The following is a 72,089-nucleotide window of genomic DNA, read 5'->3' as shown; positions in this document are numbered from 1 at the left end:
GGCCCTTCCACTGAGCCGCTTGGGGCGCCGACGGCTGGTACGGGAGGTCGACAGGAGCATACTGCTTCTCCCGCGTGACCTGCCCGGGCCGATACCCTCAGCACTCCACAGGTTGTTGCGTCCCTGGCTTCGGTCGGGGGCCCTACGCCGGTCGCTGGAGTTTCTCCGCACCCACTCTGTGGAGCGGGTGCGGGACCTAGGGACTGGACATCGACGACTCCCTTGGGGACACGGTGTCTCTACCACTCGGTCGCCCCTGTCCCATGTGTCGCCATGGAAACGGCTCCACCCCTCTCATCTCAAAAAAGTGGAGGGGGCAAAGGGCGACCGAGGAGTGGGGAGGGGCCAGGAACCGTTGAACAGGATACAAATTTCGTATAATTTACGCATTGTGTGAACAGTGCAATGTTGTGCATGTCACATTCTTCGGCGTGGGTACTTGACGTTTCTGTCTCCCCTCTACTGAGTGATAAAATTAATAAGTCTCCCATAGGAAAGACACACGTAATAACGGTTTGATTCAGGCTTCACCTCTCCTCCCACCTGTCCTCGTCTCATGCATAGCTTCGCTGTGCAGGTTTCTTTCAGCCGATAATATTTCTTTGTCGCGGCTCGTGCCGCTTAAATTCTTCTTATCGGCTTAAGAAACCTGCACAGATTTAGGGTCCCTCCCTCCTCCCACAGGCGAAGCCTTCATTTCTCATTGAAGTGACGCGACGTCCGGCTCGAGCTAGCCGGGTAAGAAGGTAGGGGATAGGGAGGGGGAGGTGGGGTCGACAATGCGCATGCCTGCACAGAGCCGGGAATTTTAAATTTCCGATGATTTTGGCGGAAAATTCAAACCACACTCAACCTTCGGGAAATGGCCATATGACCAGGAGTGTGGTATGGGATTATCGCTATAGCTTCGCTGTGCAGGTTTCTTAAGCCGATAAGAAGAATTTAAGCGGCACGAGCCGCGACAAAGAAATATTATCCTCATGTTGTAGTTCTCTGCAAATTTGACTAACATCTCGCCTCTGTCATTCCTTTCACCTACTCCAAACTTCCCAATGCATGACTCATCTCCCATCTTCAACTGTCGGGCTCTGGTGTAGAAGTGGCTTGCATTACTTCTGACCCGAGAAAAGGGGCGGGAGATCAGGGATGGGTTTTTGGATGGGAATTGGTGTAAGGTTGGTGTATTGAATTGGTGTAAGATTTAACATAGTCACTCTCTTTACACACACACACGCGCGCGCACACACACACGTGCACACGTGTGTATTACAAAAGAAAAGAGGAGAAAAAATCAGGAGTCTTGATAAAAGACAGTCATATCAGCAGGACTGTGGGAGACATGTACCTATTGTTGCAAAATATTTAAGTGGATTTTCAATATATGGATGAAAAAATGATTAAAAAACTCATGAAAACCATGATCCGTTCAAGACTGGACTAAGTGTCAATAGTTTGGTCCCCACACAGAGTGAAGGATATATGCAAGATCGAGAGTATATAATTTGGTCCCTAGCCTGGCAGATAAACCATACGAGGAAAGACTAAAAGTAGTGGGTCTGCCAACATTGACCTTGGATACATGTATGTTAAAACCCATAAGCCAGATAACCTATTACGTCCTATCATCAGCCAGATTCCCACTTCCACATATTCCTTAGCCAAAATACTCTCCACCCTTCTGACACCATACATTCCAGATAGGTACAGCGTGGTTTCTTCGTCTGACTTTCTGGAGCTTTTAAATGGTTTAGACTCAAGCAAGCATATTGCCTCACTCGATGTGGAGAATCTCTTTACGAATGTTCCCATAAATTTAACTATTAGTTTTATTTCGGTCATAGTATATCATGACGTGTCTCCCCAAAGTTGAAAATCTCTGAACCAGCCCTGAAATCCCTGCTTGAAATCTGTACCAAAGAAGCTCCTTTCAGATGCCCAGGAGGAAGAATGTACTGTATGTCCAAAGGGATGGCGTTGCCATGGGATCTCTGTTGGGAGTTCTCTTCGCAAACTTTTTTTTTTTTTTGTACTGTCGAGGAACACGTCTTCAGTGACATACAGAGCCTAGCACGTATTGCCGGTACATCGACGACACTTTAATTTATTTAAACAGTGAGTCCGAGCTGCACGTCTTACGTCAAACATTCGAGGAAAAATCCGGCCTACACTTCTCCATGGAAAAGATTACAGATGGTGCCCTTCCTCCTAAAAGTCGAGGACACAATTTCTACTTCGGTATACGTCAAATCTACTAACTCTGGCCACTGTTTGAATAAGGAAAGCAAATGCCCTGACATATTTAAAGGGATTACTATCGCAGCTTTCGCCAGGAGAGCTCTGTCTCACTGCAGCAAATGGAAAAACGTCCACAGAGAAATAGACCGGGTATCCCAAATGCTTGTAGATAATGGATACCCACACCACGTCGTTCCCAGTGTGGTCAAACACACTATAAATAAGTGGTATAACCAACAAAACAAAGCCTCACAGATCATCCCGCCTAGCAACAAAACAATTTTATAAGTCCCATATGTCAACCTCGTATAAGACCGAAGAACGCGTTACCAAGGACGCCGTTAAAAGAAATGTCAAACCTATTAACGAGAGTGATAGGTTAAATCTGGTAATTTTCTACAAAAATAGGAGGATTAGAAACCTGGTCATGAGAAATAACACCACCACCGAGCTTTGGGCCTCATACGTCGTGTATTGGTATGGCTACTACTAAAGTATCGAGAAGGCTTATTCTTCATTTATCTGTAGGCGCCATCAAAAATCATTTCAGGAACCACCACCAACTACGACTCACAAAGATGACCTCGTGAAGGTCACTTCCATTATTGCTACGGAAAAAGACCAAATACTTGCGATTCTCGAAGCGTTGCATATCAAACACTGTAACCCTGATATGAATAAACAGCTTCAAGATACTCAAATTCTCTCTTCTTCCAAAGCCATGATCGCACATTTCATGTTGATAATGTCTACTCTTCCACCCCACAGCGCGAGGACCAATTGACCACCCCACGGCGTGGGTAATCATGTATTATCGGCTGAAAGAAACCTGCACAGCGAAGCTATAGCGATAATCCCATACCACACTCCTGGTCATATGGCCATTTCCCGAAGGTTGAGTGTGGTTTGAATTTTCCGCCAAAATCATCGGAAATTTAAAATTCCCGGCTCTGTGCAGGCATGCGCATTGTCGACCCCACCTCCCCCTCCCTATCCCCTCCCTTCTTACCCGGCTAGCTCGAGCCGGACGTCGCGTCACTTCAATGAGAAATGAAGGCTTCGCCTGTGGGAGGAGGGAGGGACCCTAAATCTGTGCAGGTTTCTTAAGCCGATAAGAAGAATTTAAGCGGCACGAGCCGCGACAAAGAAATATTATCGGCTGAAAGAAACCTGCACAGCGAAGCTATGCATGAGACGAGGACAGGTGGGAGGAGAGGTGAAGCCTAAATCAAACCGTTATTACGTAATAACTGTTTGATTCAGGCTTCACCTCTCCTCCCACCTGTCCTCGTCTCATGCATAGCTTCGCTGTGCAGGTTTCTTTCAGCCGATAATATTTCTTTGTCGCGGCTCGTGCCGCTTAAATTCTTCTTATCGAATTAAGAAACCTGCACAGATTTAGGGTCCCTCCCTCCTCCCACAGGCGAAGCCTTCATTTCTCATTGAAGTGACGCGACGCCCGGCTCGAGCTAGCCGGGTAAGAAGGGAGGGGATAGGGAGGGGGAGGTGGGGTCGACAATGCGCATGCCTGCACAGAGCCGGGAATTTTAAATTTCCGATGATTTTGGCGGAAAATTCAAACCACACTCAACCTTCGGGAAATGGCCATATGACCAGGAGTGTGGTATGGGATTATCGCTATAGCTTCGCTGTGCAGGTTTCTTAAGCCGATAAGAAGAATTTAAGCGGCACGAGCCGCGACAAAGAAATATTCTTGCTGTGGGGTTTTGTTCTTTTGTCCTTTTGTCTCTCTTAGGTTCGTCCTTATTCTATATTATTTGTTTGTTTGTGACCTTTCCTTTGCTCATTCTATGTAAGACTTTCCTGTATATTTACTTATATCATTGTATGTTTAAGAAAGATGACAAGTTGATTTTATTGAAGTTTGTCGTAACAGCGAAACATAAACTGCAATCATAATTCCGCAACTGCTAAGTTGTACGTTTACTGAATTTATTAAAATTTTTAAACACAGTCTCTTCCTACTACACTGGACTTTTGAAAGATTCTTTTCCTTCTCTACGCAAATCTTAGCCTCGTGCAAGCATGGTGAATCTGGTAATTTAGAAGAACGGTGAAGAATATTTTCGTGGTGATGTCATTGTTATTGTCAGTGCCCATGCATCTCCTTTTTGTTATTTTCGAGGAAACGAGAATTTTATTTTATCGATTATTGTTGTGAACATGTGCAGTTAGTCATTATACATACTATCAGTTATAAGTGTTAATTGTGGTTTTGCTTTTGCGTAATTAATGGTTCTTGAGTGTTCCGTAAGTTACTTGCATTAGTACAATTTATTCCTATAGATAATGAGACCACTTTCCTCCATGACATTGTTTACTTACTTGAGTGCATCACCGGCAACCCGGAACTTACCGAAGGCAAACAAGGTCCATTTTTTTTTTTTTTTTTTTTGCATCATAACAGGTGCATGAGTGGTAAAAATGGAAATTCCACGATTGGAAATGAGTCTATACCAGACTGGTTTCGCCTTATGAAGCTTCTTCAGAGGTAATAATTTACAGAATGTGAATGCGTTGGTGTTTACAGGAAGTTGCTGTGGTTCATTGGGGTACGGGGATGAGAATCTGCGTGTTGATTAGTTTGTTGGTTAGGTCGGGCCGGTGTGTGTGTGTGTTTGCCTAGTTGTATTTTACGGGAAGGGGAGCTATGCTCGTGGTGTCCCATGTTCATATCTCGTTTTATCTAGACTGTTTTTAAATTCGTGTATTGTTTTGTTGTGTGTGTGTGTACACATACAAACATATATATATATACATATATACACATACCCATACTGTATATATACATATATATATATATATATATATATATACATATATATGTATATGTATTTCATATATATATATGTATATATATATATATATATATATATATATATATGTGTGTGTGTGTGTGTGTGTGTGTGTGTGTGTGTGTGTGTGTGTGTGTGTGTGTGTGTGTGTGTGTGTGTGTGTGTGTGTGTGTGTGTGTGTGTGTGTACCCAAATACCAGAGGGGGACTATATCGTGACACATAGGTAAGATGAAAAATAAAATCCTACTGTCGGATAAAGTAAACGAATGAAGAATAGAATTAACTGTATATTTCGACCACTCTCTGTGGTCCTCTTCATATATATATATATATATATATATATATATGTATATAAACATATATATGTATATATATATATATATATATATATATACATATACATATATATATACATATATATCTATCTATATATCTATCTATATATATATATATATATATATATATATATATGAAGTAACAAGTGCGTGATTTTGATAAATGAATTTGCGAAGAAATTAGTAACAGATTGATAAAAGTAACAAAAATATACGTGTACAACGGATGCCTGGGGATTGAAAGTAAGGCGGGTGGTAGCGGGTGCACCAACAAGGTATAATTGAACAAGGAGAAATTTCCTGGTGTGATCTGAATAAGGAAGAGGGGATGGTGGGAGGGAGCGGTGGTGGAGGGAGACTAGAATACAAAATATGAAAGTGTGATGTAAAAAGATGGGAAAATTTAGAGTAGAGGATAGTTTAAATTCGAAAGTTAGATTCTGTTGGTAACATCTCGTACCTTATTTGAGAAGTTAATAAACAAGTGGGTCGAGGTTGCTCCTGGGGTGTATATTGGATACAAATGTATTCTGGGGAACTGCTAGATGTTGATGTTCTTTCGAAAAGACTTAAAAATACCGTTGAATAACGAGGAGATAAATAGGAGACTTATGGATAAAAGGATAAACAGAAATTGATAAAAGAGAATCATTGGGAATTACGGGACAAAAGGTAGATGGATGAAGTGATAAAAAGGAGAGGTATACTTATGATTTTCAATAATTGTTGTAGTGCATGCATCTGGGTACTATAAAATGTCTCGTTTATATCTGTGCCTCGCATTAATCTTCTGTAGGGTGGTGTTTCTTTGTTAAATCTACTTAATGCTTATGTGAGAAGAATGCTGGTGGAGTGGTCTTTGAATTCGCGTTGACTTGGTGAGAACTTAAGCGGCCCCCAGACGTTCAATATTATTGCGCAATATTTTGGTTTGTGCAATATAATTGATCGTGTGTGGGCAATATTGAAAGGTTGTGCAATATATTGTGTGATTTTCAAAAACTTGAAAATATATTGCGCAAACGGGATAACATTGTGTCGTCTGTAGGCTATATTGCGCAATATCCTGTCAGTGTCTCTCCAGCGGTCGTGTAAGGTGGTTGTGTCTCTCCTCAACCTCGCGTTATCATGAGTGACAAGAAAGCCGAAAAAGAATTAATTGCTCTTTTTTTCTATTATAGGAGCAACCAAAGCAAGGAGTTCATCAAATGATTCTGTGTTCATTCGTACGAAGTTGCGGAAATCATTCGGTTCTATCACTCTTTCGTGTGTGTACTTCTCCCTATCAACAAGCCACTGTTTGGCCCATTTTCTGCCCTTCTGCGAGCCTTTTTTCTTTCCTTTCTTATGACTTGCTGCCATAGCAATGATCACGCAACAGAGATCACCGTCAGTCAACATGTTCACGTTATGACGTTCTGGCAAGGACTGACTGTTTGCACAATGTGGTTGCACGTCTGCGCAATATATTGCACAACCTTCAATATTGCCTCCATACGGCACAATCTTTTGCACAACCCAAAATATTGTACAATAATATTGACCGTGTAGGGGCCAGCGCCAAAATATTGTGCAACCCACTTTGCGTAATAATATTGAACGTCTAGGGTCCGCTTTATATTGCATTTCGTCACAGACAATTCTCCACTATTTATATTCTTAGGGATTATACCGCGCCGATAACGAATCTCATATCAGGGCTATGTGGTCAGGTGGAAGGCTAGGGTCAGTGTGTAGAGCAGGTGGTGAAGATAGGTACATATCCTTGCACTGAGTGAATATTGGGTCGTCATGGTAGAACTGTACTCTATTTCGTCGGTCAGTTCCCCGTTGTATACAGGAGTACATTATTTGGGTTGGTAGAATATGTAAATAAACCCTTCGTAAACGGACACAGCCAGAAAGCATGTCTCCTCGTCTTCTCTATTTTCGCATGAGAGGACGAGGAGGGAGGGTCGCCTGTTAAATGAAGCGACTGGCCCTGCTCTGGATGTGCGGTCTTGTTCCATGGTTTCTGACCCGGGAAGTGGGTGGGGGACAGAGATGACTATTCACAAAGAGCTAAGATAAAAGGGAAATGGATGACGGTTGGGGATGTAATGAATGGGTTGGGTGCATGCCTTGGCTGGCTACCTCCCATATAGGGGGAAATAAGGCTTAGTGATATATAGATAGGATATGGTGGTCGATTTTGGCTATGTATTAATGGAGGCTAGTGGAGGTTTTATTAGTTGCTTCAGTCGAGGATTCTTCATTGTGCTTGGGGGTTGTATAGGGAGGGCTCTGAACTTCACAAGTAATCATTTGTTTCGTTTGGCTCTGGTGGGAAACTTTGGATATTTTCACGGCTTGAATAGGGTTTGCTGTTGGTGTCATTGGTATTGGATAAACATCTGCTCGTCTTTCCAGTTCTGAGGCTGCGTGTGCTCCGATGAATTTTTATTTATTTATTATTTTCTTTTCTTTTCTTTTTTTTTAGAGAGAGGGGGGGGGTTGTTTGATGGGGTTAATGGGGTGGGATGTTTATTGGTGCGGTGGATGTTACTGTTATCTTTATGGACTGTATTTTAACTTGTGAACAATCTCGCGACGCTATCATGTCGGTTTAGTTAATCGAGGGTGTTTAAGGCTTAGTTAGTAGACCTGTTCTTTATTGGAAGTTGGTTGAATGGTCGAAAACAGAGTTGTTTTAAATGGAATAACTTCTGGATGGAAAAGTGTTGCAAGTGGAGTTCCTCAGGGTTCCGTTCTTGGGCCACTTCTATTCATAGTATATATAAATGATATAAACCATGGACTAAAATCTACTATTTCCAAATTTGCTGATGATACAAAACTGTGCGGAGTGGCAAATGATCACTCAAACCAATTAGATATTCAAGAAGATTTAGATCAATTACAGCAATGGTCTGGAAAGTGGCTAATGAAATTAACACAAGTAAATGCAAGGTAATGCACATAGGTAAAAATAACAGTAAGTAGGATTACAAGTTATTTGGTAATTCGTTAACAAAAGTGGATAGTGAAAAAGATCTCGGCGTAATTATCAGTAACGACCTCAAATCATCCAAGCAGTGTATTTCAGCCTCTGAGAAAGCAAATAAGATTCTGGGACTGATTGCGCGATCTTTTGATTTCAAAAGTCCATCATTCATTAACAAGCTATATAAATCGTTAGTTCGTCCACATTTGGAATATGCTGTTTCCGTATGGTCACCGAATCTCATTAAAGACATTGACAGACTGGAAAAAGTACAACGGCGAGCCACAAAACTGATTCCAAACATCAAAAATAAATCATACGAAAATCGACTAAAACACATGAATCTGTTTTCCCTAAAAAAGCGTAGACTCAGAGGTGACTTGATACAGGTCTTTAAGATTTTAAAGGGAATTGACAACATCAAAAGTGACCAAATTTTCACATTGAATGAGAATAAGACAAGAAACAATGGTCTCAAACTGTCCGGAAATAGATTCAATTTGAAAGTAGGTAGAAACAACTTTGCCAACCGTGTGGTTAATGAATGGAATAAACTTCCTGCACAGGTAGTGCAATGTAGTTCAGTTCGAAGCTTTAAGAATCATTTAGATAAATACCTAAGTAAGATGCTGTAATGATTATAATTTATCTTATATTATTTGTTTTTGTTTTGTTATAATTTGTCTGTCTGATTTTCATTTATTATTAGTTATATGTAAATTCATTATTATTTACTATTTACCTGTTTGTTTATTATTTAACTATACCTATGCATTTATTTATGTATTTTATTTGCTATTTACATTATTATAGTTTTTACTTATTTTTTTCGCATCCGACCTAGATGTGGATCAAAAGGTCTCCTGTCGGCATGCTCCGCCTTTGTAATCCTTTGAGAGATGATAGAGATATTGGTGTTCTGTCGCCCAGGGTTTAGTGCAGTCTCTGTTGCTTAAGGGGATAGTGGACAGTAGGTTGTTGAGGTGTAAATTGGTTCCATTTAGTAGTATGTATGGTATTATGAGGTAAGGTTTACACTGACAGGTGGCAAAGTAGTTTCCTCTCACGAGATGGTTATGCATAAGGCGATAATGTCCTGTTTTTTTTAGCGTATTAGTGCGATTTCTTAATTTTGTTGTCGTTCCCTAGACTGTTCGGCCGAGCAATTCTGTTTCCCTGAGGAACACCACGCCTGTAAGGGCCCTTTCACACTAGGCAACTAGTGACCGTCACTAGTTGCCTACCATTATTTTAAATTGAGCCTTCCACACTACGTCAATGCGGTTGCCCGGTTGCGCAACAGGCTATGGCTGTTGCCCTCTCCGGTAATAAGTGACCGTCACTGGCAGTTGCCGTCACCGACCGTTGGGCATTGTTTCAAATTGGAGCTTTCATACTAAGCCACCGTGTGGCGCAACTTTTGTTCTAATCTGTCACTTTTCTCAGTGTCCAGCCAGCTTTGTACATGGAAGGACCAGCGAGATGGAGGGGATGAAGGTGGTGGAGAAAATTAATTCTTAAGATTTAATTAAACAAGAATGAGAAGAGGAACGCGTGGAGTAAAATTATCATGCACTTCATTCCAGACTTTGAAGGGAAATCTCCAGCTGAGAAGAATGAAATAGGTGAGTTGAAAACAAACACCTGTTCATATGTATATTTATTCAGAAGTACACTCTCTTTATTTAGTTATTGCATATGTTTATTGTATACGTAACTCTCCTTTATTGCATATGTAATACTCCTTTATTATACATGTAATACTTAATCTCAATATATATTTATTGTAAATGTTTTATATAAGTAAGCCTATGTAGTCATTACATTATATAAGTGCCCAATGTACAATTATATAACCGCCTATTTACGTCATTACATGTCGCTAGGCATATGCTCCAAGCGTAAGCGGTTGTCAAGTTTATATGCCATAGCATTAAGGTATTTAGTATAACGTTACCCTTAACTGTTATATGTAATTGTTCTCTTGTTTCTGTATGTTCTTATGTATACATCTATGTGTTTGTCTGTATTGTTCTACCTACAAATTCCACCTGGTAACAGAGTACCAGGAAAGTAGGTCAGAGAGGGTACCAATACCACGAGGGCAGATTCCTTCTTACCGTGCTTGCGTGTAGACCTACATAATAAACTCCCGAAATAAAACTAGTGTTTACACTTAACCACAGAAACGTCCTAAACACTCTAGGATGAAGAAGAACAATGATGGTGAACTCATTCAAGTCTTGAAGAGCAAAATTCTTCGCGTAATTCAACAGCCATCCGATGAAACAAACGAGGATAGGTTGTTCTTACTATCCCTTGTATCAGAACTTCAAAAGGTACCTGCACACAGAAAACTTCAAGTAAAATCACATATCATGACTCCCATCGCGCAAGCTCAACAAGTTTACCAACAACTGCCACAGTATCAATATCCAACACTCCCTGTTTATCATCCGACACATCCACCTCACACTTTCCACCGCCCAGCAGCGAACATTTCATGGAGGTCAGTATTCTCAGAATAATCCATACCGAGCGGAAGTGCTCTTGGGCAGTCTACTCCTACACTAGCATCGTCACCTACCTTTTCGGAAGCCAGCAGCGTAAATGTTGACTTCATTAATTTTGAGCAGTGAGCCTCACATGGATTTCCATATTAATTGCATAAATACTGTACGTTGAGGAAAATAGAATTACCAAAAGGAAGCCCAGTATTTTTGTTGAAGTATCCTAGCAAACTAAATCAGCTACTGAAATATGTATATCTTACCTTAAATTCACAGCAAGTTTCTCATCTGGCCTTATGCTTCGTCTCATCTTTGTGTCAGCCCTTGTGATGTCGTTCTCGACGAGGCTGAGAAGCTCCTCAAATGAAGGCTTGCTCATACGAAAGTAATTAAAGAATTTCTTATCATCACTGTAAAGTATATGATGTAAATCTCTGTATTCTTGATGATAACATCGCATGCATATGCATTGTTCTTTTACGAGAAAGTCTATTTTTCTTGACCAGCGAAGCCAACAGAAGCACCTCCTCCATTGATGCCATTCTTTCGACTAATGAGATGATGAGAAAGGATTCCACAACTCGGTGACAGTCTGGTTGCTTGTAGTTGCCCGAGACTTTCACACTAGGCAACTAGTGACGGTCACTAGTTGCCTAGTGTGAAAGGGACCTAACGGCGTTTCCCCCAAATCCCTTTATAGAGTGTATATTGTGTAATTGTGCAGTTGGCGTGCATGGTTGTGTACAATGTAGTCTTCTATAGTGTGTTGTATAGTGTGGTGAAGTGTTACATCTTGGCAGTTATCTGCGATGCTGATCCAGCCTCTTCTGCTAACTTAGAAGGGTTGGATGGTGACCGCATCGCAGCATGGTCAGGTGGAATCTGTCCTCTCGGGGGAGAGGTTGATTCAGAGGGATGGGTATTAAGGTAGTCTAGCATGCAGCAATGCGTTGTCTTTTGGTTTGTTGAAAGAACAGTGAGCGATATGATTATGGATATGCCTCTGGAGGTTGGTGTCTGGTGGTTGTAAAGGAGAAGAGTGTATTTGTTTTCAGTGGCGGACTGGGATGTTAAAGTGGCCCGGGCATTTTTCACTCAGAGCAAACCCGTGAGAGTGGGTGAGTGGCCTACGTAGGGACATAATTGACTATTTCAGATAATATCTATGATAATTAAACTATTGAAAAATAGATAAATAATTTCTTTCCCAAGCGGAGCTGGCCCTTGTACCGGCCCACCGGGCATTGCCCAAATTGTCAGTCTGCCCCTGATTGTGTTTCATACAGATATTTGGGTGTTGTTTTGATGTTTCTTGACTTGTGTGGGTGTTCTTCCATGTAGTGTAGTGGGTGGGCTGTGTTTGTGGATGCTGCAGCAAGTATCTGTGTGTGTCTCATGTGAAGGTGGTCTTCGATTTTAAGGACTTTCGTCTCATAGTGTAGGTGTACATGTTGTAATTGTTGTAATTAGCGAAAGCTTCCCAGTTTACTATTTTGTAATTTATGTATGTGTGTCTGTAGGAGCCCTTGCCACCCCTGTAGTTGGCACAGATCCCTATTTCAAAATGTTAGTTATGTTGATGAGGATAACAATGGATAGGGGTTGATAATTTTTTAGTAGTTTGTTGGGTAATGTTCCCAGTGTCTTTGCCACATGTTTAACATTGCTCATTGGAAGACTGGGTAATAAGCTGTTACTGATATAGGAGTGCAGGTATCAAATGGGGTGAATGCTGGTTTTTGAACAGCCTTGCCAGGGAGGTTTACACATACTGACATCCTGCATGAAACATTTGAAGCAAGTGGAAGTTTGGATGATCTATGAATAGATTTAGGATGATGTACTCCATTGCATCTATGGGATCTTCTGGAGGTTATATTTGGTATCAGTGTAATGTGGACTACTCCCATAAAAATAATATTGTTGCATGTGGTGTTTGAACTGGGGTGTCTGGCAAGGTTGTCGAACCTTTGACTTGTTACATTGAATTCTTGATTCTGCTACCATTGGGGTTTGTAGCCACAAAGTATGGGAGGGGGTTCACATTTATCTTTAAATGAACTATATTAGTTGGGGAGCCCAGTAGTGTTCAATTACACTTTTGGGAACGAAAGGTCTGATGTTGTAAGTTTGTAGTCATGTATGAGAGAATGAAAAAAGCATTTCTTAATACCAAGTTGCAACGGTGGATCTCCTGCATAACCATATTTTTGCATGGAGGTAGGCTGCTGGCATCTGCCCCTTTGAGACTTGAAAGTGGCCCCTTGCCCTTCTTTGGACCAAATGATTTTTCAAATAATTGGTAACGACGCTCACGTTCATTGTCTTTAATTGAAGGTTATTCATAACAGTCAAAAACAACGTCTACCCTTTCCGATGGTTGTTTCATGACTGATTGAAGGAGAATTTCAGAAAGTTCTCCATATGTCGGCGGTACTGGTCGTAGACAATGTAAAAGGAAGTTACCATCAACTATGCTCGCTTCCAAATGAGAGGATGAACTATGAAATTTTGCCCTCAAGAACTCTGAAAAGTTCTGCCTTCTTTCCGTGTACAATGTATACCAACGTTCCATCCGTCTGACACAGTGAGGGGGAGATGTCTACTTTCCTCTTTGCAGCAATAATGGCAATCCGCCCAAAGAGATCCCTTGTGCACCCGAACTCCCTAAAAATTGGATTGGTAGTTCGCTTGTTCCTTGCTCTCTGGTCAGTGATTTTTTTTTTCAATGGATTTTTGGAGATTGGCTTCTCAAACCTTTCTGCATTTTCTACTCTAAAACAAAAGCAACATGCATTTTTCTTCCTTTGCTGTCAATGTTGAGTAATGACGCTGCAATTTCAACAGTAGCTACCTTGCCTGTCTGAATATTAACAAGGGACAGTGAATGGCTTGGGAAATCCTTCTTGGATTGTGGGAAGAAAACTGCCAAGCTCTTTGTTGTCACGTGCTACACGACTAGGAAAATTTTCTGCACGAGTCAGCAGCTTTGGTCATTCCAGCAATTTCAAACAAGGGACTTAAAGAAGCAGCTCTAGCCCCTTTCGTAGCACTACATCGGAGACAGATGTTGTAGGGAAGGGCGAGAGTGAAACAAGTACTTTGGTTTTGGGAAGGTTGTTGCTTTCTCATCCTTTTTTGGTAATTATTCTTGCTACTTTTATGACGCTATGCTAGGAGTGGCTCCCCTCTCAGGTTAGCGCAAGGGCGCGTTTACACCGGTGCAACATTTCGTGCGCACAGGAGGCGTGCGCCTATTTCATGAAGAGGCAAGTAGAGGCATGCCTCTGTCGCCAGTTGCATGCCAGCCACCGTTTGATATACACGTATTTACTCTATTGCCAGTATGGCGGATTGGTCAAACGAAAACATATCGTCCCTTTACTTGTCTGTTGAAGGCTAACACCTGCTGCGGCAGCAGCAACTGCTTGGTCGAGAGCAATGTTGACGACTACTTTACTCTCGGTGTGAACAGAAACAGGCATGTGGCTATGGCATGTGTGAACGTGCGTATTGCATGCGAAGAGGCATCCGTAGCCGCACGGCAACTAGGCGCAAGGCACTCCGATGTAAACGCGCCAAGATGATGAGAGCAGGTAAGGCACCTGGTTTGGATGGATGCCATGCAGAATATATATATATAAAAAAAAAAAGAGGAGGTACAATGATGGTAGACTGGCTGGCGAGGTTATTTAATGTTTGCTGGAGAGAGGGTAGAGTGCCAGAGGACTGCCTGTATAGAGGGATTAGCTTGTTAAGTGTAGTTGGGAAGGCTTATGGGAGGATCTTGATTGAGAGGATTAGGAGAGGAACAGAGGGAGTAATTGGTGAGGAACAGTGTGGATTTAGGACAGGTAGAGGTTCCATAGATCAGATCTTTGTGGTAAGACATGTGAGAAAGCTATAGGAAAGGGTAAGGATGTTTTTGGGTTTTTATGGATCTGGAAAAGGCTTATGACAGGGTAGGCAGGAAGGCACTGTGGGAGGTTTTGCAGATATACGGGATAGGAGGGAAGCTTCTAGGAGCTGTCAAGAGTTTTTACAATAGAGGATTAGAAATGGAGAGAGCGAGTGGTTCAAGGTAAAGGTAGGACTTCATCAGGGATGTGTTATGTCACCCTGGCTGTTCAACTTGCATGGATAGGGTGGTGAGAGGTAAATGCAAGGGTCAGGGATTGAAGATGCTTAAAGAAAATTGAGAAAAGTGGGAGGTGAGCCTTGTTGTTTGTGGGTGACACTGCACTTGTAGCAGGATCAGAGGAGGGATTGAGGAAGTTGGTGACAGTTTGGGAGTGTGTGTGAAAGAAGAATGCTGAAGATAAATGTGGGTAAGAGGTGATGAGATGTACAAGGGGTGAAAGTGGCAGCAGACTGGAAATGAGCATTAAGGGAGTGTGACTGGAGGAAATGGGTAGTTTTAGATACTTGGGTGCGAATGTGGCAGGAAAGGGAGGCGTGGAGGTAGAATGTAGATTGAGAGAAGCAAGTAAATGCCTTGGTAGATTAAAAAGTGTAACAAGGAATAGACATTTGGGAATGGAAGCTAAGAGGAGCTTGTATGAAGGAGTGATTGTGCCAACAGCACTGTATGGGAGTTTGAATGTGTTTGAGATGAGGTGTCTGAGAAGTATGATGGGGGTTACTAGGCTGGTTAGAGTGAGAAATGAGGGGGTGAGGAGAACAGGGGTGGTAAGGGAGTTGGGAGATAGGGTGGATGAAAGAGTATTGGGATAGTTTGGACACATGGAAAGAATGAGTGAAGAAGGACTAGTAAAAGAGGTATGGAAGGCAGATGTGGAGGGAGTGAACATGAGGGGGCGGCCTAGGAAGAGATGGATTGATGGGGTGAAAGGGGCTTTGGGGAAGGTCTGTTGAGGAAGGACAGGAGAGGACAGAAGATGGGTGAATGGTTGTATATGGATGATGTGATGCACGAGGTGGAATGGGTGGGGGGTTGGGGGTGAGGTAGCATGTGAGAAAAATGTGATGCAGCTCTAAGGTATTTCTCCATGTCTTCTCCTTTTCTGCATGAGAGGATGGATGGGGGGGGGGGGGTCACCGATTTAATGAAGCAGCCTTGCTGTGGATGTGTTGTCTTGCGACACTGCCTCTGACCCAGGGCAGTGGACAAGATACTGGGATGACCAGTCATCATCCAGGTGCCAAGATAAGAGGGAGGGTAGAGGGAGGAGGGGAGTGGAGTATATTAGGGATGGAATGGGTGGGAATGGTTTTTATGGCTACCTCCCCTTTAAAGGAGAAAAAGCCTTTAGTATATGTATGTACTGGTAGACTAATCATTTTGATGAACAAACTGGACAAGGTGATTTTTTGTGGCACCCTGTAACAGGCTGAAATTTGTATTTTTTGCCAAGAAAATGTTTGGGGGTATTGAGAAAATGCCAGAAGAAATAAATGACAAACAGTACAGTAAGATAAAATTTTGTAAATAATGAAATTCGTGATGTACAAACCCACCCCAACCCAAAATTGTATAAAATTTTGGATGTATTTATGAGACTGTGTGAGAACTTTATGAAGAGTCACATCCTTAGGCAAGATGTATGCATAGACGCTTTTTGTTCGAGGGAAGGTTAGGATGGGTGCAGTATATTCCACTGAAAAGGAGGTTTGGAATGGAATATTTTTTACATATGGTTTATAGGAAAAGTTAACTAGTTTTTTTGCCTACGAAGGTATTTAAAAAAAATCAAATCAATCATAGAGAGAAAAAAGTTGGGGAAGGGGTCAATGGTAAATTTAATGAACCACCAGGATCCTGATTCTGATCAACTTACCCAGACTCACTCTACCCATTTGTTGAAAATTATTCTACTTATGCAGGTTTCAAACTATCAATATGAACCACCACTGGATAAACACTTAAGAAAATCCGAAGTTCGAATTATCAAATTTTATTTTCTCTACACTCACTGCACAGATAAATGCAAGATACAAATTGCACCTGGCTAGTTCAATATATGCAGTAGCTACCACTGTAAATGTGGATTTTTATTATGCGCTTTCTCTAACGTTCACACTCAGATGTACCTTCACAACTACTTGGCCCTTTCTAATATATTTCTAAATAATTAAAAATTCTGTAAAAAAATTAAACAATTTATCCAATATATTCAACACTGGAGAAAATTTAAAGCAATTGAATTTCTTAAATACAATACAGGCAGTATCAAAACATACACCCTACATGTTGCCCAGATGCAATGGAGAGTAAAAGAGGTATGTAAAAAGAAACTTTTATTCATCTATTTTTTTTCATCACTCGAGTTCTTTGGAATAGCCAAAACTGGGGCATGTGGCACGAAAAGGTCCAATAAAGAATGTTAGAGAGTCTGCTTTACTTGAGTGAAAGTAGTGCAGCACTTTAAACGAGTCATTATCCCACTATAACCAAAAGATTAAAAATATTTCATTACAGCAGGGGATAACACTAAACTATATACAGACATTTTGTACATGTCTTTCAGTGCTTTCTAGGAATAATGATATGTAAATTTTATATTCTTGGTACTGAGGCTTCTGAGCAGAAGCCTCAACAGAACCCTTAGCCCTGCCTAGAGTTCGGTGCCAAAGGCACTACTACATTCAAGTACAAGGTTGGTGAAATCTTAATGGGGGAGGGAAAATACTCTTCAATGAAAACATCCTGTTGGCCCAGTACTTGACAGCTGGTGACAACATCCTCAGAAGTTCAGGCAATAACTTACAATCCAATCACTCATTCTCTTTTACAATACAGCAATCGAGTATTGGTTAAAATATATCTGTAAAAACTTTCATTACAACATACAAACTGTACAAGTCTTGGGCAAACTAGGATCATGGCCCTGAAGAAAATCACCGAGAATGGGTTACCCTCCAGAGACAATGTCATACATGATCTACTGCCACACGTTATCACCATGGGAAGCTCTGACGGGGATTAAGTGATGAAACAACATTCCACCTGAAAAATTTCAAGTATTAAGTACACCAGCATCCACAGTATATGCTACTTCAATATAACTATAACTCAATTTTGAATTTAATGTCACTATGCATGAAAACACACTACAGGACTCTTCTACTTACAAGACGATGGCCACATCAAAGTGCACTCCCACTTCATATCATCCCTCCCTGTTCCCCACTAAAGTTCTCAGGTTGAAAGGAAGGAAGCAAAGCAGCCAGTTAACCACTACATTAGTAAACGGAAACCATCCTCTTTACCCATTCAAACTTTAAAGAGCAAACAAAACTTTTGAGCTGCATCATCTTTCCATACATTCTTTTGCACCATCTTCCATGTTCCTGATTTTGATTGCACATCCCATTCCACTTTCCACACAAGTCTCTCCATATGCTTAAACCAGCTGAACCTCGTAGATCAGTCCAACCCCACTCTGAATCCTCACCAAATCACCCTTTCCATTCTTGTAACACCTACTACTCAACAAGCCATATCTACACTCGATACTTACTTTATGGCCATGTATTTCTCCCTGATTGCATGCTGCTTTGTCTCAGACACTCTACTGAAGACTGTGTGAATGTTTATATAACATTCCTTTAGGTCATCTAGGGTGTAACCTGTGTGTTTCACGCAAACATCTGGCCATACAGGAAGATTCTGTGACAAAGGAAATATATTGTCATTTAAACAAGATTTAACCCCCCCCCCCCGAAAAAAAAAAAAAAAATTATATATATATATACATACACACAGCAGCCGCGAAAAGTTTGGGCGCCCCAACTTTCCCCTAAACTCAAAACATGCGAAAAATACAACTTTCCACCCAAACTTTTCGCTATTTTTCAATGCTAGCGTTTGTACCCGTATTTAGCCGAGACAATACACACTATTTGGCAACTCTGTTTAGGCGCACTCGATGTCACATGGAGTCAGTTTCTAAACATCTCTCACAGAGAGTAGTCTTTTTTTTGCGGTGGTCTCTGCTTTTGTGCCTTGATATCTCCGTAATGGGAAGTGGTAAAGAGCTGGAAAGAGACACAGTTGTTACAATCATAACCCTCTATAAGGAGGGTTATAAGTGTAAAGATATTGCTACTCGTGTGGGAATTGGAGTGCGTCAAGTGCAAAAGTGGACCAAGAAATTTCGAGACGAAGGAAGTGACATCATTCCTACTCCAAAGCATCGCTCTGGTCGGCCAAGGAAGATATCAAATCTTACTTCTACGGTTCTAACTGCCTCCTAATAACTGTAGGAGGCAGTTAGAACCGTAGAAGTACGATTTGATATCTTCCTTGGCCGACCAGAGCGATGCTTTGGAGTAGGAATGATGTCACTTCCTTCGTCTCGAAATTTCTTGGTCCACTTTTGCACTTGACGCACTCCAATTCCCACACGAGTAGCAATATCTTTACACTTATAACCCTCCTTATAGAGGGTTATGATTGTAACAACTGTGTCTCTTTCCAGCTCTTTACCACTTCCCATTACGGAGATATCAAGGCACAAAAACAGAGACCACCGCAAAAAAAAAAAAAAAAAAAAAAAAAAAAAAAAAAAAAAAAAAAAAAAAAAAAAAAAAAGACTACTCTCCGTGAGAGATGTTTAGAAACTGACTCCATGCGACATCGAGTGCGCCTAAACAGAGTTGCCAAATAGTGTGTATTGTCTCGGCTAAATACGGGTACAAATGCTAGCATTGAAAAATAGCGAAAAGTTTGGGTGGAAAGTTGTATTTTTTGCATGTTTTGAGTTTAGGGGAAAGTTGGGGCGCCTATAATTTTGCGCCCAAACTTTTCGCGGCCACTGTATATATCCTACCTAACAAGCACTTGAAAATAATTATCTGATTACATGTTAAACTGAAAAGAATTGGTAACAAAAACCATGACAGTACCACAGCAAACCAATCCAACTGCATATCCCACCACCCTTGTGCAGGAATGTGTACTCACAAAATTGTGTGAATCAACTGGAACTATGGGGGCCCCTGTGAAAATACATTGCCATCTTCCTTTATACTATAATTTACTACCTTGCCCTGCTGTCACTCCTTTTACATTAGTGACTTTCTATACTGGGTTGACTTAATTTTGCAAACATTTACAGTACACCCACGTTCATAGTACATGTACCAAAAAGGTTTCCCCCTTGAAATGGGGGTGGCTGGTAAAGGAAAGGGCAGAAGGCCTTTTGGTATACATATTATCAGGAATATACTACAATCAGCGTGTGCAAGCTTTACAACTAGCATACATAAATGTGTGCAAGCTTTACAACTAGCATACATAAATGTGTGCAAGCTTTACAACTAGCATACATAAATGTGTGCAAGCTTTACAACTAGCATACATAAATGTGTGCAAGCTTTACAACTAGCATACATAAATGTGTGCAAGCTTTACAACTAGCATACATAAATGTGTGCACACAAGGTTTTCAAACGATTTTAAAATCCATTCAATAAAGAAGTTTCACCCAAACAACTAAATTGTCCAAAAATGTGGTAACTTGCCAATGGTCAAACCAATAATTGCTTCCCTCACCCCCTCTTCTAAGCACTTTCATTGGAAACTAAATTACTTTGCTGCCTAGTTGGAGTGTAGAAATAGTATCAACAATTTCCACACTCCAGCCAGGTGACTTGCATGGGTGTGCACATACTTTTCAGAGAAGGCTAAGTTTGCACACAAGCAAATTTCTGTGCACACACAGATTAGAGGGAACACAAATGCAAAATGTTAACTCTGCTCTATGCAGTGAAAAATGTACAAATAATGTCACACTGGGAGAGTAAATCTTAACACATACATATACCAAAGGCCTTTCCCCCCCCCTTACAAGGGAGGTAGCCAAAAAACAAAGGCATAAAAACCAATCCCACACATTCCATCTCGATCACACTCCACTCCCCTCCCTCTTATTTTGGCACCACCTGGATGACTGGTCATCCCTGCATCCTGTCCACTGCTCTGGGTCAGAAGCAGCGTCACAAGACAACTTCCACAGCAAGGCCGCTTCACTAAATCGATGATCCCCCCTCTCCATCCCCTCATGCAGAAAAGAAGACTGGGAGAAATCCCTATGGGCCGAGTCAAATTTTCTAACATACTCCCTCACCCCCACCCATTCCACCTCACTGAATACATCTTTAATATGCAACCATTCTCCATTCACCCCTGTCTTCTGTCCTTTTCCATCCTTCCTCAATAGACATTCCCCTTTCCCAAAGCCCCTTTTACCCCATCCATCCATCTCATCCTAGGTCGCCCCCTCATGTTCACCCCTTCCACACCTCTTTTACTCTTCTTCCTTCACTCATTCTTTCCATGTGTCCAAACCATCCCAACTCTTTCATCCAACCTATCTCCAAACCCCCTTTCCACCCCCATTCTCCTCACCTCGTTTCTCACTATCCAACCTAGGAACCTCCATTATACTTCTCAGACACCTCATCACAAACTCATTCAAACTCCTCTTATGTTCCATGTTTCTGCCCCCATACAATGCTATCGGCACAATCACTCCTTTATACAATCTTCTCTTAGCATCCATTCCCAAATGTCTATTTCTCGTTACATTTTTTAATTCACCTAAGCATTTACTCACTTCTCTCAATCTACATTCTACCTCCACCCCTCCCTTTCTTGCCACATTCACACCCAAGTATCTAAAACTATCCACTTCCTCATCTCTCTCAATACTCACTTCCAGTCTGCTGCCACTTTCATCCCTTGTACATCTCATCACCTTACTTTTACCAAAATTTATCTTCAACCTCCTCCCACACTTTCCCAAACTGTCACTAACTTCCTTAAACCCTCCTCTGATCTTGCTACAAGTGCAGTGTCATCCGCAAACAACAGTTGGCTTATCTCTCACTTTTCTCCATTTTCTTTAACCATCTCCAATCACTGACCCACCATCCTTGCACCACCCCATCCATGTATAAATTGAACAGCCAGGGTGACAACACATCCCTTACCAAGTCTCACTTCTACTCAAACCACTCTCTCTCCATTTCTAATCCTGACACGCACTCTACCACTCATAACTCTTGACAGCTCCTAAAAGCTTTCCTCCTATCCTGTATATCTGCAGTACCTCCCACAGTGCCTTCCGGTCTACCCTGTCATAAGCCTTTTCCAGATCCACAGAAGCCCAAAAAACATCCTTACCTTTTCCTATAGCTTTCTCACATATCTGTCTTACCACAAAAATCTGATCTACACATCTACCTGTCCTAAACCCACTGTTCCTCACCAATTATTCCCTCTTTTCTCCTAACCTTCTCAATCAAGACCCTCCCATAAGCCTTCCCAACTACACTTAACAAGCTAATCCCTCTGAAACTACTACCTTTCTAACTACTACTCACATTTGTCCCCATTTTCCTTGTAGTGGAACTATACAGGCACTCCTCCAGCACCCTACCCTCTCAAACATTAAATAACCTCACCAGCCAGTCCACCATCACTGAAACTCAGACATCCTTCACAGCATCCATCCAGACCAGGTGCCTTACCTGCTCTCATCTTCCTTATTGCTTTCTCTTCCATTATCATCTCTATCTACACCTTTTACCTTGAATCTTAATACTACCAAAGTAGATGGCAAGTTTAATCAAATTGCCCCCCACAATTTTAATTCTGTATTTCTGGGAAGACAAGTTCCATGTGCACCCTAAAACAAAGTCAAAGAAATGGACACTCACTTTAGTATGATTGGCAAGTGCCAAAGCTGCAGCTGAAATCTGGGATGGCAGGTAACGAAGGAATGGGTCACAATCAAGTAATGAAAGTTCTGAAAGAAACTGGGGAAAAAATAAAATAAAATAAATAAAATAATTTTTTTAAAGTTGTTTCTAAGTTATGCATACATACCCAAAAGTATTCATTGTCTTTTCCCTGTGAGCCCCATCCTACCATATTGTTCTGGTCAGAAGCAATGCAGTGAGATTGCACCTCTACGAAGTCCCAGCATCTAAAGCTGGGACACTTACAGCTTTATTAGCATTTGCTCAACCCCTTGTACACCCAAGAAATATTCAAAGCAAACAAGACACCTTTGGGGGCACATTTCATCAATCTACAACCACTCCACTCGCTAAATGTCACATCTATTCCTTTTTCATCCAATGCCCCCAATACACTCCGTCCACCTCCGATTTCCACAACTTTTCTAGTTTTTCATCATGTATCTAAATACTCAAACAATACCAATACTTTGATTCACCCTAACTGCCAGCCCTACACCTCACCATGTTGTACCAGAAATAAAAGTGCAGAGGTAGTTATCAAACTATCTGGCATTCGTCTGAACCATCCTTGACTATATGGTACAGTTTTGGTCTGTGTTATAGAATGGATATCAATTCACTAGAATCAGTGCAGAGGAGCTTCACCAAAACAATACACAGGCTCAAATTTACCTTACAAGGCACCTTAATTTACACTCTGGAAAGCTGCAGTGAAGGGTGATCTAATAAGAGGCATCTAAATGGATCACAGGCTTTAACAAGGGGGAATGCAGGCAAGGTCATATTAGGACAACAGGGCAGGACTTGCAGCAGTGGATATAAACTTGACAAATTTAGATTTAAGAAGGAAATAAGCAAGAACTGGTTTACCAACTGTGGTCAATGAATGGAATAGATTTAGTTACCATGTAGCAAGTGCTGAAACTAATGGTTTTCTTTAACCACTTCACTCCGGGCCAAAATCTCGCGGGCAGCATTAGCTGCCAGATGTACGATGTTGCGTCATAATACTCGCATCATAAAAATAGTCACCGCTTATATCGATCGTTCTCTCTTTCACCCGTGAATTTTGATAACCATAGAAAATATGATAGAAGCCAGTTTAGAGAGTATGTCAGTTATGCAGGGACAACTACAATAAATATAATCAAGATGCCGATATGGCAGCCTCGTGTATCCACTTGCTCCTCATGCCGCCTACGTAGGCAGCACCGTATGGAAGAGGTCAACATCACACACTCCCCCTCTATCGGGAGGTTAGGACGGTGCCCCTCACAGAGGACTTTGTAGCGTGGAAGTTAATGAACTATGCCCTTTGTTCAACTTCGCTGGTGGCAGGATTCGAACTGCCCTCACCTCGACCTTCGCCGCAAGTAACGACGCCCTAACCCGCTCAGCCAGCGTAGTTTTAACCCCTTCCATACGGTGCCGCATACGTAGGCAGCATGAGGAGCAAGTGGATACGCGAGGCTGCCATATCGGCGTCTTGATTATATTTATTGTAGTTGCCCCTGCATAACTGACATACTCTCTAAACTGGCTTCTATCACATTTTTTTCTATGGTTATCAAAATTCACGGGTGAAAGAGAACGATCGATATAAGCAGTGACTATATTTTATGATGAGAGTATTATTACAACACATCGTAAGTCTGGCAGCTAATGCTGTCCGCGAGAGTTTGGCCTGTACTGAAGAGGTTAAGAAACTTTATGGATGGGGATGACAGGTGGTAATGGATATTGAGCTGCCTAGTATAGGCCTTCTGGTCTCTTGCTGTCTCCATTCTATGTTCATTATCCATCCCCATAAACTGTGGATTATAGTTCAGGCAGTAGATATACTGCTCATGGCCATGATTCATCTCATGCATTAGGATTTCCTTCATCTCTTTCAAATTCAAAGTTCATAGTGATGACTCCCTTGTATATCGTTTCTTAGTTGATCCTCAGGTATCAATTTCTCGGACTCTTTACTTTTACTCTCCTCAATTAGTTACCTCTCTCTCTCTCCCTGCCAATATACAATTGGATCACCCCCAACTTCTCATGTTCACTAGCTCCAAACCTCACCAAGCACACTGGCATTCACCTGTCACTACCTCATCCACATACTTGTTCAACAACCATGGTGGCAGAATACCCTAGCACAACCTCACCTTCACCTATGACCATTCTTTCCAGTCCCTAGCTTTACAAGTTGAAACTTTTTGAAACCTTAAACACATCCCCCTATCCCATGCATCCACAACATTCTATTATGCCTGTCAACCATGTCCCAATTTTCCCATATTCATATACCCAAAGGATACTTACCCTTTGTCAAAGTCTTTTACAGCTTATACATACATATGCAAAAATATCACAAAACCACGCGATCCAATAAATTCCTGATAACCACAAAGGAAACAGGAAAAAGAAATTAAAATTCCCAAGTGCTTTCACAATATTTCACATCTGGGGAATACAAAAGAAAAAAAAGTTACACATGGTATACAAGAGGTTTGAAAAACTGGGAAGGGTACAATACAGAGAAAATGTAACAAATATATATATATATTTTTAATGTAATTATTACAAATTTAGTCTGATAAAATGATCCAATTTAAAAATCTCATGGCTAATATGTTAAAACCTTCAGATTTTCTCTAATCAAACAACTTTTGATATTCCTTTTTGGCAAATGAATCATTGTATTGATTGATCTAATTCTTCATCCATCATGTCATGTGATTCATCTATCAAAAGGAACTTCATCGAAAGTTGTATGATAAAAAAAATCTGAAGGTTCTAACAATATTAGCCATGGGATTTTTTAATTGGATTTTATCAGACAAAATTTGTAATCATTACATTTTTTCAAAAATAATTTTGTTGTTGTATTTGTTGTATTTTCTCCATGTATTGTACTTTTCCCAGTTTATTTTCAAACCTCCTTTGTATTCCCCTGAAGATGTGAAATATCATGAAAGCACTCCCACCAATTCCATTCCCTACATATTCCACTCCCCTCCACCCTCCCTCTTATCTTGGCACCTCCCGGATGACAGGTCACCCCTGCATCCTGTCCACTGCCCTGCATCAGAGGCAGTGTCGCAAGATACAGCACATCCATAGTAAGGCCGCTTCATAAATTCGGCGACCCCCCTCTCTCCACCCCCTCATGCAGAAAAGGAGGACGGGGAGAAATCCCTTCGGGCTGTGTCAAATTATTTCTTATACATACTTCCTCACCCCCCATCCCCCTCATGCATCACAGCATCATCAACACACAACCCTTCTCCATTCACTATCTTCTGTCCTTCCTCAACAGACATTCCTCTCTTTTGTAATGCCCCTTTCACCCCATCCATCCATCTCATCCTAGGACGCCCCCTCATATTCACTCCTTCCACACCTCTTTTACTAATCTTTCTTCCCTCATTCTTTCCATGTGTCCAAACCATCCTAATACTCTTTCATCAACCCTATCTCCCAGCTACCTTTCCACCCCTGTTCTCCTCAATTCTAGCCTAGTAACCCCTATCATGCTTCTCGGACATTTCATCTCATTCAAACTCCATTCTTCCTCTTATGTTCCATGTTTCTGCCCCATACAGTGCTGTTGGAACAATTTCTCCTTCATATAACCTCCTCTTAGCATCCATTCCCAAATGTTTATTTCTCATTACACTTTTGAATCCACCAAAGCATTTACTCGCTTCTCTCAATCTACATTCTACCTCCACCCCCTCCTCCCTTTTCTGCCACATTCGCATCCAAGTATCTAAAACTATCCATTTCCTCCAGTCTCTCACCCTTAATGCTCACTTCCAGCCTGCTGTCACTCTCCCCTTGTACAGCTACACAGAAAACTATCGTTAGTAGGGGTGTCGAAACATTCGCGAATGAACATAACCTTATGATACCGAAGGGTTGGTATTTCTGGGGTTCGAATTGTTCGAATTCCTTCTGAATGAATATGAATCGAATAATAGTTCCGGAGTTCATATGGATTCACTATGACATGATAATCTTATTTCCGATGGAGACTTCAACTTGTCTCAAATTGTTTCGTTGTTTTGTGTCAAAATGATTAGCGTGATTTACTAACGATAGTTTTCTGTGCAGCTGTACATCTATCATCTTACTTTTGCCCACATTTATCTTCAGCTTCCTTCTTTCACACACCTCAAACACTGTCACTAATCTCCTCAATCCCTCCTCTGATCCTGCTACAAGCAGTGTCGTCAGCAAACAACTGGCTTATTATATATATATATACACACACACATTCTGACCAAGGGCAGTGGGCAAGATGCAGGGATGACCTGTCATCCAGAAGGTGCCAAGATAAGAGGGAGGGAAGAGTGTGGACAGAAGTGGAGTACAATAGTGTATTTTGTGTATTGAGTGGGAATGATTTTATGCCTTTTCCTTTTTGGCTACCTCCCTAGTAAGGGGGAAAAAGCTTTGGTATATGTATGTATCAAATATCACTCAAGAGTATTCATCCTTACCCAAGTCTCATTTCATTCAAGTCTCTAGTTGGATGCCTGTCCCAATCAAATACTCCATCCAAGTCTCTACATCACTATCAAATAAATTTCTAAATAGACAAGCACCTTTTCACACAAAATCATAGGCTAGATTGATGGGTACAATGATAACTGAGGGCCTATCTAAGTTATTGAAGGGCTATTCTTGTTTAAACCCACACATCCTAGTCTATCAACAATTAGTTACGACTAGTTCACAAGCTTCAGTAAAATGTTCAATCTAGAAGAGTTTGTGGCCAATCCCATATGTAACCTTACAGGGACAAGTTACAAAGGGTGATTGGAAGGACATAGCAAGATAACAGACATTCAGTCCTACAGGACAAAAAGCATAAAGAAAATGATGGTGGAACAGCTGGTTCAATTAAGGATAGAGACCATAGCCATACACACACTGACTAACCCCCCCAGTTTCGCATTCCCTAAAGACCAGGATGGAGCAACAGCCAGGTCTCTTAGCCCTGAACAGTCTAACCAGACACTCCCCAACAACCAAACCAGCAGACAACATGCAACTGGGACAATTCAACGAGAAAATTCAAAATTAGAATGGGAAAAAGAAAAGGAAAGATAAAAATCAATTACAAGATTCAAAACTAGAATGGGAAAAAGAAAAGAAGTAGCATTTGAAAGAGAAAGATTTGCATTGGAAAAAGATGTCAGAACTAAGAAGTCGCAATACAAGAAAAAAGCAAAGAAAGAATTGGACATTCAAAAAAAGAAGTAAGACTTAATGTAGGAAATTTGTCTTCTCTGATCCCTGCATTTCTACCAGAGGAAGTAGACAGCTACTTCAAAACCTTTGAGGCTATAGCTCTCAAACAAGCTGAAAAGATACTTGTTAACTGTAAGGGCATAGAGAGTGCCCAAGCTACAATAAAGTTAGAATAGGGGTCATGAAAATGCATCATACTATTGGTATGCTGAAAGACCGAAGACATTTAATATTTCAGTATAAAATATAATCAGAAACAATCAATTTAAAATAATATTAACCATATTAATCCTAACACGTAGTACAAAATAAATGTAGAACGAGATGTAGAAAATATAGAATGGGTACGACTGAAACCTGGCACATCGAGTCCTCCAAGCAATAAATCTTACAATCAGGGAAGTGGAGCTGGCAGCTAGCTAGAGGCGAGTCTCTTGAGTATTGGAAATTACTGGCTTAAATAGTAGTTCCAGGCTGATGTCTTGGCTTCTCCCCCTTTATAAGGGATGTAGCCAAAAAATACAAAGGAATAAAAACCACTCCCACCCATTCCATCCCCCATCATACTCCACTCCCCTCCCTCTCATCTTGATACCTTCTGGTTGACTGGTCATCCCTGCACCTTGTCCACTGCCCTGGGTCAGAAGCAGTGTCACAAGACATAACATCCACAGCAAGGATGCTTCATTAAATCAGCGACCCCCACCCTTCCATCCCCTCATGCAGAAAAGACGGGGAGAAATCCCTTAGGGCAGAGCCAAATTGTTTATCACACATACTCCCTCTCCTTCCACACCTCTTTTACTAATCTTTCTTCACTCATTCTTTCCATGTATCCAAACCATCCCAATACTCTTTCCTCAACCCTATCTCCATATGCCCTTTCCACACCTGTTCTCATTTCTCACTATCCAGCCTAGGAACCCGTATCATACTTTTCAGGCACCATATCTCAAACTCATCCTCCCTTATGTTCCATGTTCTTCCCCCAGACAGTGCTGTCGGTACAACCACTCCTTCACACAATCTCCTCTCAGCATCCATTCCCAAACGTCCCTCGTTACACTTTTTAATTCCCCCAAGGCATTTACTCACTTCTCTCAATGTACATTTTACCTCCACTCTTCTTTTCAGCCACATTTGCACCCATCTAAAACTATCCACTTCCTCCAGTCTCTCTTAATACTTACTAACAGTTTGCTGCCACTTTCTCCCCTTTTACTTATCACCTTATTTTTGCCCACATTCACCTTGTATTTTCTACTTGATCCTCCTCCTCTTTTAATTCCTTTCCAAAACATCTTTCATTACTTTCAAATATTTGTCACTCTTACCACATTTCACATCTGCTCTCCTCCTTGCCTCCTTTATCTTATGCTTTACAGGAGTCCCTCAAATAACGCGGGGGTTAGGTTCCTGAAATTACCGGGTATGACCAAATCAGCGTATGCCGACTTTCCATATTAAATACCGAGAACTGGATGTATGTGTGTGCGCGTGTATGTATGGGTTTGTGCGTATATACATGTGTGTATGTGGCGTATATGCATGTGTATGTGGCGTATATACACGTGTGTATGTGGCATATATACATGTGTATGTGGCATATATACGTGTGTGTGTATGTGGCGTATACACGTGTGTGTGTGTGGCATATGTATATGTGTGTATGTGGCATATGTATATGTGTGTGTATGCGGCGTATGTATGTGTGTGGCGCGCGCGCGCGTGTGTGTGTGTGTGTGTGGGAGTGTATGTGTCTTCACATGTACAAGCAAGCATGTACGTGCGTGTGTTCGTATTTGTGTGTACACGCACGCACATTCACAACATACACTGGTTGTGTAACACGCGTCTACGTGTGCGTGTCTACATGTGTGTAAGGGTGTATATGTCCGTTTTTTATCTCCCAAACCACCACCATCAGTAACAAGAACCTCATAAGAGAAATTAAGACACGACAAGCGGTCATTATCAGACTTATTAGTTGTATTCCAAACGAAAGAAACATTACACTTCAACAGGTTAGGGCGGTAAAATTTCACGATAGCATGGCGCAGGTGGAAGAAACAAGCTAAAGCTTGTTGGCTACCCCCCTACCACCCCCTCCCTCCCTCCCTCCTGCATCAGTACCCGTATGTTGACACGTAACCGCAGGCAGCCACCCATGGCTATCCCCTCGCCCTACACCCTTGTTTGAGCAGTTCCCAGTGTACATAATGACCGCGTTATATGAGGATCGACTGTATATGGTAAAATAGAAAGCAGTCACCACAAATGTTTGCGATGTTGCTGCATGTGTGCGTATGCGTGCCCGACTCGGCGCGAATTTTAAAATAGTTTTGAAATAAAATCCGCGTATGATTGAATCCGTTATTTGAGGGACTCCTGTACTTCTCTTTTCTTTGTACCTCATATGATTCCCTTGTCCTGTTTTGTAAACAATCTGTGAAAGCTCGCTTCTCATACAACCTTCTTTGCTTCCTCATCCCATCATTCTGTACATACATACACATACACACGAACGTTAAAACAATAAAATCATACCAAGGCCAAGTGTAGGGTTTCTTCACTTGAATTTATTAATCTTGCACAGTGCTGAGTAAAAACATTAGCTGTTGGTACGGCCATATCAAAACTCAAAACCTTTAGTATAAGGTGTTCCATACGTAAAATCTGGCTCACTTTATAGGTATTGTCTGTGATGTAAGCAAACTGGCCAACATCTGGGGGATAAATCTCTTCATATTTCCTGAAAGATGCAAACAAAATATTAGCTTTTCACTCGTTGTTGCCCCTGGAGACCCACACCATGTGATTTAGCCAAAATTATGCACAAAAATTGTGGCAAGTTAATTTATACTTACGCAGCAATAAACATTGCAGTTGTGCCAACCAACTGAAGTTTGTCTCTTTTCACAGACATATGTGATAGAAATCTGTCAATATAAGAAACTGCCAAATATAAAGTTTCTGTCTGAAGGCTGTATTCCTCTGCAACTTCAACCAACCAGTCCACTAAAATCCACCGCATGCCATTTGTAATATCTGTCTGTTTGACCATGTAATTGGCTCTAGGTTTATGGCAAACCTGAAATGATGAGAATTATGACAACCTGAAAAAAGGCATCAGCAATTATGTCAAATGAAGACTGGTATTGGATCATGAGCCTACCTCTGCTTCCCTAAGGTATTTATAAATATCAGCAGCATATTCTGGCACATCAAAAATATCATCGCCTCGTCTAGAAAGAATCTCTTCTCGTGGAGGGGACTCTATAACCATAGCATCAGACTCGCACACACTCATATCCAACTCTTCTTTGGAGCCATTTTCTTTGTCACTATCATGGGAGATTCTGAAGAATTATAGGAAGATCATCAGAACAGTTACAAACCCTGAATCATATAACCAAGAATGCACATCAGCCTTATCTTCTCACCTTTGCAAACTAACAACTGACGGGTGAACTTCTTCTATCTTATCTAATGACTCATGTTTGCTTGCAAGACCTACTGCTCCAATACTCTCTGTAGTATTGGTGGATCCCACGGATAAAGATGTGGATCCCGATTCACTGTCTTCATGAATTGAAAATGGCCATTTACTAGATGCAGCATCCTTTTCTGAAACCCCCGTGTTTGCATTTTCATTTTGTAAGGGGATTCCAGTTTCATAAGATACACCCTGAAATGAAAAACTTGTTAGTACAAAAAAGCCCGTTTAAATGTGTAACATTAATTTCCAAGGAAGAACCAGTATACAAACCAATCTCCGAGCCCCAGATACTGGAAGTGACCTTTGTACGTAAACATACATGACCGATTCCTACATTAAGTACAGATTTAACATGTGTTTATACAAGTGCTTACAGAGCACATTAATTGCCCTTCTGCTCAAAAAGTACTAAAGAATTACACACATCTAATGCACAAGCTCATATTATCAATGAAATTTATAAAACATTTTGTGGATGGTTCATTGGTGAGCATTTTGTCTTGTTTTGAAAATTGAGAAAACAGCCATGTCAAAAGTGTGGTGTTAAAAAGTAGGGCTTGAAAAATGCTCCAAAGGAAAAAAAATTAACTAATCAATAGCCAACAGGGGCAAGCATGTCCCCTCTCCCATGCTGTGTTACATCATGAATAAGTTGCTGGCCATTGCTGATGAAATACTAATTAGTCACCCCATGTCTCCTGCACAAGACCCTCAGCTTCAAAATACTTGACGACAGCCACTGAATTAGCCCAGAAATCTATACTTCTTGTGTGTGGCACCATCTGTCATGGGACCACTCCCCAACCCCAAAAGTTGGGGGGCCAACCAGTCACAAAATACCTCTGCCACTGGACCCTTGGAGCAGCTTTGATTACCCAAATATCACAACCCCTTTTTACAATGTATCTTCATTTTTTTTTTTCTACTGTGGGATGATTTTCCAGCAACCACCCCTCCTCTACTATTAGCCAGAGAGGTAGAGAGCAATTCTGGGCCCACCACAAAATACATGTGTTAAACATGCCCCAAACCCTTCACCTCTAACCAACAAAGGGCTCAGTTCAGTGCAACTCTTAAAAACTGGGCACCACAACACTTGCAGACAACAATATACAAACACCTGTATCTGTTCTATTTGCCTGCCCATAACTTCACTCCCCAGCCTGTACCCTCTTTCCAAACACTTCCTCTTTAGCTTGACCCAGATCCTAATCCTTCCCCACCAGTACCTCAACCTGCAATACACTGAACACACCTCTTACAATACAACACTGATGGCATTAACACAAGAAAAACTCAAACATACACATTGCCTTCATACAAGAATAAGAAAAAGTGATGCCACCATAAGTCACAACCAGATTCTTGGCGTAACAAACCATAAATCCATGTCATTCAAACAACATGTCACAAAGAACTAAATGCACACCTAAACCTAATGCTAGAACATTGGGAAAAAAGCCGCACATGGGCCCTTAATCTCACCAAGACGCACCACAACACCCTTCAGACCATACAAAATAAAAGTCAGAGGCAGTGTCACAAGACAACATATCCACAGCAAAGCCACTTCATTAAATCAGTGACCCACCCTCCCTTTCAGTCCCCTCATGCAGAAAAGAAGGCCGGGATAAATCCCTTCGGGCTGCGTCAAATTTTTCTCGCACACTCCCTCATCCCCGACCCATTTCATCTCATGCATCACATCATCCATATAAAATCATTCTCCATTCACCCCTATCTTCTGTCCTCTCCCATTCCTTCCTCAATAGACATTCCCCTCTTGCCCAAATCTCTTTTAACCCCATCCATCTCATCCTAGGTTGACCCCTATGTTCACTCCTTCCACATCTACCTTCTACACCTTTTACTAGTCTTTCTTAACTCATTCTTTCCACGAGTCCAAACCATCCCAATACTCTTCCATCCACCCATCTTCCAACTCCCTTTCCACACCCATTCTACTCATTTATCATTCTATCCAGCCTACTAACCCCTATCACTTCTGACACCTCATCTGAAATACATTCAAACTCCTCTCTTCCTCTTATGTTCCATGTTTCTTCCTTCATACAATCAAAAGAAGTCATTTACTCTTCTCTCAATCTACATTCTACCTCCACCCCCTCCCTTTTCTGCCACATTCACACCCAAGTCTCTCCCTTAATACTCATTTCCAGTCTGCTGCCACTTTCACCCCTTGTACATCTCATCACCTTACTTTTACCCACATTTATCTTCAACTTCCTTCTTTCACACTTTCCCAAACTCTGCCACTAATTTCCTCAATCCCTCATCTGACATTGGTACAAGCGCAGTGTAACCTGCAAACAACAGCTGGCTCCCCCCACTTTTCTCCATTTGCTTTAACAATCTCCAATCCCTTACTACCCTTGCATTTACCTATTGCACCACCCTGTCCATGTATCAATAGAACATCCCTGACGAAGTCCCACCTTTATCTCGAACCACTCTCTCCTGTATTATTTGCAATACCTCCCATAGTGCCTTCCCTGTCATAAACCTTTTCCAGATACATAAAAGCCCAAAAAACATCCTCACCTTTCTCACACATCTGTCTTACCACAAAAATCTGATCTACGCAACCTCTACCTGTCCTAAACCCACACTGTTCCTCACCAATCTTCCTCTGTTCCCCTACTAATCGTCTCAATCAAGAACCTCCCAAAGGATGTCCCAACTACACTCAAGCTAATCACTCTGAAACTACTACACTCACTTGTCCCCTTTTCCCTTGTAAAGTGGAACTATACAGGCACTCCAGTTCTCCAGCACTCTACCCTTTTTTAAACATTAAATAACCTCACCAGCCAGCCCACCATCACTGTACCTCCCTTTTCAGACATTCTGCATGACATCCATTCAGACCAGGTGCCTTACCTGCTCTCATCAGCTTAACTGCCTTCACTTCATCCTTCCTTATTTCTCCTCTATTTTTCTCATCACTGTCATTTTCTTAGCACTTCCCCCTGCAACTATCTTTCCCTCCCCATCCTCCTTCACAATTAGCAACTCCCTAAAATGCTCTGCCCATCTTCCTCCCCTTCCATTATCATATCTCCATCTGCACCTTTTACCTTTTCTTCTCTACTTGATTCACCTCCTTTACCTCTTAATTTCTTTCCAAAACATCTTTATTACTTTCAAAATACTCTTTTCCATTTCAGATCTGCTCTCCTCTTATGCTTTACTTTGCTTATTGTACCTTTCATACGATTCCCTCATCTTATTTTGTAATCAATCTATGAAAGCTCGCTTCTCTTCTACAACCTTCTTTGCTTCCTCATCCCATCACTCCCTACCCTTCCATTTCCTCTCGTCCTCCTTGTTCCACATACCATGTGACTCCCTCCTTCAACCATCCCCATTCCTCCTCCACTCCTAGTTCTACTCTATCCTTCACTCCTCTCTCTCGGCTTCTTGAACTTTTTCTTTTCCATTTAAGCAGTTCATTCTAAGCACCTCCCTACCTTTTGTCCTTTTCCTTTCTCCATCTATCCTCCACCCTCAACTTACCTTCCACCAAAAAATGATCCGATATTCCCCCATTATCTGCTTTCTTCCTAAACACCGTATTTTCTCTCACCAACTCACTTTCTAGACATCTCCACCATCAACTCTCCATTATGATTCTTTCCTGGAACTCCACATTTCCCAACCACCCAGTCTATTGGTTCATTTCCTACCCTAGCAGTAAGGTCTCCCAAGACAGCTTGAGAACCTCCCAAAATCACACCTACCCCTACCTCTCAACTTAAGTTTCTCTCAAAGCCAACACATCCATCTTTCTTCTCAAACATACTACCAATATCTTCCCTTTTACTCTCATCTGTACCACATCCACACACATTAAAAGACCCAAACCTTAGGGTACTGGTTGGAAAACTCAGACCCTCTTATGCCCTTACTTTTTTTTTTTTTAGGAATGTCCCCGAAGGGATTTCTCCCCGTCCTCTCCTTATATGCAAGGGGGGACGGAGAGGGGGGGTCGTCGATTAAATGAAGCGGCCTTGCTGTGGATGTGCTGTGTCTTGCGACACTGCTTCTGACCCAGGGCGGTGGGCAGGGTGCAGGGATGACCCGTCATCCAGGAGGTGCTCAGATGAGAGGGAGGGTGGGAGGGGTGTGGAGTGTATTTAGGGATGAAATGGGTGGGAGTGTTTTTATGCCTTTCCCTTTTTGGCTACCTCCCTTGGAAGGGGGAAAAAGCCTTGGTATATGTATGTATGTCCCCTGTAGGGCTACAGGGAAAAGGATGCCTAGTCCTAATCCCCTTCCCGTTTTTCTCACCCCTTACGATTCAAGTGAGAATACTTGGTGGCAGTACTCTATCCCCCACCAAAGGGTGGGGGGGGGGAGAGAGAGAGAGAGAGAGAGAGAGAGAGAGAGAGAGAGAGAGAGAGAGAGAGAGAGAGAGAGAGAGAGAGAGAGAAATGGTACAGGACAGAGGGACAGTCGCAGTATAATAAAAATGTCATCATTTCTCTGAGCAGAGTCCTCATCTATCACACACAAAATGATGTGTGGCTCTGGTCTGTAGGGGCACCCCATGCAGACCCTAAAGTATCAACTGCATGCTACTTTGCCACAATAACATGCAGCCAATACCCCAGACAGGTACAAATACAACACCTATAGACCATTTACACATGAAATGAATGACAAGGATTACCTTCATACACCCACTACACTTCATAGAACACCAACACACTAAACACCCATATTGCACAAATACTCCTCTTTTCCTTCACAACCTCCAGAAGCATATCACTCATTGCAGATTCAACAAATTAAGGGACAATGCTGCATGCCAGACCCCATGAAACCTTTCTCCCAAAAGGATAGAATCCACCTGGCCAGAATGATGCAGCCACCACCCAGTTCTAAGCTATCAGAGGATGCTGGATGACATCATTGCAGACAACTGCCCAGGATGCAACATTTCACCCCACACTATACAATTACAGAAGACTGGATTGTACACAACCACACATGCCAACAAGGATGAATGTATCAAAAGCAAGACCCAAGATTTGAGGGGTTGTCTCAGAAATTCACCATTCAATTTCTGGTTGTCTGGGTTAAACAATGTTACCAATGATTTGCTTTAGTTTCAGCCAATGTTTTAGTTTATCTAAGCATGTTTGGATGTTTTGCTCTATTTGGAGTAAGGTAGTCACTAATATTTGTGGAAGGCTTGTTCATGTTAATTCTTTCTTACTCAAGACAGCTCAGCCAGGAAATATTCAATGTCGCTAGAAGAGAGTAGGACAGTACTGTGTGCTTTAGCTTCTGTATGGCAACAGCATCTAGGGTAACTAGTATGTTGGTACTATTTTAGTGTAGGGTGGTGACCAACATCGTGGGAAAGGAATTATACCTTTTGTCTTTAGTTACCTCCCTTGTATATGTATGTATATACACAGTGTGTGTGTGTGTGTACATGTAGTGAATTGTATTTGCAGACATCCCCCTACTTGAAGAGGTCAGTGAATTAAGGGTTTATAGAAGGAGAAAAAGTTAAAAACATACTGAAGAGTAAGGTAATAGAGTACTTATGAATGAAAGGCACCAACTTTGTTGTTGCATGGAGAATGTTTAAGATCTAGATGATGAGCAGTGGTTTAAGCAAGTGCCCAGGTACATCAGGCAACTTTTAATTCAGGATGCATGTTAGATTTGTACTGTGAAATATGGTGGTAAATTTAGAGCATGGTATTGATAATACAAGTGCAAAGACTGGAACATTATGTCTTACTAACAGGGATTGTTACTCAAAAGTATTGTTAGCATCACATTAAAAATGCCAGAAAACAAATTTGAATGTTGAGAACTGTATAGAGTACAGTAAATATGGTGCATCCAACCACTAAAGGTTTGACAGTGTTCCATGGGCTGACAAATTAAGAATACTGGAATGCAAGACGAGGGGTAGGATACTAAAAAATTGTATCAAACTGAAACAAAGATTGTGGTGGGATCAAACAGTTTCTGATAGTTTGACAAGTATCTAGACTTTTCAGATAATGTACCAAACCTGTAACACCATACCCTATATTCTACCACATCTGGGGTATTGGCTGCATGCTATGGCAAAGTAGCATGCAGTTGATACTTTAGGGTCTATATGGGGTGCCACTACAGACCAGAGCCACACATCATTTTGTCTGTGGTAGAGGAGGACTCTGCTCAGAGAAATGATGGAACTTATTATACTGCTACGGTCCCTCCGTTATGCTGTCCCCCAACCCCTTATTGCTGTCCTGTACAATTTCATTTCCTCGTTTTGCCTACCCTGTGGTATTCCCACTTGGATTGTAAGAGGCGAGAAAAACAGGATGGGGATTGGGACCAGGCACCTTTCTCCCTGTAGCCCCACAGGGGACATTCCTAAAAAAAGTAAAGGGTCTAGGAGTTTTCCAACCAGTACCCTAATGTTTGGGTCTTTAAACCTCTTCACTCCGTGGCACATCGCACATCTGGCAGCATTAGCTGCCCGACGTGCGATGTTGCGTCATAATAATTGCATTATAAAAAATAAAGTCAGTGCTCAATCGTTCGTTCTATTTCACCGGTCAATTTTGATAACCATAGAAAATATGATGAAGCCAGTTTAGAGAGAATGTAGGTTACGTAGGTACGACTACAATAAATATAATCAAGATGCCGACGTCGGCATCATCGTGTACCCACTTGCTCCTCATGCCGCCTACATAGGCTTCACCGTATGGAAGTGGTTAATGTGCGTGGATGCGGTACAGATGAGAGTAAAAGGGAAGAGATAGGTAGTATGTTTGTAAGAAGAAATATGGATGTGTTGGCTTTGAGTGAAACTAGGATGAGAGGGAAGGGCGAGTGCAAATTTGGGAGTGTAGCTGGGAGGTTCTCAGGAGTGAAGAGAGGGCGTGGGGGAGAAGGGATGGCTATACTAGTAAGTGAATAGATAGGTAAACATGTAGTGGAGTGGAAGGAGATTTCTTCAAGGTTAATGTGGATGAAGGTGAAACTGGGAAAGGAGATGTGGGTTTTTATAAGTGCATATGGGCCTGGTAGAGTGTAGAAGGGAGACCTTTTGGATAGATTTAAACGAGTGCATAGAGGGATTAGGGAGGAATTTCAATGTAATAGTATTGGGGGACCTGAATATTAGGGTAGGAAATGAACCAATTGATGAAGTGGCTGGGAAATGGAGTTCCAGGAAAGAATCTTAGTGGTGAGTTGATGATGGCAAATGCAGTGTTTCGGAAGAAAGTCAAGCAAAAGTACACATGGGAGAGGGTGGTGGATGGAAGGGTGGTAGAAAGAGCGTTAATGGACTATGTAGTGGTAGATAGGAGTATCATAGGAAAAGTTAAGGATGTAGGCCTACATGTTCTAAGGGGAGCGAGTGGGAGAATATCAGATCATATTCTGGTGGAAGGCAAGTTGAGAGTGGAGGATAGATGGAGAACAAAAGGCAGGGAGGTGCTTAGGGTGAACTTGGGGTAGCATGTGACAGGTAAGGGAGGAACGGAGGTAAATTGTAGATTGAGAGAAGAAAGTAAATGCCTTGGGTGATTAAAAAGTTTAATGACAAGTAGGCATTTGTGAATGAATGCAAAGAGGAGACTATATGAAGGGGTATGTGTGCCAACTGCTGCACAAGGGCAGAGATGTGGAATTTAAGATAGGCAGAGATGAAATGTCTGAGAAGTATGGTAGGGTCTCAAGTTTGGATGGTGAGAAACAAGATGAGGAAGAGTGGGGGTGGAAAAGGAGATGGCAAATAGTGTTGATGAAAGTGGTGGGATGGTTTGGACACATGAAAAGAATGATTGAAGAAAAATGTATAAAAGGTTTGGAAGGCAAAGGTGGTGGGAGTAAAACCAAAGAAACAACTGATGATAAAATTGATGGATGGGATGAAAGGGGCATTGAGCAAGACATGGAGAAAGGAGAGAGGGGCAAGTAGAGAATGGCTGTGTAAAGATGATATTGTGATGCAAGGAAGGCATGTGTACACACACAAATATATTGACAGACCAAAGGTATTTAATGAAGTAAACTTGCTGTGGATGTGCTGCATTGCTTCTGACCCTGGGCAGTGGGTGGGATACAAGGATGACCCGTCACCCATGAGGAACCAAGATGAAAGGGAGGGAATGAAATGGGTGGAAAGTGGCATAAGCCTTTTGATTTTGGCTACGTACCTGGTATATAGATTAACCTTCAAATAAACAATTAAACCCAATATCTCAACATTTACAAAATTAAAAAATTATACAAATACCATCATTTCTTAAATAGATTTAACTTCAATTTCTACTTCTATTGCACCTAAAATTAAAGAATCCCCAGGGTGGTCCACATCTTTGTGGGGTTGAAATTGCCCACACTGACTGAATTTGATCAATATAATTATGTCAGTAGAATTGTTTATTGCAACTTGACATTACAATTTCCCTAAACCAGTAAAAAATGCAGTATGAATCGACCAGTTACTTGTTCTTGACATCCAAGATGACGACACTTCTACTTACCTATATTAAAATTACCGAAGAAGCTTAAATCTAAAAATCATGCAGTGAACCAAGATATAATCCTGAAATTGGATTTGGTGCATTTAAAGTGTTCAGACATAACCAATAAATGGATTAATACTTTTAACAAGATCATTGATGACTTGGGCAAGTGCACCATAGCATTACTCCTGCATAGTAATAAAAATACCAGAAAATAATGAATAGCTGAGCAATACATGGCATGAAATTAAAATATGAAAAAACAATATGAAAGATTAAAGAAAGATTAGTCACAAAATGAGGGGGGGGAGGAATGGCTACAGAGCAGTGTAGAAATAAAGGTGGTCAGCAACAGTAGTTTATAAAGTATCAGTAGTACCAACTTCATGCATGGGGCAAAATTTGGGTGAGGAATGTATAAAAGTTTGAATTATGCTCACTCAAAAGTTCGATTTCTACAATCAAACTTTTGATGAGTAAGCATTGTAATGATTGTTGTGAAACAAACATATTCATTGATGTATACAGATGGGATTAATACAGGTTAACCCAAAGTGATTTATTCAGGTCTTGAGAACATGTCCTTACTGTACTATCTGGTGCCAGGAATGAAAGCAAGGGGTTACCTAGGAAAAGTGTGATAAACAATTCCACATTCTCATACTGGACATTGAACAAGATTGTTAGAGAGAAAACTTTAGAATGGATGAAAGGGGTAGATATCCCATAAATAGTCCTCAATTACAGATAATGATCTGCATTATGAGGCGAGTTCATGGTAAGAACTTCAGATACGTTAATGGTTAACTCTATAACGATGTATATACATATTCCTCAGATCAACATTCATGAAGACAAGTTCATAACTACTCAATCTGGCAAACTTTGCGCCTACCCACGTATTCCTTTCAATATTGATAAGACTTAAGTACTACAAATTTTATCCTGACTAATGTACAAATCGAATAAACTTAGCGATACCCTCTTACTGGTTCTTCCTGTAACCGATGTTAATCACAAAATTATCAAATTCATGGTTGCTATTACTGACAAAGTGAATGCCACTGTAAAGTTGAGGTGAAGTCGATAACGTTTGCATACTAGGGCCTATCAACTCCTTTTAACATACTTATTTAGCTAACTTTCATGCCTAAGTTCATTCGCACCCAGACGGGCACAAGAAGAACCATTAGTAACAATTACCGACTGTAGATTGGCATAACTACGCAATAGTCAATTTTCTCTGACACAAAGTTCTAAACGCATGATCGCACAACTAACAACACTGAAGTTTTGCAGTGAGTAAATAACATATACGAAATTAGAATACACTTCTGAGCAATATTGTTAATACGACCACACTTCACCGGAAGCGATGTAAACAAACGGTCATGGCCGCCACAAGCGATTTGAATCTAAAGTTTACACGACTACCACATATTTCTGCACTACTTCGACACAGATTTTGGATTATACATACTTGTTTTGCAACTCTTGATGGTTGTTTTCTCAAGTGGTTTGTGCTGATGGCTCCAAGAACTGGCCGTTTATTTGCTTGTACATTTGATTTAAGTCTTGGATCCTCGCGTTTCACTCGACGTTGGGCAGGTATACGGTTTTCTTGATCTTCTAATATTTGAAACGAAGACATAATGCCACCGTTTCGTCCAGAAATGACAAATCAGTTTCAATTTTGTTGAAGAGTGATGCCCAACGTTAACTCTTGTGCACTATTTCCACTTCATGTGCTTTTTACAAGCTGGTCTCTTCGCGGCCGAAAATTTGAAGCTGTTCTGAAACGACCAGCTGGAGGCAACGTCAAATTCCCTCGCCGTGTTTGAAGTAGCCAATAGCAAGCGAGCTTGGTTGTGACGTCACGCCCCAACTCCCTGGTCAGCTACAATTTGGTTCTCATGAATTAAATTTTGAACCATTGCACTCGATAGAATAATTTACAGGGAGACACACTACATAATAAAACGTTAATAGTATATATAATATCATATATCTAAGATCATTCACTCGAATAACAAGACCTCACACTTTATATCACAGGTAGTTGAAGATACATTTTTCGGGCGCCTAATGTTGATATGCAACAAGCACTGGGGATTTAAACTTTTATGCGGCAAATATGAATGGCTAACCCATGCGACTTGGGTCATTGTACCTGAAAAAATACATATTCTGTTAAATATATGTTATGGATACCTTGCTTATAACTACACATCTTATATGATATTGAATACCAAATAGAATAACTACGAAATTACCAACATTCTTCTGCATAAATAATGTTATATGCAACTTAAATTTCTGCGTATTAAACTATTTTAACATTATTCTTACGGAACGAAATAAAAATTTGCATATTTTCTATTTTCTATAAGTCGCATTATTTGATGAATGCACTTATCTAAGCATTTTCCTCAGGTGTTATTGAGTGCAGATAGGATTTTTGGTAACAGTAAATTGATAATACTTACTATAAAAATGCATACAGTCTTATAAAACGGAATTACAAAACTAAATACATTGTTATTAGATAGATTCTTTAATGTTTCTGGGCTAGTGACATGTTCCTGCTATTCTGGCTACCGTTATCTTATTCATACGTAACCCTTTTAGTAGCGGAGGGGTTAAGCAACTCTTGTATTAGTCCCATATGATAATCTGTGGTACTGCAACCATGATATGACATATAGCTCAGGATTCTACTGAACTAGAAGAGATCCATTTAATTTAACAAGCATAAGCGATGATAAATAGAAATGAGAATAGCAAACTGCGCACTTGAGGTCACAATTACCATACTCTCTATTGGCAGTATTAGAGATGCGATCCATCTTTAAACCTTTTATTGCTGGAGGACGATGTCCCTGGGTCAAAGATCGACATTCAACGTGTAGACAATTATTCCAACATTCAATTAGAGCTTTAGTTGGAGCATCGAGGACCAAAAAGTATTGGAAACAAGCAGAGCCGGGCGCGTTCCTCGGTACGTTCCGCTTTAATTTGGCCGCGGTTAACGCTCTCAAGCAATGTATAGGTGCCGATACAGTACCTTTTGGATTTGGCCTACGAAATTTTTCTTTGGTATAATATGTGGCCTACCGGACTTTTATTTCGGTATGAACCTGTCTCTTAAGCTTTAATAGTTTGGGAGCGCTAACCGCGGCCAAACTAAAGCGGAACGCGCCGAGGAACGCGCCCAGCTCTGGAAATAAGGCCGAACTTGTGGAAAGGTAAACTTTTCCCCACGCCATGATATGGACAGTCTGTTTGTTTGTTTGTTTTTCTTTCTTTCTTTCTTTTAAGCATGTCTTCGTTAGTTTCTCCATGTACCGCATTACCCAGTCATTGCAGTGTTTTAAGCTTTTCAAGGTCGTATGAGAGCTTTTGATACTGTGGTGCATAGTTTGTTAGTGGAAGATCTGGAAAATGTTGGTGCTGAAGGTGAGGCACTGGAGCTTATGAAGGACTACATTGAAAGGAGAACCTATTGTGTACAGATAAGAAATTCCTTGTCTGGATCCCAGAATCTATCAAGAGGGGTTCCACAAGGTTGTGTACTAGGCCCTATTCTTTTTTTGTATGTATACAATTGAGCCATAACAGAGACATGGAGTAAGCTTTAAGCTATTTGTTGATGATACTCATTTTTATTTAACGTTCAGTAATGTTGATGACACTGTAAGAAAGCTAAGAGAGATTAAAATGGAAATTAAGCAATGGATGGATTTGAAACAGTTAAGACAAGAGAGGATAAAACTGAGTGTCTGATTGTCGGAAAAAGAGGAGATCTAAGTAGGCTGGAGGATATTCTAAGTCTAAATGTCGGAGGAAGTGAGATTGATGTGAGTAAATCAGTGAAGGATTTAGGAGTGTTGATAGATAGAAATCTATCCATGAAAGAGCAAATAGACAAAATTGTTAGAATGGCAGGCTTTCGTCTAAGAAATATTGTATTTGTAAAGAAATATATTGATGAGTCTTCAATGAGAAAACTTATACACAATCATGTTATTAGTAGACTAGACTACCGTAATTCATTATACCATGGATTGCCAAACTACCAGCCAAGGAAATTACAGTATATCATGAACAGGGCTGCTAGATTAATAAAAGGTGTTACAAGACGTGACAGAATTACACCTGTGCTGATAGAGCTTCATTTGCCTCCTATTAAAGCCAGAATTGTATTTAAAAATTGTGTTATGGAGTACCAGACCATTAGATATGGTAACCAGATTACTTAAGGCAAATGCTGGAAGATCATAAACATGGAAGTAGTGATGATCCTTTTATGTTGGTTGAACCAAGATGTAATCTTCAAATGGGATTTAGGGCCTTCAGGACATCTGCCCAAGGCTATTTAATCGACTTCCCAAGATAGATAAAGGAAAGTAATAATGGGGATACTTTCAAGAAAAAATTGAAAACGTACCTATTTAGTGATTGTTACACTCAAGACATGGAAATTAGTGAGTTTTACAAAGTTTAATAAATTACCAGAATGATGATATAAGGTGTGACTCCCAGAGCGTCGGAAAGACGGAGCGGGAGTCGAGAATAAATACACAAAAGTAAAGTACTCTATCAAACAGACAAATGACAGCAAACAAATAAATAAATAACGTAAAATAATTTATAGGTATTACACCATCTTGCTTAGGTGTTTAAACGATACTTAAAGCTTCGAACTGAACTACATTGCACTGCCTCTGCAGGAAGTTTATTCCATTCATTAATTGCACGGTTGGCGAATTTGTTTCTACCCACTTCCAAATTAAATCTATTTCCTGACAGTTGAGACCATTATTTCTTGGATTCTCAGTGTGAAAATTTTGTTACTTTTGGAAACAAGCTTACACGTTTTTTTTCTTATCCTTGGCAATTGTAATTGTTATTTCGAACTATGTGTTCTTATCATTATCGGCATTTCATGTATATTGATTCAATGCCAAATAAACTTATTATTATTATTATTATTATTATTATTATTATTATTATTATTATTATTATTATTATTATTATTATTATTATTATTATTATTATTATTATTATTATTATTGTTATTGTTGTTGTTGTTATCATTATTATTATTATTATTATTATTATTATTATTATTATTATTATTATTATTATTATTATTATTATTATTATTATTATTATTATTATTATTATTATTATTATTATCATTATTATTATTATTATTATTATTACTACTATTATTAATTCCCCTTAGAATCTTAAAGACCTGTATCAAGTCACCTCCGAGTCTATTTTTTTTTCTTTACAGATTCATATGTTTTAGTCGATTTTCGTATGATTTATTTTTGATATTTGGAATCAGTTTTGTGGCTCACCGTTGTACTTTTTCCAATCTGTCAATGTCTTTAATGAGATTCGGTAACCACACAGAAAAAGCATATTCCATATGTAGACGAACTAACGATTTATATAGCTAGTTAATGAGAGATGGACTTTTGAAGTCAAAAAGATCACGCAATCAGTCCTAGAATCTTATTTGCTTTCTCAGAGGCTGAAATACACTGTTTAGATGATTTGAGATCGTTACTGATAATTACAAATAACTTGTAATCGTACTTACTGTTACTTTTACCTTTGTGCATAACCTTGCATTTACTTGTGTTAAATTTCATTGGCCATTTTTCAGGCCATTGCTGTAGTCTATTTAAACCTCCTTGAATTTCTAACTGATTTATGTGATCATTTGCCATTCGGCACAGTTTTGTATCATCAGCAAATTTGGAGACACTAGATTTCAGTCCGTGGCCTATATCATTTATATATACTATGGATAGAAGTGGGAGTAACATTAGCTAGCTCCCATTCTCTTGGGACATATCCGGATATAATGGATTTCTTGAAAATAATTTCTAACGGAACAACAATCTCACTTTTCATTTCCTTTAAGATTCTAGGATGCCAACCGTCAGGCTCTGGTGTTTTATAAACTTTGAGTTTTTCTATACACCTTTTCTTTTTTTTCTTTTGTTATATTTACCGTAGTAAGTTCGCCCAAGACCTTTCACAGGTTTCAGTTTGTAGTTCACTTTGAGGTGTTTCGTTTACGAATACTGAGCTAAAACAGTTGTTTAAAATATCACACATTCCTTCATTTGAATATTCAAGTTAATCGTCAGCAGATAATAGTGGGTCAATGTGATTTCTAATAACCTTTTTTTCTCTAATGTAACTATACAATTCTTTGGGATCCTCTCTGGGTTTTTCAGCGATATTAATTTCGTATTGTTGTTTTCGTTTTTTATTGTCTTTTTTAAATCTCTATGTATTATTACATAACTTTGCTAGTCATTATACTCGTTGCATTGAGAAATGGCCGTTAGGGTGGAGCACTGGGAGTCCCCCTGTGTTGCCACATATAATTATTTTATCATTCTATTTTATTTTATAATCTTATTTTATATTTTTATAATGTTGCCACATATAATTATATTATAATTTTTTGTCACATACCACCACTGAGGTAAAAATCAAAGCAATGTTTTCTATATAAAGGTTTCGTTTCCTCGAGTCATAGACATGGCATATGAGCAAGAGAGAACGACTTTGCCGCTACATCTATTCTCTGGCCCCGTCCCCCTCACACTGCATTCAGTGTGAGCCGTGCGGGCCGTGTTATCTGTGAAAATGTGGCAACACCGGGAAATCTCCTAACCCTGCCTTAGCGGTCACTTCTCGTTGCGTTGACTATAGGTGCACCCAAGTACTGTCTCTATTTAGCAATACTTTTTTTTTTTTTTTTTTTAGTTTCTTTGTCAAGCCATTTTGGTCGAGCTGATCTGAGGGGGCATCTGTCTTTAAACGGGATGTAAGTATGAATTATCTGATCAACAGGTCTTTCGCTTAATTTTGCCTCCCAATCTGTAAACTGAAGCTCCTGACGTAGTCCTATGAACTGAACTTGACTGAAATCATGTATTTTAGATACACAAGTATCTATTCTGTTTCTTTTAGCAGTTTGAATCTAAGTCATGATTGCTACTTGCAAAAGTTTCACCAACTTCTAAATCGGTTATCATGCTTTCGCCGCTAGTGATCAATAGATTGAGTAAATTTCATTGTCTTATGGGCTCTTTTATATGCTGAACTAAGTACTTGTCACCGAGAACATCTATCAAGCGACTATCTATATGGTCATGTTCAATGGTCATCCAATCAATGCCAGTAAAATTTAAATCACCCATTATCAATAAGTCCCGGTTGCAGAAACTAGACAGTTCTTCAAACGACAGTTTGTCGTCTGCTAATGATAATGTCTTTGGCACATATATTACACCTACATTCATTTTTTGTCCATTTGTTTGGGTTAATTCTACTCACAAACTATCATATGCATCCTGTTTAACTTTCTCTAAAACACGGGCATGGAAATTGCTTTTAACGTACAACAGAACACTCCCACCTTTCTTGTGGTTTCTATCCTGATGAAAGTATTTAAATCCTGCAATATTAAAATCTTCAAAATCTCCACCATTTAACATAAATGCCTCGGTTATTCCTATCATATCGAGATTTTCGCTTTTGATATACGCCTGGATTTCTTGAAATTTGTTCCTAATACTACGAGCATTAAAGTACATGTTTTAAGAAACTCGTGATTATTTCTTTTTTGGTTCGTTTTGAGTTTCAACATCATGTCTTACGGAAACTGTAATGTTATAACACATTTGTAAATGTACAATGTACACTTTAAACCCACTATCGGAGAAATGATATCAGAAGTACAGGAAAAATTATATTTCGACTACTATCTGTAGTCCTTTTCAGCAGAATGGTTGAAGAGGACTACAGATAGTAGTCGAAATATACAATTTTCCTGTACTTCTGATATTATGTCTCCGATAGTGGGTTTAAAGTGTACATCATGCCTTACATTATAATTTTCTTTATTGACACATTGCTCTATATTGATATTTGGTCCTTCGTTGATATTCAGTGCCTCATAGACATTTGTTCCACCATGGACATAACATAAGAACATAATGAAGGAGACTGCAAGAGACCATAAGGCCTACACTAGGCAGCTCCGTATCCATCGCCACCTGTCATCCCCATCCATAAAGTTGTCTAATCGTTTCTTAAAGCAACTGATAGTTTCAGCGCTTACTACATGGTTACTAAGTTTATTTCATTCGTCGACCACCCTATTAGTAAACCAATTCTTGCCTATTTCCTTTTTAAATCTAAAATTGTCCAGTTTATAACCATTATTGCGAGTCCTGCCCTGTTGTTTTATTATGATGACCTTGTTTGCATCAACACTGTTAAAGCCTTTGATCCACATGAACACCTCTATTAGATCACCCCGCACTCTGCGTCTTTTCAGAGTGTAAGTTAAGGTGCCTAAGCCTCCCTTCGTAAGGTAAATTTCTGAGTCCATGTATCATTTTGGTCATTCTTCTCTGTACTGATTCTAGTGAATTGATCTCCATTCTGTAGGACGGAGACCAAAAATGTACCGCATAGTCAAGGATGGGTCTAACTATCGCTAGATAGAGTTTAATAATTACCTCTGCACTTCTATTCGTTACCGTCCTAGCAATATAACCTGATGCTCTTTTTGCTTTATTCCTGGCGCTAATGCACTGTTTCCTGGTTTTAAGGTCCGGACTCACTAGAACTCCCAAGTCTCTCTCGCACTCAGTTTTCTCTAAAAGCGTGTTATCTAAGCTGTATCTATTTCCGGGGTTGTGTAGCCCTACGTTTAACACGCTACACTTAGAGATATACACATTGCCCCCCTCCGTCACCGCATTCCACACAGGCCACTTCGTCGTTCATTGACATTCTATCAGGCATCACTTCCTAAAATGATATTCTGTCCTCCACTGACATTATATCCTACCGTGATATTTTGTCCTTCATTATAATTACATCCGATCGTGATATTTGGTCCTTCACTGACATTACATCCTAATGTAATATTTTGTCCTCTACTGACATTATATCCTAAAATAATATTTTTTCCTCTACCGACATTATATCCTAAAATGATATTTTGTCCTACAATGACATATTGCTTTACATCATTTCTATGCCCCCCTACACTAACATATTGCTCTACAATCTACATAATTTCTATACCCTACTCTGTTATCCCAATGCATTCCATTTCCCCTTCCCCTTGGGTTTCTAAAAGAAAAGAAAAAAAAAAATGGTTCATTACAAACTCCCTTAATGAGGTTTGTAAGAACATCCAACATCCTTGCCTCTGCAAGTAAGGTGGATCCTATCAGAAGCATAGAGGTCATGGCGCCTGGAAAAGAGATACCAAGGATCAAGAAAGTGGTATCCCAGTTGCGTGCACAATTGCGATATACTCTTATTGATCGCTATGGCTCTACTGATCCAACGGCCCTGTTGACATACAAGCTTGCAATGTCGTTTAGTCTTCCGCTGGAGGATGTCGTCATAGCCTCGCACCACGGAGTCTCCCACCACCAAGAACTCCTGATTTCCAGTCCTCTCATCTTCCAGTAGAGGTAAATTCCTCCATTCCACACGCGCAAACCTATCGCTGACATTTTTCCCAAGTCCAAATATGATTTGGGTGAACGGACCCAAGTAACACCCTTCATATGCGGTCTAGCCTCATAACGTGAGTCATTACATCATCCATAGCAGCAGTATTTAGTGGCTAGCATTTTGAAAAGTTAAAACTAGTCGGATCCCGTCAAAATAGTTAATAATGTGGATATTTTTCACAAGAAATAAATAGTGTAGCAATGAGTATAAATTCGTTTGTCCGAATGGGATTTCCTGTGCGCAATAACATATGACGTCATAGTAACGTTTGTTTCTATTTTCAAGAGCTGTACGGAGCGCTATTAGGGTTGATTCACACTATCGGTCCGGTCGCGCTCCACTCCCGCTCCGCTCTCGGTTCTGAGGTATTCAGGGTTGATTCACACTATCGGTCCGGTCGCGCTCCGCTCTCGGTTCTGAGGTATTCACACTATCGGTCCGCTCTCGTTCCCGTCATCCCCCCTCCCTCGACACCAGAAGTCTTACCATCAGTTACGAAGGATGTGTGACTTTTCTGACGCCGCGTTGGCAATAATCGCTATTGCACTTGATGAAGAAGAAGAAGGAAAACAAAATAGAAAAAGAAAGAGATTGTGGGTTCATCCTATGTTGCAAGATAGGAAGACTGAAGGAGAATTTCATACTCTGTATCCTCGTCTTATTGATGATGAGAGTAAATTCCACAGCTATTTCAGAATGAACAAAGGAACATTTGAGAAAATACTATCCAAAATTGAGGATGACTTGAAATGTACAAGAAGATGCTGCACTTCCTGGCACTGATGTGCTTGCACCATACGTTATAGTGGGAGATGAGGCTTTCCCGCTGAAGAGAAATTTGATGAGGCCCTACCCAGGTTCACAGACTGAACATAAGGTAGAGAAGAGGATTTTTAATTATAGATTATCTAGAGTCAGGAGGATAGTTGAGTGCACATTTGGTATTCTAGTGCAAACCTTCAGAATATATTTAAGGAAACTTAAAGCTATGCCTTCTAACGCTAATGCAATCATTACAACAACATGCATACTTCACAATCTGATACACCCAAATGCTGTTGCATTACCAGATACTGTTGTCATGCCTCCATCAAACACAGTACGTCCAATGAGAGGAAGAGGGGGAAATGCTACAAAGGAGGTTTTTGGCGTGAGAGAAACACTGAAAGATTATTTCAGCTCCCCAGCTGGTTCAATGCCTTGGCAAAATGATAAAATATAAGTAGACAAACAAACTTGTGTAGGAATATTTGTTGAGTGAGCTAAGGAGATGCATTTCCGCAGTGGATAATAGGTTGTTATTATACATATGGAATTTATTTCTTCGGTTAATAATGTGTATTTTTTCTCTCAGTACCTTGGCAATATGATAAGTATGCAAACATTATTGTATAGGAAAATTGTTTAGTGATGATAGGAAATGCATTTCCACAGTGGATATTAGGCTATTGTATGGAATTTCTTACCTTCACAACCCAGCTGCCTGCTTATTTCAACACAGCTTCTTCTTTTCGCCACGTTATCACTGTAGTGCAGTTAAGTCAGGTCGTACAACTCTGGTTTACCTTTTGACTAATTCTATTAGCATTTCATCTGAATCCACAAAATTAAAGTAAGTTTTGTAGGTTATATTTTATTCAGTTGGTGCTTATGAATATCCTCGCTGTACGCATTGTCATTGTATCAGTGATAAATAAAAAGAAAATGTATTTTTATAATTTTTCTAACTTTCTCATGATCCCATTGTGGTGTTTCCTTTGGTTTATCCATGGTTTGGTAGGACAGAAGGTAACACTACTTGCTTATATGAAGGCTGAATCTCGACTGGAGTGGAGCAGGAGGAGCAGGACCGTGGCAACTGAGTTCACACTGGCGCTCACGGTCCAGTCACGCTCCGGTCTCGCTCCAGTAAAAAAAATATTTAGACGGAACCGTTGACCGGAGCGAAACCGGAGCGAGAGCGCCAGTGTGAATGCTTCCATTGAAATTAATGAGACAATATTGGACCGGACCGAGAGCGGAACGGGAGCGGAGCGCGACCGGACCGATAGTGTGAATCAAGCCTTATTGTGTATGTTATTATCGAGTTTGTATGACTGCATCCCCTGTCACAGAGCAACAGTAATGGTAAAAACGTGTAAATACGTACAGGGGGGGTACGGAGGACCAGGGGTAATTCATGGTCGTCCACAGTCTTTAAAGGATTTAGTACAGACCACCCACTAGAACATGTGTCTGAGCTGCTCAGCGCAAGCTCCAGCAGTACTGAACCCTAGAGAGGTCTGATCACTTGTGAACAGCTCGACTTTCTAGATTTCTACTCGTTGGAACTCTAAAATATTGATTACATGGCCACTGCCCTGTGAAATCATGTTTTCATTCATTTGTCGGTTACTGTGCTCACGTTTCGAAAAAAAATCGTTCTTATTTTCTTAATAAACGTTTGACTTTTGCTTTTAGAAAAGTACTTACGTGTATCCTTGTTATATAGCATAACTACGAATGAGGTAGTTCTCTATAATGATTGGTGATTTTTTGCATGAGATTGATAAAAGATTGTTCATAGTGAATGTCATTCCTCTAGTTAGCGGTCGCTATATATAATACACTCTCGTCATTTGGACTATCACAACAACGTCAACAACCTTTCTACATGCTATCATGGCAAATTGCAGAATATTTCATTCCATTGAGTTTCTGCCCACTTTCAAGAGTTTCTAAATTTCATTAGTCCTCTCTTAGCCTTTCAGCAACTAGTACACTTCTTATAATTTGTTCTATCAAACGCTGACCGATCTTATGTAGCTGAGAAGCTGCTTCCAGACTGCCGCGATAAAAGTGGTATTTTTGTGCCACAAGGGTTGCCAATAAATGTTGGGGCATTCATCGATTACCCTCCAAATCAAATATTTAGATGTAATTGGGTTTGTTGTTTCCAATTTAATCTAGCGGGACCCTTATAGCAAGGCTGTTACAATCTCTTCACTCAAGTAACTTTCTCCAGTGATTTACATACATATACCAAAGGGTTTCTCCCTTACAAGGGGGGTAGCCAAAAATAAAGGTATAACAACCACTCCCACTCATTCCATTCCCAACATACTCCACTCCTATCCAACAACCCTTTCCCTCCCTCTTATCTTGGTACCTCCTGGATGACGGGTCATCCATGCATCTTGCCCACTGCCCTGGATCAGAGGCGGTGTCGCAAGACAAAGCACATCCATAGCAAGGCCGTTTCATTAAATCGGCGACCCCCCCCTCTCCGTCCTCTCATGCAGAAAAGGAGAAGACGATTAGAAATCCCTCCGGGTTGCGTTAGTTTATTTCTCACACCCCATCCCCCCACTCCCCCTCATGCATCACAACATCATCCATACACAACCATTCTCAATTCACCCCAATCTTCTGTCCTTTCCCATCCTTCCTCAACAGACATTACCCTCTTTCCCAATGCCCACTTTACCTCATCAATCCACCTCACTTGGTCGCCACCTTATGTTCACTCCCTCCATACCTCTTTTACTTGTCTTTTTTCACTCATTCTTTCCATGTGTCCAAACTATCCTAATACTCTTTCATCAACCCTATCTTCCAACTCCCTTTCCACCCCCGTTCTCCTCCTCACCTCCTCATTTCTCACTCTACCCAGCCTAATAATCCCTATCATACTTCTCAGGCACTTCATCTCAAACACAATGAAACTTCTCTCTTCCTCTCTTATGTTCCATGTTTCTGACCCGTACAGTACTGTTGGCACAGTCATTCCTTCATACAATCTCTTCTTAGCATCAATTCCCAAATGTCTATTTCTCATTACACTTTTTAATACTCCAAGGCATTTACTCGCTTCTCTCAATCTACATTCTACCTCCACCTCCACTCACCCCTTTCCCGCCACATTCGCACCCAAGGCTCTAAAACTATCCACTTCCTCCAGTCTCTCTCTCTTAATACTTCCAGTCTACTGCCACTTCCTCCCATTGTACATCTCATTGCCTTACTTTTACCCACATTTATCTCCTCATCTCCTAGTTTCTCACTCTATCTAGCCTAGTAACCCCTATCATACTTCTCAGGCACCTCATCTCAAACAAATTGAAACTTCATCTCTCTTCCTCTTCTATGGTCCATGTTTCTGCTCCGTACAGTGCTGTCGGCACAATCATTCTTTCATACAATCTCCTCTTAGCATCCATTTCCAAATGTCTATTTCTCATTACCTTTTTTAATCCCCCAAGGCATTTACTCACTTCTCTCAATCTACATTCTACCTCCATCTCCACTCCTCCCTTTCCCGCCACATTCGCATCCAATTATCTAAAACTATCCACTTCTTCCAGTCTCTCTTAATACTTCCAGTCTGCTGTCACTTTCTCCCCTTGAACATCTCATCATCTTACTTTTACTCACATTTCTCTTCAATTCTATTCTTTCGCACACCTTCCCAAACTGTTCCACTAACTTCCTCAATCCTTCCTCTGATTCTGCTAGAAGCGCAGTGTCGTCAGCAAACAACAACTGGCTTATCTCCCACTTTTCACAATTTTCTTTAACCATCTCCAATCACCCACCACCCTTACATTTACCTCTCGCACCACCCCACCCATGTATAAATTGAACAGCCAGGGCGACATAACACATTCCAGACGAAGTTCCTCCTCTACCTCAAACCACTCTCCATTTCTAATCCTATTCCATATATCTGCAATACCTCCCACAGTGCCTTCCTGTCTACGCTGTCATAAGCCTTTTCCAGATCCATAAAGGCCCCAAAAACATCATTACCTTTTCCTATAGCTTTCTCACATATCTGTCTTACCACAAAAATCTGATCTACACAACCCCTGCCTGTCCTAAACCCACACTGTTCCTCCCCAATTACTCCCTCTGTTCCTCTCCTAATCCTCTCAATCAAGACCCTCCATAAGCCTTCCCAACTACACTTAACAAACTGATCCCTCTGAAACTACTACACTCACATTTGTCCCCTTTTCCCTTGTAGAGTGGAACTATAGAGGCACTCCTCCAGTCCTCTGGGACTCTACTCTCTCTTAAACAAACATTAAATAACCTCATCAGCCAGTCCAACATCACCGTACCTCCTTTTTTCAGACATTTTGCATGACATCAATCCAACCCATTTGCCTTACCTACTCTCATCATCTTAACAACTGCCTTCACTTCATCCTTCCTTATATCTCCTTCATTTTTCTCACTCAGCACGGTCATTTTCTTAGCGCTTTCCACTGCAACTACCTTTCCCTCCCTATCCTCCTTCACGTTTAGTTACTCCCTAAAATACTCTGCCCATCTTTCTCTTACTGCCTTCTCTTCCATTATCATATCCCCATCTGCATATTACCTTTTCTTCTCTACTTGACTCGCCTCCTCTTCCTCTTTTAATTTCTTTCCAAAACATTTTTTATTACTTTCAAAACTTTCTGCTATACTCTTACCCCATATCACATCTGCCGTCCTCTTTGCCTCCTTTACCTTATGCTTTGCTTATCTTCTTTTTTTTTACCTCTCACATGATTCCCTCATCCTATTTTGTAACCAGTCTGCGAAAGCTCGCTTCTTCTCCTCTACAACCTTCTTTGCTTCCTCATCCCACCACTCACTTCCCTTCTTTCTATTTCCCCTCGTCCTCCTTGTTCCACACACCATCTTTGCACACTGTTACATATATGAGTATCCTATATTTTGGTGAAAAGACATTAGTTATCCAACGGACGAGAATGGAGTGTTACGTTCTGGACGTCACGCGTAGGGAGATATCCAAACGTTTTGGGTCGGCGTCTTAATATTCCATTGAACCATGTTAAGCTCTTTAAGATACATTGTTATTTTTGTGTATTATTCTGTAAACATGTCAAACCGAATTAGTATTACGTTTTTCTGTTGATGCAATGCAAATTATGTATTAATTAAAGGTATTATGTAATACGCTTTCGTCGTATTTGTACGAGTAGCGTCGCTTGTGTGCGTGCAAATACGTTTAGTCTGTTTTAGCTAGTCAGGTTCAAACTCCATAGACGCTGATTCTATGGGCCAATCAAGGATGGTTTTGTACTGGAGGAATACGCGCTCTGGGCGCGTGGGAGTGAGAGAGACTTAGGAAGTCCCATAGAGAGGATGTTCAGGCTTGGGTGGGATTTTCGGCTGTATTTAAGTAAGTCCTTCCTCCTGTTTATATATGTTTTAACTGAGCTACTAATTAGGATTATGTGTGAAGTCTATGGCAGTGACGCAGGAAGCCTGGACAGTGGATCTCTTGATAACTATTTCTCTTTCACCCCCGTTAAAAATTGTTTAAGAACTTTGAATCATGTTTAGAATTTACTTGTAAACCCTTAATTCGATTATATGTCCTTGTTTATAATCATCTTGTTATTCCTGTTAAATTTAATGAATTGAGTTAAACTTTCCATTTATTTTTTTCAAATTTCATGATAACGCAAAATTGAATAGCGACCTGATACAATTTTATTCTGTGAGCAGATATCCCCAAAAACATAGGGTCTTGGGAATCATTCTTATCATCTTAGAATATTTTATGTGTTACAAGTCAAAAGTACTCGTAAGATTCGTAACACCTTGTAATTCCCTCCTTGAACCATTCCCATTCCTCCTCCACTCCTAGTTCTACTCTATCCTTCACTCTCTCCCACTCCTCTCTCAGCTTCTTATTGTACTCCTCCTTATATATCTTATTTAAGCTGTTCACTCTAAGCACCTCCCTACCTTCTGTCCTTTTCCTCTTTCTCCATCTATCCTCCACTTTCAACTTACCTTACACCAAAAAATTATCTGATATTTCCCCACTATCTCTCCTTAGAACAAGTACATCCTTAACTCTTCCTACTATACACCTGGTTACCACTATATAGTCCATTAATGCTCTATCTACCACCCTTCCACCCACCACCCTCTCCCATGTGCACCTATGATTGACTTTCTTCCTAAATACTGTATTTGCTATCATCAACTCTCTAGACACATCTCCACCATCAACTCTTCACTACGATTTTTCCTGGAACTCCACACTTCCCAACCACATCGTCTATTGGTTCATTTCCTACCCTGGCATTAAGGTCCCTCACTACAACTACATTAACGTTTCTCCCTAATCCCTCTATGCACTCGTTTAAATTCATCCAAAAAGCCTTCCTTTCCTCTACACTCTTCTCACTACCATGCCCTTATGCAATTACAAAAGCCCACATCTCTCTTCCCAGTTTCACCTTCATCCACATTAACCTTGAAGAAACTCCACTTCACACCTGTCACTCCACTTACTAGTATAGCCACCTCTTCTCTCCCTCGTCTTCTCTTCACTCCTGAGAACCTCCCAACTACACTCCCAAATTCACACTTGCCCCTCCCTCAACTTATTTTCACTCAATGCCAACACATCCATCTTCTCACAAATATACTGCCTAACTCTTCCCTTTTACTCTCATCTGTACCACATCCACGCACATTAAAAAACTCAAACCTAAGGGTACTGGTTGGAAAACTCCTAGACCCTTTTATGCCTTTTTTTTTTTTTTTTTTTTTTATGAATGTCCCCTTTGGGGCTACAGGTAGAAAGATGCCTAGTCCTAATCCCCGTCCCGTTTTTGTCGTCTCTTACGACTCAAGTGGGAAGGCTTTGTGGCAGTATTCTTTTCCCCCACCACAGGGTTCGGGGAAAAAAAGGAAATGAATATTCAGAGAAATGGTACAGGGCAGTAACAAAGGATGGGGAATCAGCTGCAGTATAATAAAGTATCATAATTTCTCTATGAAGAGATCTCTATAGCAGACAAAATTATATGTGACTCTGGTCCGTAGGGGCGCCCCATATAGACCCTAAAGTATCAGGTGTATAGTACTTAGCCACAATAACATGCAACTACCCCAGACGGTGATTTAGCTGTGACAAAATATATACGATCTTATTCGGTGCCAGGGTAGTCTCCATCGATCAAGATTCCGTTTTCTCCGAGTGGATGCAAGTGAATGACATTATGTTGATGGGCAATATGTTGAAGTGAATGACATTATGTTGATGGGGGAAAATTGACATATATCCGGCTTTGTAGCTTCAGGTTTGGTTAAAATGGGGTTTAGCTCCTGGTCTATGTTATAATAATAGTTTACGTAGACTTAGTGTTAGCTTACGTGACCGTGTGACCGATGGTCGTCGATAACCAGCGCTTCTGTATATATATATATATATATATATATATATATATATATATATAATATATATATATATATACATTATTTGCAACATCAAGCCAAAAGAGTTTAAGGAGGGTAGTAGAAACGAGCTATAATAGGAGATACAAGTGAACAGTATTCTTCTTTGTGTGGAGGTTAGTTTCCAGTCTTAGGCGTTTGACAAACCTAATCGAATGTATTTATCTTACGCAACTGGATAGTAAAGTGCTGATGCAACTTAGATTGCCTGAAGTCTTTTCATTTCATCCCTTTGGAACTGCACGGGTGTCACGGAGATCAAGTACAACCTAGTGTTAACTAGAATAACAGAAGTGCCACTCCGGTACGGAAGATGATCTTATCTAACAATTGGGGATGGCAGTCAGAATGGAAGGAAAAGTGCCAACCGGTTGCGGATGGCACTTGGAGTGAAAACTGTATTGAAGGTCACTTAAATTTTGTACAGTGTACATTGGATTTAGATAGTAATGGAGACTTATGATGTAAGTTATCTCAAGAAGGTACATAGCACAGTTATGTCCTCGGTTATTGAGTGAGGCGCTTACCCCAGGAGGCACGTAACTGTGGCCGAAAGTCACCATTGCCCTGTGCGCTCGAGTTAGGTAACATTTACCACTGGAAATCGGAGGAGTGCAGAATTCGAACCCACAACTAAGTGAATGCGAGACCATTGCGCTTCCGATTACACCATCAGATCTGAAAATATCATATGTGGTTGTGTTTTCTAATTATGCACATCATGCTAGGCTTCGTCATTGTTCAACCCATATTTGGTCCTTTTGTACGCATATATGCATCTACATACACATTACACTTAAGGCCTTCCATGGATCATATCAAGAAGTCCTCCGAAAGACTGGCATTGCCCATATTTTTATGGACTAGCTCAGAGTATATGGCGTTGTTGATATTCATGCAGAAGATCCGAATCTTCATGTCGTCTGTGGGTCTTGCTATATGGCTATGAAATATGGGCATTGCATTCTGACATTTTTGCTACTGTCTTCGGAGAATCACGGGGGTATTGCAGGAACGTATCAAATCAGAAACTGACCCTTGAGAATGTCCAGGCCTGTTACCAATATAATTCGTGACCGTTACGAAAAAACCCTCGGTGGAGACGACGGGGGGTGTCTGTTCCTACCGAAAGGTGTTTGGAAAATGGGAAGAGGTGTGGCATGTGTACTTGTTTTGAGAAATCGTTAGGAGTGAAGAAACACGCCTCCTGGCGTATGCTAGAAATTGATGACTGTGAAGGCCCTTTCCCCCCGTGTAAATAGGGAGGTAGCCCAGAAAAAAAAATGATAATAATAATACTAATAATAATAATAATAATATTAATAATAATCCGTCCCCCGCCGCAATCTTTGAAATTCCATTTTCACCCTTGCATTTCTTTTTATTCCACTTCACCTGGCCATGAATGTTATCCAAATGTCTTCCAAGACAAGGAAGATAAAAACTTACTCAAGTTCACTCTTTTATTGTATCAAATTCCACAAGGAACAAAATCAATGCGACACACAATGAGAAGAAAATATCAGCTTTATGTGATTCTTTACGCTTGTATTCCTAACACAAGTCTTTTAAGTCTAATCCAGTGTATCTGATACGACTAAAAAGGATGAAAATATGTACAATATATATGTGCATTATATTCAAAACATAATATTCAACAATAAAAACAGAATGCCTTAAATCTACTCTACCCAACCAAAACAATTCTGCCACCTTAAAACACACTTCGTGTATGCTTGGGTTAGCAGGCATCAACACATAAGTCATCCCGCAAATAAGAAATAGTCTTATGCCAAGTAGGTAGGAAACCCGAACACAATTTATCAAATGAAAAGTCACAAAGTAGATAGAAGGGAAGACCTAATGCAATAAGGGAAGACAAGTAATCATATCTCATGCACAAGGAGAGTTCCGACCGATTATTTTGACGACTAAATTTAGACCATCGAATCGATGAATGTCCTGGGTTTCGAATATAAATCAAGGCGAAAGACGATTCTACATGAAACGTAACATTTTACTGTTTGAAGTATTTGTAACGGATAATTTTGGACTACCATGACGATAGAATACAATAATTCAATGAATGCATAAACCCTTGCGCTAACACCGATTCTTGCGTTGTTAATAACGTTGCAGTTTGTGTTATATATAATTATCACAATCCAATTTCGAACATCCTCAGTTCTTGAAATGATCTGTGGACGTTATTAAAAAAGGATTGAGAAAAGTAGCCTACGACTGGTTACTGTAAGAACAAGTAGGCTGGGATGACAAGAATAATCATTGTGGAAGAAAGTTGGGTTAGTATGCCTGCGATTAATTTCCCTCAGAACCGGATCTCTAGTTAAACGGGAGTTGATATTACATAGAGTCAAATTATAATTGCGACTGACCCATATTCAATGGCAAATGTTGGATGAAATATTCTTTTCTGGATTAATACTTTTATGTAACAGTTCTATTGAGGAGTCGGAAAATATTTACAGTGTCATACATTCATAGCTGAGCACTTAATGAATGGATTGTCATTCATGTTTTACTGATGTATGCATTGCTGGAAAAATTTACATGGGGTACATCTGTGTAGCAAATATATGACGGTAAATAACTATAATACCGATGATTAGGCCCCATTGCGGAGTCGTCATATTACAGAAAGTATATAAAATTAACTTTATATATATATATATATATATATATATATATATACATATATATATACATGCATATATATACATATACACACATATGCATACATATACGTATATATATATATACATACATGTTTAAACACCTGTTTCCAGAAGTTGAGACCGCCAACCCATCCATGTACTGAGATGGTATGTATAGCCAGTTTGCTACCAAGGGGATGCAACGAAGATGAAAAGAATAGCTTAACGGCAGCCACGACAAAAAGACCCCCAATATATTTACAGGGATGTTAAAGATGAAATGTAGAACCCTTACAACACAAAAAGATGGCGAAATAACAAGGCCTTTCACCACTGCATGCACGTTTTTCTTTCAACTCGTTCAACACCCCTTACTCTCTCCTCCCTCTCCACTACTTTGTATTTTCCACCCTTTTTCTTCTCCATTAGCATCCATGCCTATTCCCTTTCTCTCCAGGAGCTCAGGACAGCAACCACTTTCTTCATCTTCCCACTACTTTGGGATTCATAACAATCTACTCGGCTAACAGTCTCCTGGAGTTTATTCCCGTACTCAAGACATGGTCTTTGTTATCCTTCCCTCTATATTTTATTCTTACATGTTTCTCTTACTGCTATGCCACCTTACTCACATCTCTACACTATATAAACTCCTTTAGGACAAGCATGAGCGCGCGCGCACATATACACACACGCGTCGAAGTGACAGCAAAGTTTGGAACTCCAGGAAAACGGCAAGTTTCGTCGATCTCAACAACGAGGGAGTACCTTTGTTGTATTAGTAGGGAGGGGGGGGAGCTCGCGGTGTAGTTGGAAGGTGAAGAAATAGGAGAAAGGGAGGGATTACTAAGGGAAATGGAAGGAAATGAGAAAGGGGACGAATGGGCTCCCCCGGACGTCAGAAATGTCAACAAGAAGGCTGCAGATGACGCAGGTGAAGTCGAAAATATCAGTAAAGGCACAAAAATTAGAAATATAAATAAGAACAATACAATAGAAAGTGGAGATAATAATTTCCATGGATTTAATGAGGGAGGGGATGCCAACCTCCCCCGATTAGCAAGTTTAGAGGAAAAACTAGATAAAATGATCGAACACTGGGAGGTTAGGTTCAGCCAACTTACACGGATTACGCAAAGAGTTGATAAATTGGAAGAACTAAAGAAGGAGAATCAAAACCTAAATAAACAGAATAATTAAATACACAGTTAAAAGAAATGATGAGAATGAGGAATTAAAGAAGAATAACAAAGCGAATAAAGAGTCCATAGCAAAAGAAGCACAGGGTTGGAGAAAAGTCCAGAACAACAAAATTGTATTTAGAGATATAGTGACACAGATGAAAAAGCAAACTAAGGACACAATTATTAAGGTGATGAGAGAGGAGAATATAGTAAGAGACTTAGCAGACAAAAAGAAATGTATAATTATATTAGGGATGGAAGAGAAGCATAATCCAAATAGGACTACAAGAGTAAAAGAGAAGGAAAAGGTAAAAAAGATACTAGAAGTAGTTCAAGAGGATGAACAAGAAACGGGGAAAGAAACTGAAGAAATATATAGACAAGGGAAATACAATACAGATAAGACCAGACCAATTAAGGTTAAATTCAGGTCACAAACAACAGCAGATACTATCTTAGCAAAAAAAGATCAGTATAAACAAGTATGGATAAAAAGAGAAATGAATAAAGAGGAAATAGCGGATGAGAAAACAAAAAGACTAGAAGCTACGGAAAAAAACGAGAACAGAACAGAGTCAAAGAGAAATTCTATTGGAGAGTAGTGGATATGAAAGTGAGGAAATAGTTCATAGCAGAGAAAAATGGAAGGGTAACAGAAAACAGGATGGAGGTAACAGAAAATTAAAAGTGTCTTTCACAAATATAAATGGCTTAATAACAGGCTTGAATGAACTGAATGATTACCTGAAGGAAAAGTAACAAGACATAATGGGAATTGTAGAGACAAAATTGAAAGGTCCATTACCACCCAACAGTGTAGGACATGGCACATATAATTATTGGATTAGAAACAGAGAAGTAAAACAAGAGAAAGCAGTTATGTTCCTAAGGATATAAATGTGGGGAATGTTACATATGGAAAGAATAGAGTCAAGATGATTATGATGGAAATAGAGGAGAGGGGCAAGAAGAACAGGGAATTTGTGGTAAATTATATGCCTCCTAAAACGGGTTCGTGGGAAGAGAACACAAAAATATGTTACAAGACAAAAGGATAACACTAATTAAGATAATGGAAGATTGAGGAAGAATTGTTATAATGGGTGACTTTAATTGTAAAGAAATCTGCTGGGAAGAGATGACAGTGAAGGGTGGAGACGACCTATGGGGGAATGTACTACTTGATATGATTATAGAACATACAATGACACAATGGATGCAAGAGAATACTAGGTATAGAAATGAGGAAGAACCATTGAGACAGGACCTAATAATCACATCAGAACCCGAAATGGTGGACAAGATTGAATACAAAACACCAATAAGTAAAAGTGACCACATGTTAGTTGAACTGAAACTGAGGAAAAATATGTGTGGGAAAAAAAAAAAAAAAAAAAAAAAAAACAATATAGAAAGGGAAGATTGATGTATGGAAAAACAAATTTTGATAAGATAATTTTTTCAAAAAGCAGACTGGGAAAGGATACACAAGGAGGAAACAGTAGAAAAAGAAAATTTTGACAAAACTTTATAAGGGAGTGGAAAATTATGTTCCAAGAGAAAAACAAGAAAAAGGATATGTAAAATGTTGGTACAACAAAAGATGTGGGGAGTTAAAAGACAAAAGGAATAAAGCTTGGATAAAATGGAGGAAAGACAAAAGACCTTAAAAATGGAGAATATATACTAGTTATAGAAATCAATATGTACAAGTGTGCAGAGAAAAGAGAAAATACGAAAAGGATGTCATAGAAAAATGTAAAGATCAACCAAAACTATTTTATATATTTTTAAACAAACAGAAAAACAGACAAATATTAGTGACTAAGACAAGGAGTTGAATACACAGAGGAAATAGAAATGGCAGAAATTATGAACAAGCATCTTAAATCGGTGTTTATGAGGGAGAACATACAACTTAGAGATGTTGAGTGGAAGGAGAAAGTCCCCCCTATGAGATAGAAGTAACAAGGAAAGAAATAATGAATCACTTGAGTAATCTCAATGTCAGAAAATCGCATGGACCCGATGAAATGGCAAACTGGATTTTGAGAGAATGCAGGAATTAACTAACAGACAAAATACATACTCTAATAAGAAGTTCATTGAAAGAAGGAAAAGTTCCAGAAGATTGGAAAAGATCAAATATAGTACCAATATATAAAGGGGGAAACAAGGAAGACCCTACTAACTATAGACTGGTCTCTCTTACAAGTACAGCAGCTAAAATTTGTGAAAGAATTATCAAAATTAGATGGGTAAGGCATTTGGAAAAAAAAACAAGGTACTAAATCCAAGGCAATTTCGAGTTTGACAAGGAATCATGTGTCACTAACTTGATGTATTATTCAAGGCTAATAGATATAATACAAGAAAGAGATGGATGGGCTGATTGTGCATTTCTAGACCTGAAAAAAGCTTCTGATAAGGTGCCACATAAGAAATTGCTAAAGAAATTAGAAACTGCAGGAATACAGGGCAAACTGCTGAAGTGGATGGAAGACTTCTTACATGAAAGAAAAATGAGATTGGTGATAAGAGACAAACATTCTAATTGGGATGAAGTGATTAGTGGAGTTCCACAAGGAACAGTTTTGGCTCCAATAATGTTTGCTATATATATCAATGATATGGATAAAGGAATTGAAAGTTATAGGAGCTTCTTTGCGGACAATGCAAAACTATTGAAAAAAGTGAACACTGTAGAAGCTTGAGAGTCGCTGCAGAGTGATTTCAATTAAGTATGGGAATGGAGTAGGAAGTGGGAGATGGAATTCAATATTAAGAAGTGTAGCATAATGGAATTTGGAAGAAGCAAAAAAAAAGAATAGTGGGATCATATAAATTGGGAGAGGAAGAAATTAAAAAAGTAGAAAATGAGAAGGACCTGGGAGTCATTATTATGAATAATATGTCCCCTGAGAAACATATAAACCAAATTTTTGGAGAAACTTATAATTCAATAAGAACAAAGTGGCATTTACATACCTGGATGAAGAAATGGTGAAGAAAAACTAGTCACTTTGATAAGACCAAGATTGGAGTATGCAGTGACGACATGGTCACCAAACACAAAAAAAATGTATAACAAAACTTGAAAAAATACAAAGAGCAATTACGAAATTGGCACCAATGCTCTCAGAACTATCATATGAGGAGAGACTGGCAAAGAAGAGAGACTTGATAACTATTTATAGAATCATGAAAGGCATAGAAATTATTGATAGACAGGATCTAATAAAATGGGATAGTAGAGATACAAGAGGACACGGAAAGAAAATAAAAAAAGACAATTACAAAAGAGACCTGAAAAAGAACAGCTTTCCCCAAAGGATAATAGACATTTGGAACAAGTTAGATGAAAATGTGGTGTGTGCAAAAATGATACACAAAATTAAAAACAGTCTAGATAAAACGAGATATGAAGACTGTACACCACGAGCATAGCTCACCTTCCCATAAAACACAACTAGGTAAATACAGTGGTTAGAGATCCTGGATTCGAATCCAGCCCAGGGCTGAAATAATTTCAGTATCGCTGTGCAGCGAGTTGTTACTCTCATGGGCGGGGTGTTGGGTGTGTGTGTGCGTGTAAGGTCACAGCATTACCCAAAGATTGGTCATATATGAGCTCTCTTCCAGGAGGGAAATTGCTGTCGATCATGAGTCTAACACATGATCCAAGACCATGTTGAATTACACACTTCCGAGCTGCCAACACCTCTTAACTAGAGCTCCGAAGGCTGCTGAATAAGACGAAAATTCTCAATAGTGCAAAGAAAACAAGAGGCCTGGTTTGTATTGAATGGGAGAGGGAGCACTTGTGGTTGCTCAAAATTATTTCTCTGCAGTGTTAAACTGATCTAATGAGAGAAAATGCAAGATGATTTTGAGCCAAATGTCGGCTCAAACACAGAGCCCTCTGGAGGCACTATGCCAAAACTAAATGTAAACAGAAGCCTTGAGACACCATGGATGATTAGATTGTATAACGAAGACGTTTTTTCTGGTTTTGGTAAGTACGAAAGAAGAAATTTGAGTCGAATCTTAGACATGGAAGAGGAGATGAGTATTAACAGAAATTTGTGGGAGAAAGAATTAATTGAATTAAGGAAAGAGATAGTGAATTTAACGAAAGGCCTTTTTGAAGCTAACAATGAGATATGTGAACTAAAGAAAATAAATTCCGAACTAAATAATGAGCTAAAGGGATTAAAAAAAGATCTAATGGAGGTTAAATGTGAAAATGAAAAGATGAAAATCAATGATACTACCAATAGTGAGAACTTAAAAAAGGAGTAAATCACAAAATACAGGCAATGTCTGAAAGAACTGAAGAAAACTTAGGTGAAGAAAATTTGTAGAAAATAAAGAAATGAAATGAAAATAGAGAAAACAAAGAAATAGCATTTAAAGATATAGTACAACAACAGATGCAGGAAAATGCAAATGACACAATTATTCAAGTAATCAAAAGAAAATGCAAATTGGGTCAGAGATAGAGTGTATAGGAAAAAGTGTATTGTGGTATATGGGTTAAAGGAAAAACATGGTCTGGTCAGGTACATGAGGGAAAAAAAAAAAAAAAAAAAAAAAAAAATCGAAAAGAAATACAAGATGGTGACCAGGAAGTAGAGAACGATATAGATGAATTGTATACAATGGGACAATATTTTAAAGAAATTGACCGCTAGAGATAAAACTAAGATCATGAAGGGTAGAAGACATATGAGCAGAAGCGAGTTAGCGACACTAAGAGGAAAAAAAAAAAAAAAAAAAAAAAAAAAAAAAAAAAAAAAAAAAAAAAAAAAAAAAAAAAAAAAAAAAAAAAAAAAAAAAGCGTGAGGTGAGGTACATGAAAAAAAAAAAAAAATTAACAATAACAATTCTAAAAGAAATACAAGATGGTGACCAGGAAGTAGAGAGCGATATAGATGAATTGTATACAATGGGACAATATTTTAAAGAAATTTACCTCTAGAGATAAAACTAAGATTATGAATGGTAGTAGAAGACATATTACCAGAAGCGAGTTAGCAACACCAAGAGGCTTAAAAAAAAAAAAAAAAAAAAAAAAAAAAAAAAAAAAAAAAAAAAAAAAAAAAAAAAAAAAAAAAAAAAAAAAAAAAAAAAAAAAAAAAAAAAAAGCGAAGAGAACAGAGACTGAAAGCAAGGAGCTCTATTGCAGGGTCTTAGACATGAGGCTGAGGAAATGGGACATCAAGGGAAGAAAAAAAAAATGGAGAGGGAAAAAAAATTAAAAGTAGCTCATTGAATAAGTTAAATTATTACCTGTCAGATGAAAAACCAGACATAATGGGAATTGTAGAGACAAAAATAAGGGGTCCACTACCACGTACTAGTGTTGGACAATTATTGGACCAAAAACTGAAATGAGAAACAGGGCAGAGGAATCATGTTCGTGGCCAAGAAAAACTTAAATGTGATGAAGGTTACTGAGGGAAAAACAGTGGAAATGATCATGATAAAAGTTGAAGACAGAGACATGAAAAGTAGAAAGTTTGTGGTGATTTATGTACCCCCAAAAACGGGCTCTTGGAAAGAGGGTGAGCATTCAAAAATGTTTGATGATGCAAGGCATTCATTAAATGAGATACTGAAGGACAGAGGTAACCTGGTACTTATGGGAGATTTTAATTGCAAAGAAATCTATTGGGAAGAGATGACAGTGAAAGGTGGAGAGGATCTATGGGGAAATGTATTAATTTACATGACCATAGAACATACAATGACACAATAGGTAATTGAAAATACCAGATACAGAAGTAATGAAGAACCATTGACTGGATTTAATTGAAATTGTGGATAAAATTTGAATACAAGACACCATTTGGAAAGAGTGACCACATACTAATAGAGATTGAACTAAAGAATTATATATGGAAAGAAATGAGAAATACAGAAAAGGAAGATTGATGTACAACAAAATGGACTTTGGAAAACTTAAGAAATTCTTTCAAAATACAAATTGGGAAAAATTCTACATTGAAGAGACAAAAGTGGAAGAGAAATAGATGATCTTAATGGAAATCTATGATGGAGTGAATAAATACATACCACGACAGTAAAAAGAGAAAGTACATTAAATGTTGGTTCAACAGAAGATGCAGTGAGGCAAAAGATAGAAGAGAGATACAGCTTTGAAATGTTGGTGAAAAGATAAAAAACCTGGAAAATGGCAAATATATAGCAACCATAGAAATGAACATATAATAGAGTGCAGAGAGGAAAAAAGAAACTACAAAAAAGACATAATAAAAATATAAAGATCAACCCAAACTATTCTATAGATATGTGAATACTTGAAAATAAATAGGAAATGGAGAAACTACCCCATAGAAATACAGAATACACAGATCTAGAAATGGTTTAAGTCATGAACAATAACTTCATGTAGATTTTCACTAGAGAAAAAGTACAACATTGGGACGAAGGAAGTGAAGTGTGATCTCCCACCCCCCTGAGGGAAATAACAATAACACAAAAAGAAATAATGGATCAATTAACGAACCTTGATGTTAGGAAATTACATGGCTCAGACAGAATTGCAAATTGAATATTAAAAGAATGTAAAGAACTAATGGACAAAATATACAACATAAGTTGCTCACTCAAAGAAGAAAAAATACCAAAGGACTGGAGAGATGCCAACATTGTACCAACATATAAAGGAGGAAACAAAGAACCAACTAATTACAGACTGGTCTCCCTAACAAGCACTGTAGCCAAAGTTTGTGAAAATATTATCAAGAATAGATGGATTAAACACCTGAGGAAAAAAAAAATATATATATATATATATATATATATATATTAAACTCAAGTCAGTTTGGATTCAGACAGGGAAGATCATGTGCCACAAATTTAATTGGTTTCTACTCAAGACTAATAGATGTAATACAAGAAAGGGATGGATGGGATGATTGTGCTTTCCTAGACTTACAAAAAGACTTTGACAAAATACCACACAAAAAATGATAAAAAAAATTGGAAAATATAGGAGTGATACAAGGCAACCTACTAAACTGGATGGAGGATTTCCTGCATAGTAGAAAAATGAGAGTAGTGCTCAGAGAAAAGGGTTTGGGTTGGGAGGTGATTAGTGGAGTTCCACAGGGATCGGTATTGGCTCCAATAATGTTCACTATTTATGTGAATGACATGAATGAAGATGTGGAATGTTACATGAGCTTCTTTGGAGATGATGCTAAATTATTGAGGAAAGTGAAAACCGAAACAGATTGTGAATTGGTACAGAGAGACCTATGTTAACAAGGTTTGGAAATGGAGTTAGAATTGGGAAGTAGACTTCAACATTAAGAAATGTAGCATAATGGAGTCCTGAAAAAGTAAAAAAAGAATATCAGGACAATATACAATTGGAACAAAGGAAGTCAAGAGAGTGGGATCTGAAAAAGACCTGGGAGTAATTATCTTAAATGACTTGTGCCCTAATAAACAAACAAAATTGTCGGAGAATCCTACAACTTGCTAAGATCAATAAATATGGCTTTAATCTATTTAGACGAAGAAATGGTTAAAAAATATTAGTCACATTAATAAGGTCTAGACTGGAGTATGTTGTGACACTGGTCCCCCAGTACCAAAAAGAATATAGAGAAAATTGAAAGAATCCAAATAGCAACCACGAAAATGACCCCAGCACTTGCAAACCTGTCATATGAGGGGAAACTAGCTAAATTGAAATTACAGACTTTGGAACAAAGAAGAGAAAGAAGTGATCTACTGACCATCTACAGAATCATGAAAGGCATGGAAGTCCTCGACAGAGAGGCTTACACAAGAGGACATAAAAAAAAAAAAAAAAAAAAAAAAAAAAAAAGGATAGTTATAGAAGAACTGAAAAAAAATCCACACAGAGCAGTAGGCATGTGGAAGAAACTGGACAAAACAATAGCGTGTACAAAAACCATACACGAATTTAAGAGCAAACTAAACACTACAAGATACAAAGATGGGCACCACAAGCATTGCTCCTCTTCCCGAATGATACAACTGGGTAAATACTCAACTTGATGGTGTAGTGGTAATGTTTGCAACTGTTATGGCAGTCTGAGTTCAAATCCCACCCAGGGCTGAAATAATTTCAGTATCACTGCATTGCGAGTCATTACTCCAGCTCTCGTGAGTGGGGAGTTGGGTGTGTGTGTGTGCATGTAAGGTCACAGCATTACCCATAGATCAGTCATATATGAGCTCTGAGCTCTCTTCCAGGAAGGCAATAGCCATCGATCATGAGTCCAACACATGATCCAAGACCATGGTAAATCACACACACACACGGCATTATTCAGGGCATGATATCTAGTTTGGCATATGCTGTGACTATAAAGCCCACACATAAAAGGAAGGCAAAGTCTCACTGGAAAATGCTGAGTCATGATACGAGACTAATCTTGGCAACTGTCACTAGTTGATTCTGAGAGGCAAAGGGTAATATAATCACATTATCCAAAAGCATACAGGGAAAGATGTGAATGGACAAGGAAGATTTCTTTCAGATGGCAGGAGTGTAAGGTGAAGGTAATGGAACAAAAAGAATATGAAAAAAGGACATTCATATTTTCATATTCTAGACTGAAATAGGAGCAGATGGAATATTTGCCTAGTCCTGCAGATGTGATGTGTGCGAAAACATTAATGAGTTCAGAGTTAAAAGGACACTGCAAAGCGAGGTTGAAATAGTATTGCAAAACATTGCAACCCAATTACAGTGAGTCCTCCTTATACGGTAATTCTTTATCTGGTAAATTCACTATTACAGTATTTGGTAATTACTACCCTCGATTCTATTTACGGTAAGAAAAATTCACAGATACGGTATCCACTCGTGTTTTGTTTATACCGTACCGTAGCGCCACCACAACAATCAGTCTCTTTCCGCGTTTTCCTTTGAACACAAGTTAAATCCTTACGGTGTATTTTTTGTGGATATTATTATCACGACGCACAGTGACGCACCCATAATGGCCACAAATCCTACCAGGAGTAGCAAAGTGGCTCATGACATAGAAAAAAGTGTCAAAATTTAGTAAGAAATCTATGATGAAAAAAGAAGAAATGCCAGTCCTCTATCTTCTCATTCTTCAAGCCAGTCAGACCTGCCGACCCTGCTACAGCTGGCCCTTCCACATCCACTGCCAACAGTTGTACAGCTGGTCCTTCCTCCATATCTTCTTTCTTCAAACCAGTCAAACATGCCGACCCTGCTACAGCTGGCCCTTCCACATCTGCTTCCGACAGTGCAGACGAAGTGTTTGAGGGTTTTCAGCCTCCTGCCTCACCCTCATCTTTGTCTGCCCACTCAGCAAAAGATGAGTAAGGGCTGAGATCCCTACTGTCCCTTAGCCTCGGGAGGGACATCATCTGATAGAATACGTGGCGAGTGAAAGGTAAATAAAAACATTTTCTGTTTATTTCTTTTGCGCAGTACTTCACATTTTCTTATGTGACTATTTTCATGTCTGTAGGGATGACTTTTGATGTGCTGGAGCACATATCCTATTATCACATGTTATAATGGGTTCGGTATATGGTAATTTCAATTTGCGGTAAGGTTTTCAGGAATGCATACGTACCGTATAACGAGGACTTACTGTATCAACTGTTTTGTGATGTACAATCATCCCCCCCCCCCGGCCTATTTAATTTAAGAATGATTTCCCCATGATGGAGGGGGGGGGGGGCACCTGCTCAGCCACCAACAGGGGGCAGTTCCTGGAGCCCAAAACCAAAGAAAAAGGGAAGGGTGACGGGTGTATTTGTTCACACTGATCGAAGTGAGCGAGTGTATGTGTTAAAGCCAAGTTTGAAAAGATAAAGAAAAATGGATTAGTTGTTACAAGGAAATAAACATGTATGTGTCTGTGGTGGTAGTATTTACTGTTATGATTGTTCAATAAGATGACGACTCTCCCCTAAAGAAGAAGAAGAAAAAAAAGAAAAAAAAAAAAAAAAAAAAAAAAAAAAAAAAATAAACTCTTTATGTAGTCAGTATCATATATATATTTATATATACATACAGTATATGTGTATATATATGATAATGTTTGGGAAGGACGACTTAGAAAATTATTTACCATCATGCTACAATGACCAACTGACCATGTCCATTAGTGTAATACTTATGATCAGTGTAATAAACGGTGATACTCGCCCCTATTATCTTACATATTTTTTCAGATGAATTTTTCATTTACAATACTTGGCTTCCTTGCTTCCAGAATGACAGAATTTGGGCTCTTCACAATGATGACATTCTCCAACAACTTATGATTCAAGAGAAATTGAAGACACCATAGTACATTGGCATCTTCTTGATGTTCACAAAAAAAAAGAGTCCAATGTGGGTCATGAAAGATCAAGGACAATCATGGGAAGGTAAATATTTCCAATATGTACTACCCAGTTATGTTATTCCATTCTTATGGACAACAAAAATTGTTCTCAGCATGAAGATACATTTCTATGTGACTAAGCC

The 72,089-nt window shown here is 39.6% G+C and overlaps 1 protein-coding gene across 1 annotated transcript; it reads right to left on the bottom strand.

Annotated features, from left to right (window-relative positions):
- Nucleotides 1-16,780: 16,780 nt before the first annotated feature.
- On the bottom strand, nt 16,781-41,699 carry CycA (cyclin A). Its single transcript, XM_076187350.1, has 8 exons — nt 41,363-41,699; nt 31,305-31,549; nt 31,037-31,220; nt 30,729-30,952; nt 30,409-30,613; nt 22,567-22,665; nt 18,363-18,511; nt 16,781-17,848 (listed from the first exon to the last, which is right to left on the bottom strand). The coding sequence occupies exons 1-8, from the start codon at nt 41,531-41,533 to the stop codon at nt 17,800-17,802; spliced, it is 1,326 nt and encodes a 441-aa protein (XP_076043465.1). The 5' UTR covers nt 41,534-41,699; the 3' UTR covers nt 16,781-17,799.
- Between the last annotated feature and the right edge of the window lie 30,390 nt (nt 41,700-72,089).

Source organism: Oratosquilla oratoria, chromosome 6, assembly GCF_046742065.1.
Source record: "Oratosquilla oratoria isolate Oo_2021 chromosome 6, ASM4674206v1, whole genome shotgun sequence".
In the NCBI taxonomy this organism is placed as follows: Eukaryota; Metazoa; Arthropoda; class Malacostraca; order Stomatopoda; family Squillidae; genus Oratosquilla; species Oratosquilla oratoria.
The sequence above is the reverse complement of the archived record's forward strand: the minus strand, read 5'-3'. Positions and strand labels throughout refer to the sequence as shown.

Excerpts from the sequence above, each read along its gene's own strand:
- CycA (XM_076187350.1), bottom strand. The coding sequence starts at position 41,533 with ATGTCTTCGTTTCAAATATTAGAAGATCAAGAAAACCGTATACCTGCC. Across the intron at positions 31,221-31,304 it reads TCAGTTGTTAGTTTGCAAAG|AATCTCCCATGATAGTGACA; the intron begins GTGAGAAGATAA and ends ATAATTCTTCAG. Across the intron at positions 30,953-31,036 it reads AATACCTTAGGGAAGCAGAG|GTTTGCCATAAACCTAGAGC; the intron begins GTAGGCTCATGA and ends TCATCATTTCAG.